This window comes from Apium graveolens, chromosome 3, assembly GCF_009905375.1.
Source record: "Apium graveolens cultivar Ventura chromosome 3, ASM990537v1, whole genome shotgun sequence".
NCBI classification, from domain to species: domain Eukaryota; kingdom Viridiplantae; phylum Streptophyta; class Magnoliopsida; order Apiales; family Apiaceae; genus Apium; species Apium graveolens.
The window spans coordinates 49753144-49825232 of record NC_133649.1 but is presented as its reverse complement, the minus strand read 5'-3'; the positions used below and the strand labels follow the sequence as shown (position 1 = coordinate 49825232).

Below are 72089 nucleotides of genomic sequence, written 5' to 3'. Positions count from 1 at the left end.
CGAATTCTTGAACTCAGTGTCATTATCACTTCTTATTATTTTAACAGAATCTTTGACCAACTTATCCAGCTGTCTGACATGATCAGTTAGAGTAAATGTAGTTTCATTCTTCTTGTGCAAGAAGTACACCCAAGTGTACCTTGTGAACTCATCCACTATAACCATAGCATATTTCTTCTTTGCAATACACATGACATTGACTGGACCAAATAGATCAACATGCAGTAGGTGATAAGGCTCAAGAATTGATGACTCGGTTTTTCTCTTGAAAGAAGATTTTCTTTGTTTTGCCTTTTGACATGAATCACAAAGGCCATCAGGAGCAAAAACTGACTTTGGCAGTCCTCTCACAAGATCTTTCTTTACAAGCTCATTTATATTATTGAAATTTAAATGAGAGAGTTTCTTGTGCCAATTCCAGCTTTCTTCAATGGATGCTCTACTCAACAGATAGATTGCAGAACCATCAGTACTTGTTGAAAGTCTGGCTTCATAAATGTTACCATGCCTGTAACCTTTCAGAACCACTTTGCCTGTAGAATTGCTTATCACTTCACAGTGTTCTTCGAAGAAATCCACATGATAACCTCTGTCACAGATTTGACTTATACTCAACAGATTATGTTTAAGTCCTGAGACTAGAGCTACTGATTCAATGATGACATTCCCAAGATTGATCTTTCCATATCCCAGAGTTTTTCCCATGTTGTCATCTCCATAAGATACTCCTGGGCCAGCTTTCTCCACAAAGTCTGATAGCAGGGCTTTATTTCCAGTCCTATATCCTGAACATCCACTGTCCAGAACTAAGATGTTCTTCCTGTTGCCCTGCAATCACAAAGACCACTAATGGTTAGTTTTAAGGACCCAGACTTGCTTGGATCCTTTGGCCTTATTAAGTTTGTTAGCATTTGCAGCGGATTTAACATCAGAGTTTATGCTAACATTTTTCTTATCAGATTTTACAGTATCAGACTTTGCATCATACTTTACACTAGAAGGAATTAAAGTAATTTTCTTCAAAAAAGGTTTTATCTGATAATAATCATAGTAAAAACTATGATATTCCTTACAAGTATAAATGGAATGTCATATACTACCACAATAAAAATAAGGATTTTGTGGCTTAAACCTAACAGACTGACTTTTAACTCCTGACTTAGGAGGTAAAGAGTTTATATTCTTATTCTTCTTGAAAAAAGAAGCAAGATGGTTAGAGTTTCCACAGTTATAACATTTCTTTTTAGGAGCATTAGGAACAGGCATATAGTTATTGCTTTTATTCACACCTTCCTTTCCATTCCTATTTTTCCTAGCTGCTTTTACCTTGTTCACACTGCTAATCTCTTTCAGCTTATGTTTAAGCTGCTTCTTTGTCATTAAGCCTATATTAACTTCATCTGGTTTATCCTGTTTTAATTTGTCAGAAGTTGACTCTGTCTCAACTTCTGTCTCAGTATCTTTCATCTTTTCAAAATCAAAATTTACAGTTTTAGCTACAAACTTAACAGGATTTACCTTTGGCTTAGTAGTTTATTTAAAAATAATTGGCTCAATTTGTTCAGTTCCTTTTTCACTTTTATCATCTCCATAACCTAAGCCCTCTTTCTAGTTTCTACTACTTAGCAAATTCTGAGTTGTTCTGCCAGAGTTAGTCCAAGTCCTGATAATCTCTTTTTCCTTTTCTAACTCAGTTTTTAGATATTTATTCATTTTTAGCACTTCATCTCTAACATAAAAGGCATCATCTCTTTCTTTCTGATTTTGATGGAACATGACTAACTCTTTTTCTAAATAATCATTCCTCTTTTTAAAAGCAAGATTTTCATAAGTTAATCTTTCACATGTTAAAGTTTAATCTATATAGCTAATCAACATGGTTTTAAGATATAGTATCAACTCAGTAATATCATCAGTATGAAAAGCATAAGTTGTTTGAGGTACCTTTAATTCAGTAGCATCAGAACTGCTATCAGCATTTGCCATCAAGGCATAGTTCTCCTCATCTTCAGAATCTGAAGTGTCTGTCCAGCTTTTCTTCTTTGTGACAAGAGCCTTGCCTTTGTCACTCTTTCCTTTCTTGCAATCAGGAGATATGTGACCTTTCTCACCACAGTTGTAGCATTTAACATTCGAGTAATCTCCTCTGTCAGACTTTCCTACTTTGCCTTCAGATTTTCTGAATCCCTTCTTATCAGAACTTCCACTTTTCCTGGAAAACTTCTTTCCTCTTCTAAATTTCCTGTAGGCTATCTTTATGATACCATTCACCATAAGAGCACACAATTTCATCATCTCTTCATCAGCATCTACTTCACGTAGACTTTCAGTTTCCGAATCATCATCATCAGTTCTTGATGATTCTGAATCAGACTTTATGATGATCCTTTCCTTTTCCTTTCTTTGAGACAGCCACTTTGGGGGATTCCTCCTCAGCCTTAAGAGCAATTGTCCTTGACTTTCTCTCATGTCTCTTGCTTCTTTGATCCATCTCAAGTTCATGAGTCTTGAGCATACCATAAATTTCATCAAGAGTAGTTTCATCAAGAGCATAGTTGTCTCTTATAGTAGTTGACTTCAAATCCCAACTTTCAGGAAGAGCTAAAAGGAATTTAAGATTTGAATCTTTAAGATCATATTCCCTATCCACCAGTGACAGATCATTCCAGAGTTTGACAAATCTGTCATATAAACCAGTTAATGACTCATCAGGTTTTGAGTCAAAGTGCTCATACTCTTGAGTGAGTATAGTCCTCATGTTCTTCTTGATTGTATCAGTTCCCTGGCATCTTGTCTCCAAGGCATCCCATATCTCCTTTGCAGTCTTACAGTGAATTACCATGTTTGACATGACATTATCAATGGCACTATGCAGCAAATGCCTTACCTTTGCATCCTTGGAAATAGATGAGATATCTTCAGCTGTATACTCACTTTTCTCCTTTGGTACGGTCTTTGCTGGCTGATCTGCAACTACAACAGAGAGCTTGGTTGGCTAATGTGGTACTTCATTAATTCTGTCAAAGTATTCTAGATCTGTAGCTTCCAGAAACATAGGCATCTTCACTTTTCATATGGGATATTCAGAAGGTCTCAGCATGGGAACCCTAATAGTCTCATATCGACTGGGGGTTTGAGTCTTTGGAGTTTCTTCAGTTTTGGCGGGCTTGGTTGGATTTTCTGCTTCTTCAGACATGATTGTTTTGGATCTTTACTGTATGTGTGTTAACAGATAGGCTCTGATACCACTTGTTAGGTCTCACAACACTGTAGAAGGGGGTTGAATACAATGTAGAATACAATCAAATCGATTTCGAACACAAGTAACAGGATACAGATGTATTCGATATAATAAACTCTGTTACAATGGAACTGTCCTCTCTCAGTGATGAACAAATATCACGAGAGCTGCTAGGTTACAATGTATGATCTTCTCGATAATGATAACACATATAGTATAAACCTATGTATGTGTTTATATAGTACACAGTTACAAGATAACTCCTAATTGATATGAAATATAATTCTGTCTCCTAAAATATATCAATCAGATATCTTATATAATTCTTCTAGTCCTCTAACTCTTTCCTTGCATATCTTCTTCTTGTATTAGTCTCAATCTTCTTTCCTGTAAATCAGCTTCCTTCCTTAACTGTAAGTCCTCACATACTTAAGTTCTGATATGACCTTAAGTCCTGATATGACATTAAGTCCTAACTTCCAGTAAGTACTGATTCCAGTAAGAACTGATATTTCCTGTTTGTTAAGATCTAAAAACTAAACATGAAACATATTAGACATGACATCTCAAATTTATCCAACAAGTTACATCTTGCGGAGAAGTTCCGAAAGTGGTGGAAATATCAATGGTACCTTAAACCGGAACAATATGGTTTCCAAACCCGTAGACAGGTCCTTGTACATCTTCGAACTTTATTTCTTCAAAGGGACTGCTCAAAATTATCATCTTCAAAGTGTGCCCGAAGATAATATCTATAGAGGATCCGTTATCTATTAAAAAGTTCTTAACGTCTTGGTCAGCCATATCGAGTGTGACTGTGAGTGGGCCGTTTCGGCAAACATACCCATTAAGATAATCGGCATCAGATAAAGAAATATAAGTACCAGTGAGGAGAAAAGCATGAAGAGGGGCATCCAATTGCATGACTTCGTGATGAGGCATGTTCCCTCCTACAATCATATCGATTAGATGTCTAGGTGAAGCATTTCTCACAGGGCCCTCCAGATGTTGGGGATTTTGCCGGTCCCGAGGGGGGAGATAATCGTTCAGCAATCCTCTCTTTACCAACCTTTACAAGAAATATTTAAAAAAGTGCATTCATCGGTGTTGTGTCATATCCCAGCATGATAATCACAGAAGCGTGTTCGGTCCCTCCTTTACGTGAAGGTTCTCATAGGGTTGGGTGGCTGAAAGAACTCTTTCATTCTTATCCGTTGAAGCACATAAGATGGGGTTTGGGTTAAAGGAGTGAAATTAGGTTCTTCTCGAATCTCCTTTGGAGGAGCCCTTTGATCCGTAGGGAAATTCCTTTGTCCCCTACCTCTGAAATCCTCCATCCCATCTACTTGTATTGCCCTTCGACTAGACGAAGAAGATTCCCCCCGAGCGGAAAGGTAATAGGCACTGACTCTCTCATCAGTGCCTATGTAGGCAGAAGCTATGATGTAGGAATCGAAAAGATCCGTGGGCTCTCGGTTACACAACTCCTTACAACAATCTCGACATTATTGATAATTCATAGTACGAATGAAGGAATCGACAGTGCTGGCTTGTTTTAATTCTTTAACCTTTGAAGCTGCAGTTTTGAACTTTTCAATATAGTCCCGGAGGGTTTCGCCCTACTCTTGCTTGATATTCTCCAGAGATATAGTGTAGACTGCATGAGGAGTGTTGACGCGAAACTTTGACAGAAACAACATCTTGAATTCCTCCCAAAAACTTATAGACCTAGGGGGCATGCTAGAAAACCAAGTCCTGGCATACGATTTGAATGTCGATATGAACAATTGATTTTTAGTGATGTCATTGTACCTATGACAAATTATAAGATTTTATTAATAGCTCAGATGATCATTGGGGTCAGAAGTACCGTTAAACGACTACAGGCCGGTAATTTTCACTCCAAGACAATAGTGGCTTCTGAAGCTTCAGTGAAGGGTGATCTTCCTACACCCATATCAAAAACAGCTCCAGGAGCTGACGACTACAGGGGAAGCGGCTGACTGCAGTAGGAGAATCATCATATCTTCTTGTCTGCCCATAGGGGTTGCGGGACGATGAGCCCTCCTAGGCTGATAAGGGGACCTTTTTACCCTTCGAGCGGGTGTAGGCAATCTATACCGGGACCCTTCTTCTCCATGCAAAATACCATTACCTGATGACTCTAAGGATAAAGATCTTCGAGCCCCACGAGGAGGATGCTCTCCACAACGGAGGGTACTATAGCAAGGATAAGAACCTTCAGAGTGTTCGTTTTGTGAATTGGATAAGAATGTTCAGGCGAAGGGGACCGCGAGGAACGTAAAATATGAGATCCTGATATTGCTTCAAGGTAATAGGGAGGATGGTAGGCCCCTTGCTGGTTGGCGGCCATCAGGGCAGTCAGATGATCCATCTGCACTTGCATATAATTTTGTCGGGCTCTCAAGTTGAATACCATGCTATGTGTAGGTGAATCACTAGGCGTTCTAGAAGAGTTCCCGTAAGAGTGAGATTCGTTGTCTGATCTGTTACTCATATTTTCAGGTGTTTTGGGATAAGAGAAAGGATGTTATTGTGGTATGGTGGAGAGTATTCTTCGTCAGATCCCCGGCAGCGACGCCAAACTGATGGTGGTAATTCTTGTATTTTACTTTAAGTCCGTAAGGATTGGTTTTGATTTTTTGGGATGTGAATTGTGTCTGTATTTCTTCTCTTAGATTTTCCTTCCCCCATACTAGTAGTCAGGTGTTTCTAGGCTATTAGTTAGGTGACTGTTAAAGGTTAGTGGGACACGTCAAAGGTAAGGAAGGGTGCTAGCGAGACACGTGGGAGGCAGAGAAGGAGGAAATAATGACAGGGTGCCCAGGTGAATGACACGTGTAAAGAAGGGTTAAAGGATAAAATTGTGGGGAATCCCAAGACTTCCGGAGGCTAGGCCTACGGAAACAAGGCCTACGAGGCCCTTCAATTTTTCCCATATTGCCTAAATACAGTGTTATTGGTCATGCTCTCGGGGGACGTAGTCTCTTTAATTTTTTCCTTATTACCTAGATCCTGTGCTATTATAACTTAAATGAAATATCCCGTCAAAACATAATATTATAATGCCATCAATCAACAACCTAAAATATATTACAATCTCGTCATCTGTGAGATCTAGATCATGGGGGCATGGCAATCAACTACTACTTATTATACAATTGAAAGTTTATAATAAATCAATTCGATCAAATGCAGAGTTACGCAGCTTATACTTTCAGGGAGTACGAAAGTACGAAGAAAAATATTTTAACTGAGACTTGCATGCATAAACTCAGAACGTAGCACCAATAAAATAAAATTACAATCATTTGCATCGATCCAGAATTTGGGTAATGCCAATATAGTGAAATTAATCTCGGGGGCGAGAAAAATATTAGAGTTTCCGAGATAGTTGTTCCTAAATCTTGATATTTTGATATCTCCTAAATCTTGATATTTTGATATCTTTCCTCGTCGTAAGATTGTAATCCCATCATATATATTATAACTAAAAATTAAAATGTTATAAATATTATACCCCATCATTTTAATTTTTTTTTATACGAATTCTAAATATATAGCGCTAAAGCTAAATCAATCGATACAATAAATTGTAAGATGGCGGCTTAGTATAGCTAGGCAGGATATGTAGCCTTGATTATCAAATCTGCCCATTTATGGATAGAATATTGCTTCACATTTAAGACATGGATATACACATTTAAGCGTTTGTTCAAATTTGACTGAATTTATGTCTGCCACTTTTTTATTATTAAATTAATTCCCCTTTTAAAAATATATATTATGAATTGTAATATTGCATAATTAAATAATAACAGTGTCACATCTCACGAGTCTAATTTTGTGAGTAGTTTGGATTTACTCTTTTCTTTTTATAATTTGTGTATATATATAAGCTCGTGAGCAGAGGCGTATTTAGGAGGTCCCTGGCCCTCCTAAATTCCCAAATATCATTGAATTTTGTATGTGCTGGTTGTTTGTGCCTCAAAATCAAGGATCGAACCCATTTTCCTACCTTTGCTTTTTAAATTTGTGTTTTGCTATATTACCGTATATACCTCTGCAATTTTTACATTTTTATACAAGTCAAACTATATAAATCCTGGAGAACAGGTGATGCATCATGGTGAACTGGTGATATATACAAATTATTCTTCGAATCTTATAGTTTTTCATTAATGATTTTCAAACTGTAAAATAAAAAAGTTTACGCGGACACGAAAAAAATTTCGGATATTATGCATGAAAGTTTGGCACGAAAAAAATTTCGGACCCTCCTAAAAAAGATTTTTGCGTCCGTCACTGCTCGTGAGTGATTTGGGTAAAAAAATATTAAAGAAATTTTTTTCAATCAATGAATCTTCCACATTTTTCATAAATAATGAGCAATATATTAAAACAGCGATAGGATAAGATAGGACGATATCTCACTCAACATATATGGATGGATATCCATAATGCTAATTACTTCTTCTCTTAATTATTTCCACCAACTTTCTGCAGCCACTTCATTATCCTAGTCATAATGGTCGATTAGGCCCGGTCACATTTACTCCCCTCTGTCCCAATTACTTGTCATTTTAACGTGTTATGCTTACTTTAAAATACAAAAGTGACAGTTGAAGCACCCACAAAATGATACTTAGACTAATTTTTTATTCATTTTCCTTTTTCATAGTAAAAAATTAAACCATATAGATAGGAGTGTTATAAAAAACGCATTAAGCGGGGTTTTAAGCGAAATCCGATATAAAAACGCTTGGATTAGTACAAAATCGGATAGTTAAGTGTTTAGTAAAATTTAAACGGGTTTAAGCGGAATTAAGCGGATTTTGACCGTTTAAGCGGATTTTGACCAAAATAAATGTAAGAATTAAAAATAATTAGAAAAAGAAAAATATTATTTTTAAAAGAAGTGTAATTTGATATTTTTAAATGTTACTTATATTTTTAAGTTAATTATGACTTTATGAATGATAATTTTATTGGTTTAATATAATATAGGGATGTTATCTCTTTATTCAAAAAATATTTATTATTTTCAATACAGACATATATTTATATATACATATATATATAACCCGATTAATGATCCACTTTTAAAACCGTTTAAACTTTCGTTTTAGCGCTTAAGCGTTAGAATACCAATTTAACGCCTAGGTCCGATTTGCACTTTTTACAACACCGATATATATAGAAAAAAGTTAAAAAAATTGCTAGTGGACATTTCATTATTTTACACCATAAAATATGTATAAAAATATAAATTAATAATTTATTTGAAACGAACGAAGTATTAATTTAAAATCTCCTTCACCAACTTTAGAATTGAGCCCTTCACTTGACAAAAGTACACCTTATCACAAAATTTATCTTTATATATGAAAAGTAAACCTATTACAAAATTTATTTTAAATGTATGTTAGGAGCTTATTTGAATATATCACAAAATTAACTCCGAATACTAGATTATACTAATATTCTTTTGATATAGCATCAATCTTATTTAATTTTTATTACTTAAGTAATTAACTAAAAGAAAATGTCTTGTTTATAAATAATATATATACATACATATAGATTATATAAAATACGGAAAATTGAAAATTTAGTTTTTTAAGTTTTGGTTTTCAATCATTTATTAATAATGATATTATTATACATAACAAACCAATTAGTTTTTTAAAGTAAAAATCAATTAAATTTTTTAACTAAAATACGTTTCTCAACTATAACAACTTATTTTCCAAAATACTATCATTAATAACTAATCAATTAATTTTTTTACGTAAAACACATAACTTTTCATATATTTTTAAATTAATTCAAATCTTTTCCAAAAATATAGCGGTCAACTTTATTTAATTAAATAAAATAATTATAATATATTTATTAATAATTACCAAATTTCCCCTTTTAACTAATACACATTATCAACTCAATTCAAATTACAAACATAAAATTAAAATTTTCGATATAATTTAGAAAATGAAATTTACCAAAAATACTATTTTTTGTAAAATTATTTGCGGTTTTACTAACTTCTGAAAAAATTTGTAAAAATACTATTTCACTCTGAAAATATTTGCACAAATACGATGTTGCATAATATTTTGCAATTTAGTGTAAATTGTGTAATTATTTTAGGTTGCATTTCAGATTGCATTTTATGTTACATCTTAGGTTGTAAATATGGTTGTAATTTACATAATGTATTTTTACAATTTATTTTATAATTTCAAGTTGCAAAAATGGTTGCATGTATTTTTTAAAATATTTTTAAAAAATAATAATATTTTTTGCAATTTTTTTGTAAAACTTGGATATTTATGAAAAAATCTCATTAAAAATTTTAAATAATATTAGTCGCACGATATTTTAAGATAGCCATATATAATAAGGAGAAACATCCAAAGTATTGGTTTCTATTTAATTTTCGTTATTTATTATTCATTTTATTGTTAATCAAGTACATTTTTCAACTAAAATACTCTTTACTTTTTTTACATAATATATATTATCCTTAGAATATTTTTTAACTAAAAACATCTTTTTTCCAAAAATATCATAAGTAAATCTATGTAATAAAATAATAATAATTATATTATAATTGTTAATAACTAAACAATATATATTTTTTATATTTTTTTAACCAAGACAAAAAATTCAAAACTAACATAAAAAATATATTTAATAAAAAATAAAAATAATATCTTTTTAATAACAACTAGTTACCCATAATAATATATAATTTTGATAAAGTAACCAAAAATATGGGGTCGGACTTTATGTAGTTGAACGTTTTGCGCCATCTTGATCTAATCCCGTTAGCGGTCATCATGGTTGTCACGTCGATGAGTCGAGACGAGTCGACGGACCTCCCACTAGTCGACTAGTCGAGTCGTGGACTAGTCGTAGACTAGTCGATAAAAAATAATATATTATTATAAATTAAAAATATAATATACATATATATCCACACACACAAATGTATATATATTATGTATTTTAGATTTCTAAGTTCTAGGTTCAAAGTTCCAACTCCTTCCACAATATTTTAATTAAGATTCTAAGGAATTAAGAATCCAACATTTGGAGGAAATGATGAAAAAACTAGAAGAGTTAAGAAATGACAACAAAGAAAAGTACTCGCAATCATCTAACAATTTAGTACAACAAAGAAAAGTATTTGCAATCATGTAAAATATGTAACAATTAATCAATACCAGTTGTCTAAACAAAGAAAAGTATTTGCAATCATATCAAATATGCAAAAAAAAATTATGCAGAAATTTTTTTTACGCTGAGCAGCCCGACTAGTCGACTAGTCGACCGCTTAGTCGACTAGTCGACCGATTAGTCGACCAGGCGACCGAAATATCGACATTCAGCTAGTCGACATCCAATCACCGCTTAGTCGACTAGTCGCCGACTAGTCGACCGACATGACAACCATGGCGGTCATTTATCGATTTGGTTAGATGCTCATGTGCCGTATCTGCTTATATAGAACTGAAATTTATTGTAATGAATATCCAAATATCGGACGGGTGGCTATTAAATTAGGATTATTGTATGTACTTAATTTCAATTATATTTTAATTTTTATATGTATACAGTTTAACCATTAATAAACTTTAAATTAGAAGTTAATTTGTTCGTTTACAGAAAGTAGTAAAATATACGAGGAAGAAAATATGAAACATTTAATTTACATTTTATTTATTAAATAATTTTCACGTTTGGATTATTTAGCTACTATGTTCACTGAAGCAGTAACTATAAATGCACCAGGGAAACCTAATACTCAACTTATGGAGGAAAAAGAATCTAAATTCTGAGTTCACATTCAGATTTGATTCGTTAATAATGAATTCCTATTCATATAAAACATGAGTGATTTCAAATTTTACCATTCTGATATTCAATCATATTTAAAAGAAATAGTTTGAATAATTTTCAAGTACCTGAACATGTATTTATTAAATATATTTTCTTTTTGAATTGTTATATTATGTATATAATATATATTACATCTAAGACATGTATAGTAAAATAATAATCTACAAATAGATCTCATTTTATTTTTGTAAATCATTATAGAAGTGTTTTAAATTTTTTAATATTATTCTAGACGAATTCAAATACGAATATCCAAAAACAAGTTATCTAATACACAATTGAGTCGAACCCAACATATACGAATATTCTTATTCATGTTCGAGTCGAATGTGAGAAAAATGTAAAAAATTTAGTATGAATACTGATTTAATTTGAACGAGTATTTACAAATTTAAGTCAAATTTGATTATACTATTATTCTAACCTATTTGACTTGTTTCCGCCCCTAACGCAAAATAATCAATGTCCCGTGTACTAGGGCTGCGTATGGTTCATTATGGCATGGATTCAGGAGAATCAAACCTTGCAATTTTAAATTTCGAAACCACAAACTAGCGGTTCAATTTTTATTATTGCAATTTTGTTTTAAAATGGTGCTTGTTCGATTTTAAACAATCTACGTTCACTTGCTTTTAGAAACTTATTTAAGAAAGAAAAATAATAAAAATATTCAATCCTACTACATCTTATGTCTAAAGCAATCACAACCTATTTGGCTAGGCTCCATCATTTTAAAACAAAGTATTGCGGTCGACATGGTCATAGAGTTTTTCTGATTTTGTGGAGTGTTAAAATTTTGTCTTGAAACTCTAGAGAATAGTCAATATGACCGCTGCACTAAATAATTTATCCTTTAAATTAAGAGGTACACTTTTATCACATAACACTCATGTCAATTTATCCTTCGACTTCAGAAATACACTTTTATCAAAGCAACACTCACAGCACACCTCCGAAGTCGTCATGCATTAATAAGATGTGTGACGTCCATCATAATATCCTCATTGCGCTGAATAATGGAACATAGGTAATTAAAATTATCAATTTGTGAACCTTGGTCTTTAAACTAAAATATCGCTCTTATCATTATCATCGCCGAATTAGCACAAAGGAAACTAATTTTAGAATTGATCGGATGCAATCCTTTAATCTCCAATGGTCACACCAATATTTTAATTGATTATACATCATGTATGTTGTGTGTGTGTATATACCTGCAAAACTCCATTATCTTCTAAACATTCCTAAATATCCCCTGTCAAACTTTTCAAGATTTATAAATATCATATAAAGATTAGTATGATGTTCTCGATATCTCTACATGATATAACTGATAATATGAATTGCCTCAATCATTAATTTTTCGAGTAAGAAATCAAATTGATTCATTGAAATGTCATCAGCTATTTTAATACAATAACATTAAATGACTATAAACTATAATAGTGCGGTAATTGCTAAAACTTTAAACACCACCTTTGTTCTTATAAATGGTACCGCAACACTCAATCGCCACTTTACCTACATCTTCACGGTTCAAAACATAACATTAAATAAGGTCTATCAACCATCAACCATTGTTTTTTGCCAAATACTGCAATACTACAAGTGATATACCCAATATACACAAGATTTCCTTCACCTTCTCCCAATAATATCTTGTCGTAGACCAATGTCAATTTTGATAAGAGGGATATCCTCTTCTTCCAAAATAATATACATTCATCTGATTTATATTCATAACTAGCAAGTTTGGATATTAAAATTAATTTTTATAATCAAGTATTTTTTTTACTCAAGCCAATTTATTTTTTTCATTTTTATTTATATTAGTTTTACAAGTGACACTGAACGGATAGTAACTCAATTGAGATTTTTAAATCGAAACTGAATTGATTATTAATACGAGGGAAAAGGGTCATAAGAAACTAACATTTCAATTATGGTTAAGATTTTCAATTCTTGAAATTAGGTAAATATAAATTTAATTTTAATTTTATTCAAAATTGTTAGGAATATGTTGTGTACTTGATGATAACTTGAACAAAATACTAAGTAGATTTTAATTAAGTGATTTTGTAACTTTCAACGGATGATCATTTCAACATCCGTTGAAAGAGTATCTTATGTACAATAAGATCGGTAACATAATTTTGCATACTTAAATGGATTAGTGAACTAGATCTTTGAGGAACATTTAGGTCATGTTGACTACTAGATTGATATTCATGATAGGTTGGTTAATTGTAAATAGTTGATGTCTTGTAATCTTGTATAAATGAAATAGAGTTAACTGTCAATAAGATAGTCTCAACGGATGATTCACAAAACTTCAACGGATGCTCAGATAAAGCTTCAACGGATGATCTACATAGTTTCAACGGATGATCAGCCAAAGTATCAATGAATGATCAACCACGGTTTCAGCGGATAATTCAATGAAGCTTCAGCGGATAATTCAATGAAGTTTCAACGGATGTTCAAATTCAAAAGAGCAGTTGATAGTAACTTGACATTCACATGCGTTGGTTGTATGCAAATGGAATGTGGCAGTATGTTTGAAGGATTTAGAGAACAAAGAAGCATTTTCCATTTCCATGCTAAACAAATGATATTCAAAGATGCTGGAAAGAAAAGTGTAGTAGCATGAAGTTAGACTAGATATAGTTTGTCTTATTATCTTGTCTTTTTTATCATGTAACTTGGTGATATATGAACCAGTGGTAGCAAGTTGATTTGCATCCAAGAAAGTAAGCAATTACCTGAAAAATAGATAAGGCAAAATCTATAAAGAATTTCTCAGTTCTTATTCTTGAACTTATAAGTAGCTGTGTTCATTTTGAAACACAGAGTTCTCTACTTAATATATTGTTAGGTCCCAATAGGTTTGTAGAAGGGGGGGTTGAATACAAACTATACCGTTTAATCGAATTTAGTGCGGAATAAAAATTGAAACAAAATTCAAGTTAAATAAAAATATTATTAAACTTGAAATGTGTTACAACAACGGTATCGATTACAAGGGATTAATCTCAAATTAATTATCACAAATCTAGAATAAATTCGACATGAACTTTTTCTATTTTTGCAATAAAAAGAATCAAATGCTAAAAGCAATTTGAGATTAAGTTCTAGGGATTTTGATCCGCTAGATAGTTACACAAGAATAAGAGAATGATTTCTAGTGGTTTGGATTTAACTTTAAAACTAGAAATTTATGATCTTGAATTTACAGCAGTGAGATGAAATATTTGTGCGGCTTCTGCTTCTGTTCTTGAGTAATTGATTGTTTTATGTCTTCTGCTGCTTCTGTCTTTTATATTTCAATCAACATAATCCACTTGAACTAGCATGACTATCTGAGAATTGGCATGACTTTCGGTGAGACAATCCGTTGAGCTAGCAAGACAATCTGTTGAACTACCATGACTTTCGGTGAGACAATTGAATGAACTAGCAAGACTATCAAAATGAACTGGTAAGACAATCCTCCTTCCAGTAGAACTTTCGGTAAGACAATCAGGAATGGCCTGGCATGACAATCGGTATGACAATCCAAATTGTCATGCCAGTTCAATCTCAATTGTCTTACTGAATTAAAACTGATTTTAATTCAATTATAATTCAGAAAATTCTTAATATTAATTCAGAATTAATTAATCAATTAATTCAATTAATCAATAAATTAATCTTTGCAGATTTAATTTATTTTCGTAATTAAATTATATGACTTAATTAATTAAAAGAGAATTAATACTACTCTTCAACAACAACCATTCTTATGAAAATCTTCTGAAAATCACTGTCAATTATGAATCAATTCCACAACTTCAATGTTGACACTTGATGTACTGTCTGGTTCATGAGTGACTAACTTTCGTGACGTTTCTTCATGTCTTGACTTTGATAACTTGATTTTCTTCGGATTAAATCCCTGTAATTATCTGATACTCTGACAAGATCTCTGTCACTTGATTAAATCCACAATCATGATTTATATCACTGAAGCTTGATCAATTTCTTAAACTTCTTCCAGTGAAGTAATTTCTCAAGTCTGTAGATGAACATTGTTTCTGAATCCTTTGACAGATGTTACCTTGAGAGATCTCTTTGACGGTAGATCCACTATTTACTTGTTACATTCTTATTTGAGTTGAGTTAAATCCTCGAATAAACAAATAGGCTATGACATATGCCTTTCAATCTCCCCCTATTTGTTTGTTAGACAATAACAACAAATAACTAGAGGATAACTCAACTAACAAATAAGAAAAAAATGTAAACAGAAATGCAAAGTAAATAGCAGAAAAGTTCTGGATTATATTTAACATTTTCCAGATTCCAAATAGATGTTCCTCTAGACTGAACATATTTTCAAGTAGTTTCATCTTCTTTTGTACAACCACATTTCCTGATGAGAAGCGCATATCTCTCTTGATTCTCCCCTATGAGAATCAACTTCTTAAAGGAGATCACCTTGTGTTTACCACCTCTCCCGTACAATAGGATCCGTAGTTACAAACAATAATGGTGTGGTGTAGTGTACATATGCTTTACCTTTTTCTTTTTCTTTCCTCCCTGCTATTTCTCCCCCTTAGTTGAGGAATCCTCCAAACTATTACTTAAGCTTTTATCTCCCCCTTAGAGAAGAAATGTATGTCGTTGTCTGAAGGAGTTCTCATGTTTCACTTGATTGGAAAAGAAAAAACAAGTAGTTTCTCTTTCTTCCTCACTGTGAGTGTGTGATTCTGTTTAGTGTACCTCACATGTGTTTCACTCTTCTCTCCACTCGTGTTTACACTCATTCTCACAAGTGTATCACTCCTCTCATAGCTCCAAAATTCAGCTGTACCTGCAAGGAAAATCACCTTAGCCATCCTTAAGGAGGTCACAGGTGGTGCAATGGGAGTTCACAAATCCCCATCCTTGTTAAACTCGTCAGATGAATCTGAGTCATAATCTACAAGTTGCTAGTTTCCCTTTTAGGGTTCCATATTTGAATTCTGGGAAGGTAAACAATGATCCAACGAATTTAGCATAAAGATCAAAGTTCCCTTCTAATGTATGTGAAAACATTTCCCTGTGACTCATCAGGTAATATCTGAATCATTGTCAACAAGTTGCCGATCTGCGCCTATGTCAGATCCACTATCCGCAGATGCATCCAGGGGATTTAAGTCTGGGGAGGTAGACACTGACCACTAACATATGGCTTTTAGATCAGTATCCTCTCCTAACACCTGTAAAGGCAATTGGTCCATTAAAGAACCTTGAACAATCGAATCTGACCTTAAAATGGTCAAAAATCTTGTTTCTGTCAACTCCTCCTTTGTGTGTGTAACATTTTCTTGTGTATCAAGAATTGTTTATGTTTGAGGTGGTGACACTACATCGGATACCCTGCCCGACAGACAAATTTCAATAGACGCAACCTGTTAAGAGGATGAATCTAGTAACTGTTTTTGTGCCTTTTCAGCCATTACATCTTTTTGAGAAGATGTATGGGGGCTAACAGTTGTCTCGGTTTAAATACTACTCATCTTTGTAGGAGACAGAGTTGTTGGGTTGACTTCAGAACCTTCCTTATGTGGTGCACTAAGGCACTATCTCCCTCACGCTCATTCATACTATATTTTAGTGGTAAGAGAGTGTTGGTTGGTTCTATTTCTGTGTTTGTCTTTACATTCTGGGATAGAAGTTGTGGATTTTCAACCTCATGAATGTCAATGAAAGAAAGCCATTGGAGACTGAACCTGTATCACAGAATATATGGCAATATAGAGATAAAATGTACTTAAGATCGATAATGTATGAAAATTATACATTTAATCTTTTGAGAAAAATGATGTACAATAGTGATTTTAAAAGATTTTAAATGAAATAAGAAATCACTAATGTTGAAAGAAGTTTGAGTTCAATGATAACATTACCAGCTTGCAAACAGCCATAGCCCTCAATTAAACCTTTGCTATTATCTCTAAAGGTAACCACTGGGCCAGCTTTCTCAACCACATTTGATAGTAGGGCTCTATCTCCGGTCATATGTCTTGACGATGCGCTGTCAAGAATCCACACTGCCGGTTCCACCTATTTAATGCCCTGCAATACAAATGGCTTAAACTTTCTTCAGAACCTAAACTTGATTGGGCCCGGCATACTTGTAGAATTGACTTTTGTCAGGCAAAACAACATTCTTAACTTTAGTGTTCTCAACTTTCTCAATGATTGGACATTTGACCTTGTAAACAGCCTTAACAAATTTCTTTTTAGGCTTAGGCACAAATGTCTCCTTTCTAGCCTTCGAAGAACTAACAGTCTTAGACCTATCATGCTTCCTATTATTCACATACTGACGAGGAGTAGTCTTATCACTAGAAACATGCTTACCATTAAAATAAGCATACATCAAATTGAAAGCACAAGACATACAATTAGGAACACCACATACTTTATGAGAGGGATTAACAACAGGCAAATTATGCATGGTAGACATGGCATTTTTGTTATCCAACTCATGTATGTCTGAGTTAGTCTCAGTTGCTTTCACAACTTTGACTGGAACTTTCGACACACTTGACTTGGAAACAACCTTCTCATTAGCACGATCTTCAGCACGTATTTCTTCTTGAATAATAAAGGAGGTCTCATCAAATGGTTCAGCAATTGATCCTTTATAGAGGGGTTTATCAACACCCTTAAGCACATGTGGTACTTCCCTACCTTTAGCACAGACATGAGGAGGGGAGTTTATGCCTAATTCTTCAATAGCTGCATTATAATAAAAACCTATTCCAGATGTTTGATTAACAGATTTATTACTGTAGAACTCTTTAGCCTTCGAACAAGAATTAAAGTAAGCTTTAACCTTAGTCTCAAGACCGGTGATCTTGTCTTTGAGAATAGTTTCGAGTTGTCTATAACAGTTAACTCTATTCTCTTTAGAAAAAATATTTGTTCTTTTAATTTGTCTTGATTAATGTGCACAAGTCTTAATTCATTGACCTCTTTCTCAAGGTCTTTGATCTAATGACTTAACAGTTCATTATCACGACAAGCACAATCTAAGGAACCTCCTAGATGATAAACTAATTCAGCATCAGTAAATTTTACCTCTTTTCTTGATGATGAAGTATTTGCATCAATAGCCATAAGAGCAACATTCCCTTCTTATTCATCTTCACTATCAGTATCATCCCAGCTTCTTCCCTTTGCCAGATAAGCCCTTTCAGAGTTACTCTTCTGATTTGAATCATAAGAGTTCTTCCTTACTTGTTTTGGATTCCTGCATTCTGTGGCAAAGTGTCCCAACTCATTGCAGTTATAGCATCTAATGGTGCTCCGATCAACCATCCATGTTTTGTATCCACCACTACTGGTGTTAGAGGATGAAGATCCACCTGTCTGGAATCTGTTGTAGTTGGACTTGTACTTGAACTTGGGATTTCTCTTGAATCTGACATTGGAGAATCTCTTGACAATCTGGGCCATTGAATCATCTTCCAATTGCTCCAGCTCTTCCAAGGAGTAAAAATCATCACTGGATTGATTTGTAGTAGGAGGATCATATTCTGCTACTAATACATTTTCCTCAGCCTTGGAATACTATACCATTCTCTCTGACTGTTGAGATTGTTGTTGTTGTTGACCTTCAGCTACTAGAGCAGTAGATGTGCTGACCACTCTATCTTTCCCGTAGACTTCCATCTGCTGAATCTGCTCCAACTCATAGGTTTTTAACACACCATAGAGTCTATCCAAAGAAATCTCACTCAGATCTCTAGCTTCTCTTATGGCAGTGATTCTATGTTCAAGATGAGTTGGCAGTGTTAAAAGGAACTTTTTGTTGACCTCCCTGATTGAATAATATTTTCCATTTATGTTCAGGTTGTTGATCAATGCATTGTACCTCTCGAACACTTCAGTAATTCCTTCTCCCGGATTGGATTTAAAATGTTCATACTCAGAGGTTAGGATCTCTAACTTGTTCTCCCTAACTTCCTCTGTGCCTTCATTAATCACCTCAATAGTTTCCCACATGTGTTTGGAATTTTTACAGTTCATCACATGTCTGTTCATCAAGGGATCAAGGGAATCAACTAAAATTAATTGAAGGCTGGCATCCAAGGAGGTTTCTTCCTTTTCAGCAGGAGTAAAATCCTCAGGCTCTTTTGCATAGGTTCTAGCTTTGGTAATCACAACATCATCTACTATAACCTCTGGTTTAATAACCATCGAAATTTTTGGACCCATCTTTAACAAGTTCAGATATTTGGGATTTACCACTTGTAAAAACAAGAGCATCTTCTTCTTCCACATAATATAATTTTCTTTATCGAACAGTGGAATTTTAACGGTTCCAACTTTTTGTGAAGTCATTATAAATTTTTGAATAAATAAAAATTCAAGGAGTGGAAAAATCACAAAAGTCTAGGATCTTGATTTGTTCGTTAATCAGAAGGCTCTTATACCAATTGTTAGGTCCCAATAGGTTTGTAGAAGGGAGGGGGGTGAATACAAATTATACCGTTTAATCGAATTTAGTGCGGAATAAAAATTGAAACAAAATTCAAGTTAAATAAAAAAATTATTAAACTTGAAAGGTGTTACAACAACGGTATCGATTACAAGGGATTAATCTCAAATTAATTATCACAAATCTAGAATAAATTCGACATGAACTTTTTCTATTTTTACAATAAAAAGAATCAAATGCTAAAAGCAATTTGAGATTAAGTTATAGGGATTTTGATCCGCTAGATAGTTACACAAGAACAAGAGAATGATTTCTAGTGGTTTGAATTTAACTTTAAAACTAGAAATTTATGATCTTGAATTTGCAGCAGTGAGATGAAATATTTGTGCGGCTTATGCTTCTGTTCTTGAGTAATTGATTGTTTTATGTCTTCTGCTGCTTCTGTCTTTTATATTTCAATCAACAGAATCCACTTGAACTAGCATGACTATCTGAGAATTGGCATGACTTTCAGTGAGACAATCCGTTGAGCTAGCAAGACAATTTGTTGAACCACCATGACTTTCGGTGAGACAATTGAATGAACTAGCAAGACTATCAAAATGAACTGGCAAGACAATCCTCCTTCCAGTAGAACTTTCGGTGAGACAATCAGGAATGGCCTGGCATGACAATCGGTATGACAATCCAGATTGTCATGCCAGTTCAATCTCAATTGACTTACTGAATTAAAACTGATTTTAATTCAATTATAATTCAGAAAATTCTTAATATTAATTCAGAATTAATTAATCAATTAATTCAATTAATCAATAAATTAATCTTTACAGATTTAATTTATTTTTTTAATTAAATTATATGACTTAATTAATTAATAGAGAATTAATACTACTCTTCAACATCAACCATTCTTCTGAAAATCTTCTGAAAATCACTGTCAATTATGAATCAATTCCACCACTTCAATGTTGACACTCGATGTACTGTCTGGTTCATGAGTGACTAACTTTCGTGACGTTTCTTCATGTCTTGACTTTGATAACTTGATTTTCTTCATATTAAATCCCTGTAATTATCTGATACCCTGACAAGATCTCTGTCACTTGATTAAATCCACAATCTTGATTTATATCACTGAGGCTTGATCAATTTCTTGAACTTCTTCCAATGAAGTAATTCCTCAAGTCTGTAGATGAACATTGTTTCTGAATCCTTTGACATATGTCACTTTTAGAGATCTCTTTGACGGTAGATCCACTATTTACTTGTTACATTCTTATTTGAGTTGAGTTAAATCCTCGAATAAACAAATAGGCTATGATATATGCCTTTCATATATATCTCTGGTGGAGAAGTTCAATCCACCAAAAAGTTTTTAAATACTTGTATTTAATTGCTTTGTGATTTGATTTATATTTTATTTTTATTCCGCACAATTGTAAAATCAAACACAGTCATATATTTATAGTAGAACTGTTCTTAAAATTGAAAAGAAGCCAGAATTCCATTCAACCCCATTCTGTAATTCTTGTTTAGATTGTTTGGGAATAACAACTGGTAGCAGAGCAAGCTCTTGAAGAACAAAGAGTTTAAAGATCACAACAACTAACAAGATGAGCAGAAAAGATGTTGGAGTAAAGATTCCCTTTCTAGACAAAGACAATTATCACCATTGGAAGGTGAAGATTCACCTGCATCTCCTATCTCAAGATGAAGCATATGTGGACTGAACGAGAACATGAAGTAATTAAGGCATGAAAATCATCTAGAGATGTCCACGCTCAAATTACTAAAGTTCAAGGTATAGAATTTTTTTGTGATGCATTCTGGAAAAAGAGTAAGGAGAAGCTTAATGTCAATCTGGTTGAAGGACTTTCAATGGATGTGGATTCGACGGATGATGAACATTATCCGTCGAATAATCAAAATGATTATCCATCGAAAGACAATGAGCCACATCCGTTGAGTGAAAGTAAACAAGTCAGCAAAGCTAAGCTAGCTAAATTAAATGAAAAATATGAATTAGTTTCTAAGAATTTTATTCCAGGAGAAACAAGTCAAGTGAAACAGAACAAGAGAGTCAATGTAGGGCATCTGTCCATTAAGATATTAAATGACAGATTGGAGAAAATTAAAGTGAGAGCAGAGTCTAAAAAGAAAAATAATAGGAATGGGAAAGTAGGAATTAACAAACACAACAACTACACACATGATAAATATGCACCAAGAAAAACTTATGTTAAGTGTGGTGGTGTTAATCATTTGTCTGTTAATTGCAAACTTGCTATGACTGCTCCCATTTCTGTACCTCCTTCATTTCCCAGCATGCCTACAATGCCTGTTAATATTATGCATACACATAATTTGAATGCAAAGTTTGCTAATATGCCAGTTGCTCAAAATCCTTACTATGCTGCATTTAGTATGCCACAAATGCCATTTAGCATGCCATATTGGAATACCATGTTTGCACAAAATATGCCTTTCCATGTTAATCAGTCTGTGGATGATAATTCTATAATGATGAATTATTTTAAGGACTCTACTCAATTGACTAAGGATGAACCCCAAATGTCTAAGTCAAATGAGGACAAACCTAAGAAACCTAAGAAAAAGGCTAACAAAACAGGACTCAAGGAAACTTGGGTACCAAAATCAACTTGATTTGATTTTATTGTGTTCAGGGAAATAGAAATAATCTTTGGTATTTGGATAGTGGGTGCTCAAGGCACATGACTGGAGAGTCTACCCTGCTCACTGAGTTCAAGGAAAGAGTTGGCCCAAGTATCACTTTTGGAGATGATAACAAGGGTTATACTGCGGGATATGGCTTGATTTCAAAGGATAACGTCATCATTGAAGAAGTTGCCCTAGTGGATGGACTCAAGCACAATTTGTTGAGTATCATCCAGCTTTGTGACAAGGGCAACTCAGTAACATTTAATTATGAAGCCTGTGTTGTGACAAACAAGAGAAGCAACAAAGTGGTTCTCACTAGAGTGAGAAAAGAAAATGTGTACTTAGCTGATTTCAACTCATCAAATGCAGAATCTGTCACTTGTCTATTTAGCAAGGCAAGTCAAGATGAAAGTTGGCTATGGCACAAGAAGCTGTCCAACTTTAACTTCAAGACTATGAATGAGCTGGTCAGGAAAGACTTGGTGAGAGGTATTCCTCAAGTGGAATTCTCAAAGGATGGACTGTCTGATGCCTGTCAGAAAGGAAAGAAAATCAAGGCATCATTCAGAAAGAAGCTTGATTCAACAATTGAAGAAACTTTGCAACTATTGCACATGGGTTTGTTTGGACCAGTCAATGTGTTGTCCATTTCAAAAAAAAGATACTGCCTAGTAATTTTGGATGATTTCTGAAAGTTCTCTTGGACATATTTTCTAAAATCCAAAGATGAAACTAGTGAAATCATCATCAATCACATAAGGTAAGTTAACAATCATCCTGATTTCAAAGTAAGAAGAATCAGGAGTGATAATGGAACTGAGTTCAAGAATTCTGTGATAAGATTATTTTGTGAAGAGAATGGGATCATGCATGAGTTTTCTGCAGCTAGAACTCCACAACAAAATGGAGTGGTGGAAAGAAAGAACATGTCTCTTATTGAAGCTGCAAGAACAATGCTGGAAGAATCAAAGTTACCGACATATTTTTGGGCAGAAGCTGTAAACACTGCATGCTACACTCAGAATATTTATTTGGTCAATCAAGCTAAATGCATGACACCCTACCAATTGTTCAAGAATAGGAAGCCAACACTAAATTTTCTTCATTTCTTTGGCTGTAAATGTTATATCTTAAGGAATCAAACTGATCAACATGGAAAGTTTGATGCCAAAGCAGATGAAGGAATTTTTGTTGGATATGTTGTTGGAAAAGTATATAGAGTCTACAATCTCAGAACCAAAATTATTATGGAATCTGTACATGTTGTATTTGACGATAAAAAGATTGAAGGACTACAAGATGGAGATTTCCATGAAAGCCTCAAATTTGACAATATTGAGATGATTTGTGAAGACAGTGATGATGAAAGTGATCAAGAACAAATATCTAAGGACAATGCACATAATTTAACATCCGTCGAAAGACCTAGCGCATCATCCGTTGAAAGACATTCTGCACCATCCTTCGAAATGCAGAACTCAACATCCGTTGAACCTTCAATAGAAATTGAGGACCAATACAGATCACAATTAGAATGAACACCAACTACAATTCAAAGATCCACAAACTCAGGAGGAGTTTCTTCTAATCAAAACTCGGTCACACATCAAGACAACAATGATGCCTCTTCATCTAGAGCTAATCTATCTCAACAGAGAAAATGGACTAAAGATCACCCATTTGAACTGATCATTGGTGATGCATATTCAAGAGTGCAAACAAGGAAAACAACTCAAGATGAATGTCTTTATAGCAGCTTTCTATCTCAGGAAGAGCCTAAAAGGTAGAGGAAGCTCTGTTGGATCCTGATTGGGTTTTAGCTATGCAGGAGGAGCTAAACCAATTTGAAAAAAATAAAGTATGGAAGCTGGTACCCAAGCCTAAAGGAAAGAATCCTATTGACACTAAGTGGGTATTCAGAAACAAGATGGATGAAAATGGCATAGTAGCTAGGAACAAAAATAGATTGATTGCTAAGGGCTATTACCAATAAGAATGAATTGATTTTGATGAAACCTTTGCTCCTGTTACAAGACTTGAAGCCATCAGAATCTTCTTAGCCTATGCAGCTCATGCCAATTTTAAAGTCTATCAAATGGATGTCAAAAGTGCCTTTCTGAATGGAGATTTGGAGGAGGAAGTCTATGTCAGTCAGCCTCCTGTTTTTGAAGACCCAAATTTTTCAGAATATGTCTACTATCTTTTGAAAGCACTTTATGGACTGAAGCAAGCACCTAGAGCCTGGTATGACACTTTGTCAAAATTTCTCTTAGAAAATCACTTCACTGGAGGTACCGTTGACAAAACCTTGTTCTATAGAAATGTTAGTGGCTCTAGTGTACTTATTCAAATCTATGTAGATGATATTATATTTGGCACTACAGATGAAAAACTTTGCAAAAAGTTTGCCAAATTGATGCAAAGTAAATATGAAATGAGCATGATGGGAGAGCTAACTTACTTTCTTGGTTTACAAGTAAAGCAAGTTAGTGATGGAATATTTATTAGTCAAACCAAATATATTTGTGATCTTTTAAAGAAGTTTGATCTAATGGATTGCACATCTGCAAAAACTCTCATGGCCACTACAACCAAACTTGAATTAAACACTACTGAAAAGTCTGTGGATATTTCAAGTTATAGAGGCATGGTTGGTTCACTTTTGTATTTAACAGCTAGTAGGCCAGATATAATGTTTACTACTTGTCTTTGTGCTAGATTTCAGGCTGATCCTAGAGAATCTCATTTAATAGCTATTTAGATAATTTTCAGATATCTCAAGGGAACACCAAAACTTGGCATTTGGTACCCTAGAGATTCTGGCTTTGATCTAACTGGTTATTCAGATGCAGATTATGCAGGTTATAAAATTGATAGAAAAAGTACAACAGGAACCTGTCAATTTCTAGGAAACAAGCTAGTATCCCAGTTCAGTGAAAAACAAAATTCAGTTTCTACTTCTACAGCTGAAGCTGAATATATTGTTGCTGGTAGTTGTTGTGCACAAATTTTATGGATGAAAAATTAACTATTGGACTATGGTCTACAGGTGAATAAGATTCCTATTTTCTGTGATAACACAAGTTATCCAGTACAACATTCAAGAACCAAGCACATTGACATCAAGTACCACTTCATTAGAGAGCATGTTATGAATGGTATTGTGGAACTTCATTTTGTTCGAAGTGAAAAATAACTTGCAGACATCTTTACCAAGCCACTTGATGAATCCACCTTCACTAGGTTGGTAAGTGATTTAGGTATGCTTAATTACTCTTATTCTATTATGATGTCTAAGCAATTTGTAATGCAGCCAGAGTAAAAGTTGATATTTCCTTTCTAAGATAAAATTTTGACTAAGTCAGAATTTGTATCTCGACGGATGTTCATTATTGGTTGAAAATGAATATCCGTTGGATTATAACATCTGGCGAAGTGTCAACTCTTATTCTGGGTACTTTTACCACTATCTGTCGAATTGCACTCAATCTTAGCCGTTGATTTTGAGAATTATTCGTCGAATTTACTTACAGCCTGTATGTATATTTCAACGGATAATCCTATAATTTTGACAGTTTACTGTATTTTTAAAATGACTATTTTGGGCTAATTTGAATGATTACTTTATTTCTCTTTTTAATTTTTGACAGTTTATTTCTCAGATAGTATAAAAGCTAATTTAATTTTTACTCTTTTCTTTTATCATTCTCAAAGAAATTTCTCTAACTCTCATCTTCTCCAAAGCAAATACTTTCTCTCTACAACTAATCTCAATCACATCAACGGCACCAGTAGTCAAAATTATGTCCTCAACTGGGTTTGTCTATGAAAAGAACAACTTTGTGGCTCTAGTGAACAAGCAAATTCCGGTATCTGAAGACTATCACAAGATGATAGACTTCATACTGAACTGCAAATTGAGCTATGCCATGCTTGAGTCCCCAACTATATACTGTGAAGTTGTCGAGGAAATTTAGACTACAGCTGTGTTCAACTCTAAGGACAAAACTATTACCTTCACTCTCAAAGCTAATGAACACTGTGTTAACTGTGATGCTATTGAAAAATGCTTTAAATTGCCTGAAAATAACACACTTGCTCCACACACTGACACTGATGTGAGTAACATGCTAGTTTCTATGGGCTAGGCTCTTGATGCCACTAAGTTAGGTGATGTTAGGAGACTAGGTCTTAGAAAAGAATGGAGTTTTCTGTGTGATTCATTTATCAAAGTGTTTTCTGGCAAATAGCAATTTTGATGCAGTATCTTACTCACTTGTGCACATGCTCTATATGCTTCTTAGTGATAAGTACTTCAATTTTAGCACTTCTGTTATATATGAGATAGGGAGTAAGTTAGGAGATATCAAGAAGAGGTCTAAGAATATTTATTATGCTAGATTTTTTATGATGCTAGCTAATTTTATTTCTGAGAATCTATCAATTAAGAACCCAACAAACAAGTTAGCTTGTTGGGTCCAAGAGAGGAGAATTATTGCTGACTTGAACAGGGCAAATAATTACAAGGATGTTACTCTTGTGTACATGCCAATAATGGAACTGCTTTAGGTAAGTGAGGTAAACATTTCTGTCTCTACCACTTCCCAACCTATTATTTCTTTGCAATCAACTGTGGCAATGTCATCTGTGACAATGACCAAACAGGTGCCTACCCAAGCCACAAAAACAAAAATCTCCAAATCCAAGTCAAAGAAAGTCCCCTATAGTTTCTCTTAACAGAAACTAGTTGTAAAATCCACCAAAAGCCAAGAGGGGAGTGTGAAGGGAAGTGAAACTGGTGAGGAACAGGGTGAACATCAAAGAAGCCCTAAGAATAAGGATGGAAAGGTGAGTGAATCCCAACCAAGCCACACTACAGTTTCCCAACAAAATGCAGTGCTTAATAAGGAACTTAGCTCATTGCTAGTTGCATCCTCCCAAAAGGATGTAACTATTGAACAAAGCTCTCAGCCAAGAGCACAGGCCAAAAGGGTTAGGGACACAAGCTCACCCCAAACTTATGCCAGAAAGAAGAAATCCAAAATAATTGGGGATACACAGGGTGCACACACTGTGCCTACTGCAGTCAAAGACTTGGTACATGCACCTTTTCAAAGTCAGGTTGATGTGGCTCCAATAAATGTGGAGTCACAGCCAAAATCTTTAATAATAGAAGCACCTATCACACCAAACTCACCCACATATTCTATGGATGTTGATATGATTCATACATCAATTCCTGATTTTCCATCTCTAACTCTCATGGAGGAGCCAAAAATCCAAGTAAGTGGGCATCATCTTTTAGACGGATGTGCTTGACAGCAGTCATCCATTGACACTTTCAACTACTACTTCGATGGATGTTTCTCATCCATTGAACATCACTGCACAACTTCAAATCTCAACAAATGTTACAAGTGCATATGATCTAGTGATTGTATAGTCACTCTTAGGATTGAGGGAAGGGAGTGAACAGAGTGAGAGGCTGAGTTGCTTTCAGGTAAAAGGAGAGGAAATGAGTGAAACTATGCAAGCTATTTCTTCCAGCTTGGTAAAAGTGAGTGAGTGGAGTCCCACCTTAGTTGGTAAAGGTGAGGGTGTGAGGGTGGGAAGCCAAGGGGAGCTCTTGATGCAAGAACAGAGAGATCATGAAAGAAAAGCAGGTACAGAAGAATGGGAAGAGCCCATTGTAAGTGAGTTAATGGATATGAATGAGGCTGAAAAGAAATAACTATTTCAGCAAGAATATCAAGTTGTCTTAGATTTTGTTTCTTATGAAGCTGAGGCATTTACTCACCCTGTTTCAGCTTATCAAGTTTTAGCTGAACATGGCAATGTGGCTGCTGAAAGAATTTTAAACCTGGTGTACACAACTGCCTCTATGCAAAGAGCAAAGGATTCTATAACTGTCATGCCCTCCACAGCTGGTAATGACTTTGAGTTGGCTAAAGACTCATTTGGGGATGATGGTTAAGATGATGAAGATGAAAGCATGAGCATAGGAGGAGATGCAGAAACTCCATCATGGATGTTGCACAAGGAATGCTCATATCCACATCTCCAATCCATACTATTCAAGCTTATTCATGACACCCAAACAGCAATTCAAGCATCCACTAGTGCCAATACCAAAAGGTTACTAACAGTTTGCCTGGAATGTCTACAATTGCATAAGATTCAAGCTCTCTAACAAAGTCAGAATGTGGATGCACTCAAACAAGAAATTTTTGAAGTCAAACAAGACTTTATAGCAAGGTGGATGCTAGGCTTCCAAGCACCACCATGACTGACATAACTCAAAAGCTCAGGAAGGAAGCTGATTTGAACAGGAAAGTTGAGGCCATGGACTCTAGACTGACAAATTTGGAGAAGTCAATGGCCAAGATACTTGCAAATCAGGAAGCTCAAACTAGTCTGCTCCAACAGTACTAAAGGATCACCTTTCATGGTGATCCTGTTGTTCCAAAGGATGATCCTATAGATTGGGACAACTTGCCACTTCCTGATCTAAATCTTTCAATCTTTACCAAACAAAGGAAGATAAAGGAAAGAGTAGTCAAAATAGTCAAACCTACCAAGCTTAAATCCAAGCAAGTGGCCAAACCCAAGCCTAATGTCAACAAGGGAGATCAACTCTACATATGTGACATCAAAGAATTTTCAGACATAAATCTCTATCTGGATGAGTTAGAAGAAGTCAGATCTATTGATGCCTACAATCACCTTCCAGAAAGATTAGTCTTCGGGTATAAGGGTGGTAAAGAGATGATTTGGCCACTTCATAGAATTCTCAATAAAGGCTATTCAACTTTAGTGAATGTCTTCTCCTCAGTCAAGAAAAACTTTGGATTCAACATAGTTGCCAAGAAAATGGTACTAAACAAGATTGAAGAAATAAGAAATAGCTAGAGAGGACCAAATGCACTCCCAAGAGTATTGACTATTCCCTTCACTGGAGATAGAGTGCATTTGAGGCCATACTGGATTATAGAGTTCAAGGATGAAAAGAACATTAGAAGATTCTTCAGGCCGGAAGATCAGCTAAAGATTGCAAGTAATGAAACTCTAAAAAAATGCAAGAAAAACTGGATCTAACAAATAATAAAGAATCATAATTTTTCAGACAACTCCAGTTTCAGATTGAAGAGAATGATGTGAAGCTAGGAAAGAAGTCAAGGTCATCAAGGAAATGATCTAAATTTGCCCAGTCTAAAGGAGCACATTGGAAATGATCTGTAAGACACTCTACAAATCTTTTTTTGTGAGAATTTTCAATAAATTGCAACATTAGTAATATTCAATCTACTTTGTTCAATTCTGTATTCATAGTGTGTTTTGTTATCATCAAGTTTCTCTTAATTCATAGCTACAATTCCAGTAGACATAAATTGGGGGAGATTGTTAGGAATATGTTGTGTACTTGATGATAACTTGAACAAAACACTAAGTAGATTTTAATTAAGTGACTTTGTAGCTTTCAAAGGATGATCATTTCAACATCCATTGAAAGAGTAACTTATGTACAATAAGATCAGCAGCACATTTCTGCATACTTAAATGGCTTAGTGAACTAGATCTTTGAGGAACACTTATGTCATGTTGACTACTAGATTGATATCCAAGATAGGTTGGTTAATTGTAAATAGTTGATGCCTTGTAATCTTGTATAAATGAAATAGAGTTAACTGCCAAGAAGATAGTCTCAACGGATGATTCACGAAGCTTCAACGGATGCTCAGATAAAGCTTCAACGGATGATCTACATAGTTTCAATGGATGATCAGCCAAAGTATCAATGAATGTTCAACCAAAGTTTCAACGGATAATTCAATGAAGCTTCAACGAATGTTCAAATTCAAAAGAATAGTTGATAGTGACTTGACAGTCACATGCGTTGGTTGTATGCAAATGGAATGTGGCAGTATGTTTGAAGGATTTAGAGAACAAAGAAGCATTTTCCATTTCCATGCTAAACAAATGATATTCAAAGATGCTGGAAAGAAAAGTGTAGTAGCATGAAGTTAGACTAGATATAGTTTGTCTTATTATCTTGTCTTTTTTATCATGTAACTTGGTGATATATGAACCAATGGTAGCAAGTTGATTTGCATCCAAGAAAGTAAGCAATTACCTGAAAAATAGATAAGGCAAAATCTGTAAAGAATTTCTCAGTTCTTATTCTTGAACTTATAAGTAGCTGTGTTCATTTTAAAACACAGAGTTCTCTACTTAATATATATCTCTAACGGAAAAGTTCAATCCACCAGAAAGTTTTTAAATACTTGTATTTAATTGCTTTATGATTTGATTTCTATTTTAATTTTATTCCGCACTATTGCAAAATCAAGCACATTTATATATTTATAGTAGAACTGTTCTTAAAATTGAAAAGAAGCCAGCATTTCATTCAACCCCCCTTCTGTAATTCTTGTTTAGATTATTTGGGAATAACAAAAATGAACATAATCGAACCGTATGCATTCAACTGTAACTAACATTACCATCGAGCAACACATCATCAAATTCAAATCAAACGGATCAAATAAAGTGCATCTTTGGGTAGACAAATTTTTAACTCATTTCGATTAAAATCTTGCTATGAATTTTATGGAATGTTTTTATAAGAGTTACCTCTCTTTCGGCCCATTATCAGTCACAAATTTGAAAGTTAGAATTATTAATATTCAAATTCTCATTTTCCCCTTACACTCATTTCCTTCCTTCTTTTCCTTCTTCAAGCCCTGTTGTTGCATCGACTTAATTTTTTCCCTTCTTCCAAAGTAGTCCCAAATTACTGAGTAGAGGCTCCGTTTTATTTAAATTGAAAGAAGTTTTGATCTTATTATAAATAATGCTACTTGATATATAGGTATGCTGAGATTACCTCTCATGTTAAGTATATATTGTAATTTTTTGTTTTATTTTTTTAGTTTTAATAATTTGTATTTTATATTTTTGTTTTTAATTTTGTCTTTTCAATTTTATATTCACGTATTAAATTATTTAATTAAAATTTATATTTTTAAATAAAAATTAAAAATTATAATTTACTAAATACATCATTATTTTATAAGCAAAACTATATAAACAACTAAAAACTTATAATTAATAATTTAAATATACACTTTTTGAACAAAAATGTGCCCCAACAGTCTATTAATGTTTCCTTATAAAGTTTAGAGCACCGTCTCAATTTTTATTTTTAAATACCATCCCTATATTTTTAAGAATTCTCTAAACATTTTTTTAATATATAATTGAGGCTACCATCACTTTTCCTCTCTTTTATATTACACCTTAATTAATTCAATGTGCTTTTAATAAAAAAATATTAAAATAAGGAATAAGCAAAATAGCATTGTTGGAGACAAATATCTTAATTCATTTCTTAAGTTACTAAAAAACAACTCCAATAAAGTCCTAACATGTTTCTCAAAAATATTATTATAAAAATTGAATCCAAGTGTTTTAGAATATTTTATTATATGTCAACTCCAACAATATTCCTTATAAGTGTATCCTAATAATATTTTCTTATTATATTTTAAACTTTAGATATGTTGTCGACCAGTTAATTTATGTTGTCATTCCATTGATCAAGATCTTCTCATTGGTGATTGGTTTCCTGAAGGTGATCGTCGATAATGTGTCTGGTCACGTGGGGGTGTTCCTCTGCCTAAGTTCCTTTAAAGCCAGCGTCGTTCATTGACAAGTTTGTGTTCACGATCTTGTAACTCTCTAACTTTCCTCTAATTTTTTTCATAACGAAACCTCCAATTATTCATTATTTTACTTCTGATGCCTCCCGCTCGGCATCTCCCGATGCATGATTGATTTCTTTTTCTAAGCTTTCAGTCCTTGTATTTGTAGTTTCACTTTTCTTTTGAGTGTTAGATTTGTCTCTTATCTCCCTGATAATATTTCTTGCATATGTAATATAAGACTGATGTTTAACTTGTTGATGATGACCAAATGAAGTATAAGAAGTATTGCCCAAATGAATTTTTCGACCATCATTATTGACGAAAATTCGAGTGGCGATGGATTTGCCATCCTGAGAGGTTTCGCCGATGATTAAGTTGGTGAATGGATTGTAGGTATGACCATGAGTCTGTAAGATGTTTAATGAGCCATCGATGACTACTTTTACTAAGATGAATTTTATTCTCTTCTCTCTAAATAATTCCCACAGACGACGCCAAATGTTGAAGCCGTTTTTCCGTCAAGGACTAAACTTCAAGATTAAAGTTATATTTGGGTATTCGAATAGAGATTACAAGAAGAAATATGTAAATTTGTATAAATATATGAAGAATATAATTATATGGTTCAAGATATTTGAGACTGCTCTTGAGAGTAGGTTAATCAATAATAATTTTCGGATCCTTCTAAAATTAGGGTTCCAATGCAATAATATTTTTCCACCGCCTTGAGCATTGGGCTTGGTTTTATGGGCTGTTGGATCGGACTCAACATTTTTATGGATAGTTGATGGCGTGTCTTCAGAAACAGTTATCAACGGGTCTTTATGTAGTTCAAATAAGCCCATGTAAATTTAGTCTTCGGAAATGAGTTCACAAGTATGTCCTTCAAATAAATAATAAATATGTTTCATCCATTGGAAACAGGTTATATGTGTTGTTGATAAAGATTTCGGGCGCAATATTGATGAGGCATTCAGCTACAACGTTAATAGATTATGTTGATCCATATGGGCTTATACAAGAATAACCTTAGAAAATATATATGAAAAAACATTACCATTGGAAGCATATTTTAGTAAATATGGTCATTGGATGCAAATATTGAATAGTCTAGCCTTTGGAAATATTTCAGTCATTGATAACATCTCTTGCATTTGATAACATTTTAGTCTTTGGCAGCATCTCTAACTTTTGACAACATTAGTCTTTGGAAGCGAATTATAAGTTCTTTCATTGGAAACGATGTAATTATATTTCTTGTATCAACATTTACCCTAGCACTGGGATGCCGTTCTAACTATAATTTATACAAAATCCCTTCAATATTAGTTTAGGATCTCAAACACTTGTGAGAGTTGCTCTTGAGCTAATTTTTTATATTATATTTAAGAATTTAGTTAGGAGGCAGTTGAACTTGATATTAATCAAAATTGATTCCTTAAATTGACTTTAACAATAAAAATATATTCATTTACCTCTTTTTCTTCACTTCAAATGCATGACTATAGATTAAATATAATAATAAAATATTATCAGAATACATTTATAAGTAATATTGTTAGAATTGATCTACAATAAATATCCAAAAATACTAGGATCTATCCATTTTTTATAATTATATTTTTTTAAGTAATACAAAGAGTACTTTTTTTAAAAGCATCTGCAATGCATCGCCCATTTTTTTTTTTCCGGGACCCTTCTCATACCACATGTACAATAAATGATAAATAGTCAATACAATGTAGTGCAAGTTATCAACTCAAGTGGCCACTTCGATTTAAATATTAATAAAACTGACCAAGTAACATAAAAGTGTTTCAAAAATAAATAGTAAAAGCCAATATAGTAGTCATTGGAGTTAATAAATTAATATAAACAACACATTTCCGATCAAAGTAGAGGTCGTGGACCAAGTATCTTCTGTTGCTCCAATACAAATTATGATGCCCAAGTTCACTTTACGTGTCCCAATACGCACCAACTGGACATGTTTTGGAGCCACTTTTCTCCTTTTAGCCAAAATTGTAATGCACGTGAAAAAATAGGGCAGTAAAAATGTAGTGGCCAAACTCCTCCAATACAAATGCCCATTTACCACAACGTATATAAACGTTATTAAACATTACAATTAATATATGTACCGGACATTCACCGAGTTGATAAAGTGATACATTAATATATTAAAAAGTAATGGTCGTTGAAGGAAGCGGACATGGTCACTTCGGTGGCTATGACCTGATTTTTTATTGTTCATCCAATGTAAATTTCACACTCCTGTCAGGCCACCTCCAATTTTGCTAGTCCCGATGCAGTGAGTTGAGCAGTATTAAGAGCACATGCAGCGCAGTCCCACTTGGATTCTTGGGACGCGCAATGTGTCTCATAAAAAAAAACAGAGACCCAGTGCATTGGAGGTAAGTTAGAAAAGAGGTCCCGTCCCACCACCCCAGGCCGGTCCATTTCATTTGCTTTTTGTTTTTTTATTAATATCTCTCTCCTGCTGCATATCTTTTGCATATTTCCTTTATTGTTAAATAGTAATGTTAACGTTATTATTGTAACGTTTACTTATAAACGGTAATATTTTTTCTCTTATAAATACCAATTCTCAAACTCCTATTATTCACACTCCTTACTTCTCAAAAAATTATTAGCAAAAGATGAATCCAAATAATACCCCATCTTCAAATCAAAATTCAAATCCTCTGGGATATTACTTAACAGATGGAATATATCCAGAATGTGCAACATTCTTTAAAATAATATCACGTCCACAAGGTGAGAAAAGAAAATTATTTTCAAAATATCAAGAAAGCCAACGAAAAGATGTTGAACGAGCGTTTGGTGTGTTACAGTCCCGTTTTTGCAATTGTACGTGGTCCGACAAGCTTTTGGGACAAAGCAGATCTTAGGAGAATTATGAGAGCATGCATCATAATATATAATATAATTGTCGAAAATGAAAGGGACACATATGCCACCCGATTTGGTCCATTACCGACTTATGATGATGCAACAAATGGCTTATCACAACCAAATTTAGGTGAAGAACTTTTTATGCCGTATGAAACATATATTCAAAATAGCATGTATATGCGTGATAAACTGGCACATCGTCAGCTACAAAATGACTTGATTGAGCATATCTCGTAGTTCCACGAGAATCGTTAATTTTTTTATTATATCGTTTAAAATTTAATGTTTTCTTGTATGCACTTTTTATTTCATGATTTTTAATAATATGATGCATTTAATTATTGGGACATGTTTTTTTATTTAATAATATTTTTAAAATTTTTAATCACTTTAATTTGGAGGGAGGGGAAGTGACCCTAACACTGAGTTGCTCTAAGAGCTGCTCTAAGGTGGCAACAGGCGGGACATTCAAAAAAAAAATTTGAGCACTTCATTTTCTGAAAATTTGCATTGGAGCATTCTGTATAAAGCGGACGTGCCCACCAAACTGGGCACTGCCCATTTCAGTTTTCACTGATTATTATTATTATTATTATTATTTAATTAAATTGTGTACTTTTTTTCGAATTGTAAATTTAACGTTGAAAGTAAAATATAATTGTAATGTTTTAATTATTATTGTAATGTTAATATTGGACATAAACATTATTAAATTAAACTAAAATTGAATTATAAAATATTTTTTAACTATAAATATAATTGTACTATTTTATTTATTTATTTAAATAATTATAATAAAATATTATCATTATAATTTTACAATTTTATAAAAAACAATTGAGAGAAAAAATAAAATAAAATTAAAGTGGACCCGTCATAAATGAAAATGGGTCTATACATCAGAGAGTTTATAACCACTTTTTCGTTAGAAGATCCTTTTATGCCTAGTTATGCAAATAAGTATATCACGTGTGAAATGGGTTGGGCAGTTGGGCTCTTACATCGGAAAAGGTCTGGCCATCAGTAGTGGAGGACTACTTTGTGCCTAGGGACTTTCAAAAAGGACCTGGGCTCCCTTTTTATTGCTTTCACGCGTTGGACGAACGGGAGTTTAACTGGTCAGTCCCACCACCATAGTGGGCTAACTGGTCAGTCCCACCATAGTGGGCTGACCCGGTTCTGCCCATTTCAATTTTATATTATTGTTTTGTTCTAACTTTGCAGGTGAGACATGTGCTGGAGCAGTGTGTTTTTATCTTTTGCTGCTAAACTGTCCGTTGTAACGTATACATTTTAACGTTAATTTTCTAACGGTAATAATGAGAGCATGCATCATAATGTCGAAGATGAGAGGGACACTTACGCCACTCAATTTGGTCCTTTACCAATTTACGAAACTATATTTAGGAGAAGAACCTTTTATCCCGTATGAAACGTATATTCAAAATACGTTACAGATGCGGGATAAAAGGACACATCGTAAGCTACAAAATAACTTGGTTGAGCATATTTCACAGTTTCATAATAATCTTTAAGTTATTTATATTGTAACGTTGACTTTTAAAGTTTTTTTATGTGATGTTGTTTATTTCAAGTTTTTTTAATAATATGATATATTTTAGTTATTACACATATGATACATTTTAAATATACATGTTTTTTTCTAATAAATTTTATTTAAATTTTCAATCACTTTAATTGATTACTAAAATTTCAAAATTAAAGATTAAATTTAAAATCAAATTATAAAATTATTTTTTTAAATTTATATTATAATAACAATATAACGGATCCTACAAAATGTGAGAAAACGTTTCAATATTTGAATTTTTATTTAGAAAAAAATTGAAAAAAGTTATTTAATTATATTTTATATGCGCTTTAAAATGTATGTCGAACATTGTAAAAGAAATGATAAAAATTTATTAGGACATAAGGAGTACAGTATAATTGTTTAAAAACGAAAGCATGGTACACTACATTAAAAAACATGTATTAAAAAATATGTATTGGAAAGTGTGAAATGGGTTTGCCACATTTTCTTCCTGTACTTCATTTCTATACGTGGCATGCGGCTGGGCTAAAAAATAAAATAAAAACGGGTCCGGCGCTGCGGATGCTCTGAATACCAACTAGGCCGAAAATGAAACACATCTGATGTTTACAAACATTGAATTTATATTATTATTACCCAGCAAAAAATGAAACAAACCCACCAGCCCAGCCCAGGTACAAAAATCTCATCACAGCTCTCGCTCTGTCTTCACTCATCGATATCATCCACAAACATTTCCCTTTTCACAATATACATACAAATTCTAATTTAATAAATTTATTATTTATAGTCCCCTGCTATTTTGACATGGTGGCATGGCATCAAGTTGTTCTTGGTCATGCCACTTGCTTTTAATCAACACAACTCCCTCCCTTCATTTCAAGATTGGTAAAAACCCACATAATCGATCATTTCAACGACGTCGTTTCGAGTTTGTTGTCAGTGCACAGCTCACCAACCACTTCTCTGCAACTGTTGGGTTGGACTCCAAGGTTGTTTTTCTTGATTCTCTCCCTTTCAATTTTAAGTACAGCTTTTTTTTAAACATTTTTGTTCCTGTCACTATAATATATTCTAACTCTGGTTTAAGATAATTGTTGTTAATGTTCAGGGTTTGGTTATTAGGCATTTCGGGTTTTGGGTGGCGTTGCTAAATTTGTGAATTTTGTATAGGTTTAAGTTACTGAATTCGATAAAAATGAATAAGGATGGCTTAAGGAATTAGTTTTTGAGGTAACACGTTTAATTGGTGTCAATTGAGTTGTGTTCGGTTATTTATTTAAATCCACATTTGTGTCCGCTCAGACTTGACCTCTTTTTATTAAGGGTGAGGGGTATACACTAGGCTAAAATGCGTTGTGTCATTTGGTAAAATCTGATTAGGAGGAATTATGTTACTATTCGTTTTCTGTTATTACTCCCAGGGGTTTTAATTTGGGGTTTTGGACCGTGTTGGTGCATATGCTAGATTTGTATATATTTAAAAGTTAGTGATTTTAATAAAATGAATAGGTCAGCAGGCCTAAGATGCATGGAAATGTCATGTCATTTTGTTTCTGTAAAGTCGACATTGGAATTCCTAATTTACTTCTTCGCTTAGGAGTTAGATAAGTAAATCCTATTTGGTTGTTTATGGAGCATAATGATCTTCTATTTCTTGGGGCTAATATTTGATAGGATTTTTTTTTTTTTTTTACTAATCAGATAAAGATTATCCAAGTATTTTAAGCTCAAGACTATATGAACCACATGCCCTAATTGCAAAACAAGCGGAAACTATAAAACGATAGTACTGCCTATTACGGAAAATATCTGTTAAGGAGTACATGTCTGAATAGGAATAGGAACAGGAACTAACAAATTGTAAGGTATTAGAAATCAAGCAATTAGGCATTTAGGAAAAAAAAGCCTACTCTGGCTCGAATATTCCTTTACTCGCTGACATCATGTCCTCCAACATTTTCAAAATTTTATTTCTGATTTTTTACATCCTTTTCTTCGGTCTTTAGTTTTTAATCTTACCCACATATGTGTTACCAACTAGTCCAATATGCGATAGATAAAGTAAGAAAGATTATAGACGACCAGTATGGTAAAGTATGGATTGAAGTGTAGCAAATTCTGTGAAATGAATGTGTGGTAAGTTGAAGGGGTACACTAATATGTGAACCACATGTAGTATAAATTTATACCGTGATCTTTCGAAAGCAGTTTTCATGATAACTTGATACAAGTTTAGTTGAGAACTTATACACTTCTTCCATTTTAGGTATATCTTTGTGTATAATACCAGCCACAATTGTATTCTCCTGGTGTTAGGGCCATCTTATGAGAATTTAGTTTTCCTATAACCTTCCTTCCTTTTGGGCTCTGAACTGCATTTTTCGCAGTTCTTGGATACTGGAGATAATTGTACTGGAACATTTGCTAGAAGTTCAACTGACATCTGAATTTCTCCAAGTGAATAACTGTTTTTTACTTTCTGCCATGAGTCTATCACTATCAGGTCTCAGACTTCTCTTTTTATATCATTTTTTTGGATCAAGAATGACTTCTGAACCAATTTGAGAGAATGTTAATGTAGAAATAAGTGTAGTATCTAGTGTTTGAGTTCCTTAGCATGGTTTCCTTGTGTCAGGTATTCATGTTTCTAAAGGTTGTATATTAATTGCCTAATTAAGTCACTATTTAAACTCTTTATATATAGATTTACTTTGTAAATGCTTATAATTTCAGGCTAATTTTGACTTTGATACAAGTACTACTAGGATATTGGTGGTATGTCTATCTGAAAATACGTTAAATATATATCAATCTAACTTGTAAACTGACTGCATCTTTTATTGAATTTATGAATTGTCATCAGTCCAATAATATATCACAGTTGCCATGGATTGGTCCAGTTCCCGGAGATATAGCAGAAGTTGAGGCTTACTGTAGAATCTTTAGAGCTGCTGAGCGTCTTCATAATGCATTTATGAAAACATTGTGTAATCCAGTAACTGGAGAATGTAGTGTTTCATATGGTTTTCCATCAGAAGATAAACCATTATTGGAAGATAAAATTGTGTCTGTTCTTGGTTGTATGATATGTCTTCTAAACAAAGGAAGGGAAGATGTTCTTTCTGGAAGATCATCTATGGCCGCATCATTTAGCATTTCTGATGTAGATATATCAGAAGATAAGCTCCCACCTCTTGCTAGTTTTAGAACTGAGATGAAAAGGTATTGTGAGAGCTTACATGTTGCTCTTGAAGACTATCTCACACCTAATGATATCGAAAGAGTGGGTTTATGGAGAAAACTGCAAAGACTAAAAAACGTTTGCTATGATTCTGGTTATCCCCGACAGGATGGTTCGCCGTGTCATACATTGTTTGCTAACTGGAATCCAGTTTATTTGTCCACTTTAAAAGAAGATATAGAATCTGAAGGTTCTGAGATTGCATTTTATAGAGGTAGCCAATTAACTGAAGAAAGTCTAAAGTGGCTCTTAGACAAAGGATTCAAAACAATTGTAGACCTGAGAGAAGAGGCTGTAAAGGACCATTTCTATCAAGCCGTGTTAGATGAAGCAGTTTCATCTCAGAAAGTCGAATTGGTTAAACTTCCAGTTGTAGTTGGTACTGCTCCTACAATGGAACAGGTTCAAAAGTTTTCGTCGTTGGTATCTGAATCAAGAAAAAAGCCCATTTATCTTCACAGTAAGGAAGGAGTTTGGAGAACTTCTGCTATGATCTCTAGATGGAGGCAATATATGACTCACTACAGCTCCCAGTTTCCTGCTAATAAAGCAGCATTATCCAATGGCATTGTGTCAGGTGATGTTACTGAAATGAAAAATCTGCAGATGTCATTAAAGTTAAAAGAAGATGCACTAAATAATAAGCATGGGCCGGGGGAAGTTACTTCGAAGACAAGCTACAGTTCCACTGGAAACCTTAACAAGGAGGTCTCTTCAACTTCTGATAAAATAAACTACTCCGACAACGAGCTTTTTGACAACATCCCAATTTTGAAGACGATTGATAACAGAAATGATTTGATGATTGATGCCTTCAGTGATATGAAACCTTTTGAGTCTCAGTTACCTCCTTCTAATGTTTTATCCAGAAAGTCAATGTCTCAGCATTTCAAAAACAAAAAGGTCTCACCAGCCAGCTACTTCAATTATAAACGGCAAAGATGGATGGATTTGTGTGGTTCAAGAGGGAATTATAACGGGACAAGTTTAAGAACCGAAAATAGTCAGACCAATTTTGAATCTATAAACCAGAAAAGAGGAAGTTCAAATGGTTCAGTAGTTGATAATGTGAATCTTGTTACTAATGGGACTCACAGGGGAGGTGGTCAAGGTTATGCATATCAGTCCCCTGAGCCCAAGTCAAATGCACCCCATGATGATATATATACCACAAAGAAAACTGATGATCAGATTAGAGTAACCAATGGGTTAAATAAAAGTAACATATCTTTAACTATGTCCACTGATCGAATGAATAAGTCTGCGGGCACTGTGCCCTCCCAAAATGATGGATTGGAGCTTATTGAAGGAAATATGTGTGTTTCGGCAACAGGTGTCGTGAGAGTGCAGTCAAGAAAAAAAGCAGAGATGTTCTTGGTCCGTACAGATGGATTTTCGTGCTCTAGAGAAAAGGTAACTGAATCTTCCCTGGCCTTCACTCATCCTAGCACCCAGCAGCAGATGTTGATGTGGAAATCTACTCCAAAGACCGTATTATTGCTGAAGAAATTAGGTGAAGAACTAATGGGAGAAGCTAAAGAGGTAACACACCAATAGCATGGAAACAAATCAATAGGAAAATGTCTTCTTTGTTTAGCTTGATTAATTTTGTGTATTGCTGTGTTATTACTAGTTCTACATTTGCACCATCCTTCATGCTATCTCCTTTTCTCTCATTTTTGTTTTGGCATCGGGGTAGGGGTGAAGGTCCCATAGTAAAATTTGCGAATGCAATAGTTATCTAGTGTGCGGATGAAGCATTATGTATATGGTATAGACCAAAGATAGTTCGTAGTGGTCTGGTTGTGCGCCTGTATCTAACAGTTACCTCATGTACTCAGATTTAGATTCCAACATAATTTGGCCTTTAAAGCTTTCAAAAAAATCCAAAGTTTTTAGCTGATGTCATTGTATTTTTTGATGGGTTTTTGTCGTTGTTTAGGAATAAAATTCGATGCCTATTCGTACTCTTCCAATTGTTTTCTAACTATATTTTTCCGGCCAGGTCTTAATCATTGTTAGATTCCAGATAGAATGAGTTGATACGTCTCAGTACAATCTCATTTTCATGCTTTAAAGCAGTAACACTGTCATTGTATCATGAGTCATGACATCCGGAAAGGTCAGTAGTTATAATAACGTCATAAGCATATGCATATAATACAAAAACACAGTAGTGTGAAAAGCATTAGCAATTGTTTAAGTAATATTTAAGCTTGTGTTAATCATATTGTATTATAGAATATAGGGTAATCATCTCAGTGGAGAGTATCCCCTTTTTCATTGTGTTTTTGCCCATTTCTTCCCTAGATTTGATTCTATGCCAGAAATTTAGAGGTAATTGTTCAAGTGCCAACATTGTTGGTCTTGAATGTAACACGTCTATTACAGATAGGAGCAATGGACAGTAAATACTTGTGCTCCCATTTATTGTGTGGTATTTAATCGAGTTAGGGAAAGTGAATGGAACTAATAAGCCAATATCTTAATGATAAGATCCCTGAATGAATTGAGTATGGGGGAGAACATTCATTCCTATAAGGTAGGACCGAGCTTTGGTTTAACTTGCGGAATATAATGTCCTGAGCTCTTCAGTGGTTTAAAAATATAGAAGTGCAACACGACCTAATATGTATCATTTTTCATTGTGAAAAGGAGAGTCTCCAGTGGTTCAAGTACAATACAAAAATGCAAGATGCCATACTACATATTATTATTTGATATTTTCTCTTGAGATTTTCCTGAACCAAAAATTGTTGACCTATGCTTTGTATTTCTGATAGATTATTGATAAGCTACCTTTAGCCTTATCATGGGGTTTTTGAATTTGCAACTTACCTTTAATATGTAAACCCTTATCTATGCCTTTGGTTATATTTGGACCCAACTCTGAAGATTGATACTCGTCCACTCTTGGATGCATTTATACTCTTCATGTAGATGCATTTTAATTTTCTGTTGCACAGATTTCATAATGCATATCATTTTCCCTGTCGACTAAGAGTCAGGTACTTTTCACCTTATAGACTTGGCTGGTAGGCTGCAGGTGCCCCCCAAGTTAGGTGCAAATGTGCAATAGTGTGTGTATGGCTCCAAAATGGACAATACCTGCACACGAGTCCAGGCAAATACTTCAGGGTTTAAAAAATTAAACCAAATTTTAACTGAATCCAACGGGTTTTTGGATCGAGAGGATTTATATCAGGTGTCCAAAAAACGATTCTTTTCTTAGATGAGATCAATATCACAAGTACGTGCAGACAACATAAATATTTTCTATACTAGTTAAACTTTATATGTTGCACGAAAAGATATTTAATCATAGTTAACATGTGATTAACTGACTGATACATCAAAAAGTGAAAGATATTGGAAGGATGGGTTGTAGATAGGGATAGAGGATTAAAGGCTTTTATAAAAAAAATCCTAGCAAAGATACCAAAGTATGCCTTTTGAGAGTTTTGGATGTAAGTTGTAATATATATTGTATCTCATATATATATTATATTAATCAGGTTTCATGCGGGTTTTGGGTTGGTATGCTTCCAAATACAAACTCTTTATGGTTTAGAAAAAAAGATCCAAATTCCAATCTAAAATCCGGGAGTTGGATATCCACGGGTTCAGATAATGTTGCCATCCCTATGCATTTGAGCCTTCGGTGCGTTGTGTGGAGTATAAACTCCATCAGGGTTACTGAGAGAACCGAATTACAAAATCGTCCAGTGTAACCTTGAGCTCCAGAGCAGACAATATCTTGCAATGATACTGAAATAGAAATTCGTCGAGTGGTTGTATTTCTACCATAAAGTGAATCCACCTCACATTACTTACACATTCAGAAACATGCAAACCCTTTATGTTTTTGTTTAAGACTGAGTTGATAAGATATCTTGCAGATTATTGAAACTTTTGGCGTGATATGTTTAGTTATTCAGTTTGATTGCTTTAATGATTACCTAAGTTCTTATACGGTTCAACAAAATATTTTGTTCGAGCGCAGGTTGCCTCTTTCCTTTATCACCAAGAGAAAATGAATGTCCTTGTTGAGCCAGAGGTTCATGACATTTTTTCCAGAATTCCTGGCTTTGGATTTGTTCAAACCTTCTATAGCCATGATACAAGGTACCAATGGGTTTAAAGAAAGAACATAATTCTCTTCTACTATGCACACTTCATTGTGCATAATTCTGACTACCTGTTTTTTAAATGTAGTGATCTTCATGAAAGAGTAGATTTTGTGGCATGCTTAGGAGGAGACGGGGTTATACTTCATGGATCAAATCTTTTTAGAGGTGCTGTTCCTCCATTCGTTTCATTTAATCTCGGGTCCCTTGGATTTCTCACTTCACATATCGTAAGCTTCTCAAATCTAATTAACCCTTGCAAGTAAATTTGTTGGCTCTGTTTTTCAATTCCCTTATTTTTATTATTTTGTTCAACACACAGTTTGCAGACTATAGGCAGGACTTGAAACAAGTCATTCATGGGAACAACACAATGGATGGTGTTTATATAACTCTTAGGCTGCGTCTTCGTTGTGAGATATTTCGAAATGGTAAATCAGTGCCCGGAAAAGTATTTGATGTCCTCAACGAGATTGTGGTTGATCGTGGTTCAAATCCATATCTTTCCAAAATTGAATGTTTTGAACATGACCGCCTAATAACCAAGGTGACATAGAGGTGTATTTTTTGAAATTAATTTCTAAAGGTTTTTACAAATATGACAAACTTGTAATTTGTAAATGTTGCTGAAAGTGTTGCTTAATGTTACAAATAAAATTTGAAGGTGCAAGCTGATGGGGTCATAGTAGCCACACCGACTGGAAGTACAGCTTACTCTACAGCTGCAGGAGGCTCAATGGTTAGTTAGGTTTGTTTAGTTATTTATTTCAGATTGAAGGACTTGTTTTATCTGTATGTAGGCCATTTGAACCCTGCATTCTGACTCTTGACCAGTTCTTTCTTGCCCACCTGAATTAAGCATAAACACATAAAAATTTAAATCGAATCTGGGGATAGAAGGCAAATAGAGAAATGATTCAACGAGGAAGGGACGGAGGGTCCTCAAGTTGTCCCTAGTATACCCAAGAGTATGGTGGATTGTCACTCGTTTGCCTACTACATGTTGGATATAGTTCTATGAGATATAGATAGAATTCTAAGCCAATTATCTTATTGGACTGTGTTTCAGTTTCCAGCTGACCATGTTATCAAGTTGGAATGAACATTTGTAATCTTGTATGTACCGTCTCAGTGGTAATAGTTTGCACTGTTTGTTAACTGAAGCATGTTTAATAGTTCTACTCATGGTCTTTGTATGCAGGTGCATCCGAATGTTCCCTGTATGCTCTTTACACCCATCTGCCCACACTCCCTCTCATTCAGGCCTGTTATACTTCCTGATTCTGCCCGACTTGAATTAAAGGTGCATAGTTCTTCTCATTTTCTTGTTCCCAATCTTTATACTATATTAGTATCTGTACCTGCTATACATTTAATAGTAAAGCATCTACGTCTATATTTTTGTGTAGTCAATGTGATCACTTGTTGCTGATTAATGTGTTTCTCTGGCATCATATCTAAAAGGTTAAAGTCTTTCTAGAATTTTAGCTCACGTGGGAATCATGTTTAGAAATCCTTATAAAATTTTGTGCTGCCGATAGTTGTTTATATGCTAATGTGACTGGTTGCAAATTCAAGTTTTTGATTAGACACAAATATTGTCTTGAAAATTTATTCTGAATAGATTCCCAAGGATGCAAGAAGTAATGCCTGGGTCTCATTTGATGGAAAGAGAAGGCAACAACTTTCAAGAGGTGATTCAGTTCGAATAAGTATGAGTCAGCATCCACTTCCAACCGTCAACAAGCATGACCAAACTGGTGACTGGTTTCGTAGCTTGATTCGGTGCTTGAATTGGAACGAAAGGCTAGATCAGAAGGCCCTTTAAGTGACTCAACAGTCCCTTACAACCATGACTTGAGGTACATGTAAATTACTGTACATAATACAGAGAAAGCATAGGTCATACTCCTCATAGAATAAAGATGCATAGTTTTATCCCTCATATGAAGGAAGGAAATGCCATTTGTTTCCATACCAGAAAGAAAATCTAATTTTCAACACAAGAATGTAATGGTTTTGGTTTGTTCATTGTATTATAGTAAAGGGTATATATACTTGTACAATGCAAGTGTAAAATGAAAAGATGAACTCTGACTAGAGCTTATATGAATATAGCTCAATATGTCAACATATTTATATCTCAATATAACTCGAACATAAATGTTTTTGAGTTTAATAAATTGTAAAAGTAAAACACAGGCGATTTTTATAAACACTGTAATGCTTCGATAATTAAATTGTTGGAGCTAGATTGGTGGAATTTACTATTTTGGACATAATTAGATCATAAAGTTTAAAATTGTTGGTGGCAGTGGTTGAGAATTGAGATCTTGTACCCGGGAGGTAGGGCTGCTCATGGGTTAATAAACCCGTTCAAATTAACTCAACTTAACCCAATTTTTAATTGGGCTGACCAAACCGAACCAATCAAACCCATAGTTAGTTGGGTTAAAATTTCGTTGGACCGATTATATTGGGTTGGTTCGGATTTTAATTTTTTAAAACCACAACCTAATCCAACCCGTTTAATTGTTAAGGCCCGGCTCATTTTCATTATATATTATTGACTCACAGTCTATTTTGATTTTGGACACATTTTACTTTTGCCCATACACTAAGTAAATTTTGATAGGTTGTGAAATTAAGAATTTATATTTCTTGAATTAAGAAATCTTTAACTTTCCGAGAGTTGTGTTTGTACGGTATAAAATATCTTAATACTTGTTTTTATATATATGTAATAATTGGAATGATTATTTATTTATAATATATAGTATTTTTTTATTGTCTACTATTATTCTTATTCGACCCAACCCATTACTCATATAATAAGGTTGGGTTATAATTTTTTTTGATATTAATGGGTTGAAAATTTTCAAATCCAAACTAAATAGGTTGGATAAATGAATTGTCGAAAACAACCCATATGCAGCCCTACCGGAAGGTGACAAACACATGTTTGGTAGGAGGATAGCATTGAATATCTCACAGTAAATGTGCCTAGGATAGTGGGATGGGAGGTTTTGCATCATTACTTGTACAAGTCATTCATTATTAAATCGACACATTTTGCCAGTTTGTTGTTGGCAGAAAGTCTCAACTAGAAAATTATTTTAAGTTATTTTAAACCGAAACCCCAATTTTATATGTCAGCGTTGCTGATATGTGATTGTTATTTGTTCGAAAATATGCATCTGTTTCGATAGCCAATAAACATTTTTCAAAATACAAGTACCAAATGTTCCCAAGTTCAAATACCGTGAAATTATTATCTGAAAACCCGCATATAAATATCAAAATATATATTTTTAAGATCGATATATCAACTGTGAACGCTAAACGGGTGTCCACTCGTTCCCGGTGACACGAGGAAATGATAATGTTAATTTTTGTATTAGGTCTGAGTTGACTTCAAATATTTATATTTTCAAGAGCTAATTCAATCAGATTAAATGAAAGGAGATGGCATTTGTGCAGCTGCATTTTCGTCTACTTGACCAATTTTTTTTTAGGAAGGAACAAAACATTCGTTGACTCTTCTTTAGCTGACATTAGCTTATGTCGTCATCATATGGCCGCATGATATCATAATCCTGATTAATTAAATTTATACATACAGAATTATTAACTTACGCATCGTGAAAGAATGTGGACATTTTGTTTGATTATCATCCGTGACAAGACCACTAGAAATATATATATATATATTCTCGACATTCCTAGCTCAGATCACCACGTTATAATCAGCTGACTTTGGAGATTTATAAGTTGCATTAGTCGTTCTCTTGCTTGAGGCTAAAAAATATAGGCAACATGGCGGAGGGTAGAGGTAGCATCGCCTTCTTTACAACTTACCGTCCCCCGGTAGCACTGGACATTTTCTCCACCTCATTCCCACGTTTCGAAGATGAGCTTCATTTGACTGACGGCGTCTCATACAACTACAATGGCCATTCTGTTCCACCTAAGGCTCTCAAGGCTATTCTCAAGCGTCCTATTTTTTATCACCAGGGGATCAAGGAGGCTGATGTTGATTCAGGCCGTGTCTCGGCTACTATCTTTGTTTCGGAGCGAGAGAGCCTGGAAACATTTCATCTAGCTCTTGACTTTAAGGATGGTGCACAGCCTACTATCTTTAGTTTAGCCGATGTTTATGGTAAATCAGATGGCGTTCGTATGGAAGATAGTGCTTGCATTGCTGGCCAGGACGGGGAGTATTTGGTCTTTGTATCCACCAAGGATCCTGCTAAGCGCCGTCGTCAGCCTTGGACTGTTGTTTACCGAACTAATCTCACCACCGGAAAGACCGATCGCCTCACTCCCTCGCGTAAGTATGAATACATGTACTTGCAACTTAATTTATGCCTAACTTGAAGTTGAGCTTTGTATATACTATAAATAGTCGAAAAACTTTACATTCTCATGTTACCCTTTTGGAGATGTCTTCTGGGCTTGCAAGTGGTTGATAGGCTCAAGTAAATCTATTACCTACTGAATGCTTCTACCAACTGGTCAACTTATGTGTTTCTTTACACACTCCCCTTATATGCATAACTGAGAATTGAGCCTTTCTTTAAATTATCTTAAACTAGGATAGTTTTGTGGTAAAGTAAAGATCAATTACCCAAATAGACACACCCTGTCTTCACGGAGATTTAGGGGAGCTTGCTTATGATTACGATCTATAGCCGGCTTGTTGTACTCTGGTAAATAGAAACAGTTAAGCTCCCTTTATGGCAAAACCCTGATAATTGATTATGGTTTAACTTTGGTTATCTATTACTATGTTTTCTAGGAACACCTTACTGAATAGCAGAGGTTGAATTATATATTCACAGAAATTGAGAAGTCTATTCCACATAATGAATTTCCTTCATGGTTTTGCTTCAACTTTGTAGTTCAAGCTGATTTGTGTCCCTCGGTTTCACCCTGTGGAAAGAAGATAGCAGTGGCATCTTTCCAAAAAAAGGCAGGTTGGAATGGGGAGATAGAAGATCTGCAGACAGACATTTTTGTCATGAACGTGGAGAAGCCTTACAACCGCCATCTGGTTGTCGATAATGGTGGCTGGCCGACATGGGGAAGTGATAATGTCATATTCTTTCATCGTAAGGTTGGGAAGTTTTGGGGTGTCTTCCGTGCTGATATCAGAAATGGTCTCACATCAAACTGCACTCGTGTAACTCCAGACGATTTGGATGCTATTACTCCTGTAGCGATTGACGACACTACTGTGGCTGTAGCAACTAATCGTCCACGTTCATATTTTGACTTCGATGTCCCTCATGCAAAAACAAAGTATCGTCACATTGAAATTTTTGATTCAACAGAAACCAAAGCACCAATTCAAGTCACTGAAAAATATAGACCTGCTGTTGATCATTTCAATCCCTTCGTGATTATTAATGGTGAAGAGAAGCGCATTGGATATCACCGTTGCAAAGACGAACTTCTCAAGGTATGGTATCAATTATGAATAAACGTGGTCTTTTCATTTAGGACTTGCCAAAAAACGTAAATGGCGATGCTTGTTTCTTATTTGATGAACAGAGTGGAGATGACTACATGGAAAAGCGATTCCACAAGGTAAATTCTCCACAGCAGGATGTAGGATTGTTTAGATTGTCGGGAGCATTTCCAACATTTTCTAAAGATGGCAAAAAGCTTGCGTATGTCGGAAATGATTTCAAAGATGTGTGGCTAGTTGATGTTGAAGGATCGGGAGAACCACGTAAAGTTTTTCAGGTATGACACAATGACACAGAATCACACATCCCTAAGGAGTCACCAACTCCTGGATCCTTCCTATTAGAATTTCGTTACAAACTTTTGCTTATCTTGACTTCAATTAAATAGCCTAAATTATATAACCACATTAAAATCCTTAGTACGTATCCACGTCACTGTGGTATTGTCGTCTGGAATCGTCAATATAATTTCGGAAATTAGGAAAGTTTGGTAGGAAATTCTGTAAGAAGATTGTTTGATGAACAGCAGCAGTCAGAATTAGAGTTAATGTTCAACATACAGGAGGCATTAGCTTAGAGTGAAGTCTGTCATATAAATATAGGAGTGTTGTTGCATATATTGTATTAAGAGATAGAAAGCATTGGATAAATAATGTAAGTGATTTAATTGTGGGAGATCAAGGAGAGGTTAATTTTGAAATTGATCATGTATAGGTGCCTGAGGACCTAGGCCAAATATTTGCACCAATTTGGAACCAAAAGGCAGAGAAGGATATTCTGTATGCATGCGTGGGATCTTCTTTCGATGCTGAAAAACCCTTGCACATCATCCACCTCCCCAACATCTCAAAAGCTAAGGGACATTACAAACAGCTCACCATTGACGACAACAATGCCTTCCCTTCCACCAATCCTGACGGTATGTAGGCTTTTCTGGTTCCTTCTTCATTTTCTCTCTATTTCACAAAATATATATTTTTGAAACATATACAAGTGCCCCTTTCAAAAAATTAAAAAATATGAAGGTGTCTCCCCAAATTTTAGTCGAAGCTCTACTAAAGAAAAAGGGTCTAGATCCACCCCTGTAATGTATGAGAACTTGGCTAAGTATATAAATCAGCTCAAAAATAATCATTCTTTATAAATTTCTATGGATCCTCTACCAAATTACTAGTACTAGTTAACCAACTTTCTTAAAACTTGAAGGCGGAGAGAAAGATGCCTTAATGGGATAATTATACTCGACCCTGACCTTACTCGTATGAGTGACCAAACAGAGAACATGTATGTTTTGATACAAAATCTTTGTATATAGACAGACCCTTTATCATGATTTTGTAACTAATGCTGTTGAGTTTGGGGTAAAATCATATTACAGGCACAAAATTAGTGTTTCGATCTACAAGAGGCTTCAAAAAAGAAGAGGGATACAAGAATTTATACATAATGCAGGACCCTGAAGAAGGGGATTATGGCGAAGGAGACGTAACACAGCTAACAAAGGGAAATTGGGTTGACACACATTGTCAATGGTCACCTAGTGGAAATTGGATCGTATTCTCTTCCACTCGTGACAAGCTTGAGAATGCCCCAAGCAAGGACCACATGCTTGATGCTGGATATTTTTCAGTATTTCTGGTGAATCCTGAACATCCAGATGTGGTGGTACGAGTGCTGGGAAGTGCAGATGACCTTGCAGGGCATGTGAACCACCCCTTTTTTAGTCCAGACGGGAAGAGCATTGTGGTCACTGCAGATCTTGCTGCAGTTTCTGTTGATCCGATCTCTTTGCCACTTATCGAGCATTCTGCAAGGCCTTATGGGGATATTTTCACTGTTGATATTGATCCAAATGACATACAGAAAAACAAGAATGTGAAGAAGTTTAATCGGCTGACACATACTAGATATGAAAATTCAACTGGTACCTGGACCACATTCTCAACAAGGGACACAAATGCGGTATGGAATCGACTCATAGAAGAAGATAGAGGTTGGGGCACCTCTGGACACCCTTGCATCCCCAAGCGATGTCCATGAATGCCTATTTGCATGCTTCAGTATAAATATATCTCCACTGATTCCTTCCAGTAAACCTTGATCTATTCCAGCATACCTTCGTCCAATATTGTGCTGTTACTTTCTATTTGATGGAAATTATTAATATTTTTATAATCATGTAATATTGTGCCGTTACTTTCTATTTGATGGAAAGAGTTGTATTCAGCATAAACAGTAAACTACTTAAATTTTAAACCTTATAGCACTTAAATGGTCCTGCACTAAATATTGCAAAATTATAACTTGTAGCGTAATTTCATACTTTATATTGCAGGATAATATCATGCAATATTATTAATAAAAAAATACATTATTCTACATCATATATTGCAACGGTATAAGCTTGTCTAAGGTTTAAGTGGTGTATGTAGGGCATTTGCCTTGATGAAAATCAATAATATTCAAGTATGTGGACACGTAAGCAAATAATATAATCTTTATAAGAAACAACGCATATTATGAAAAAAAATCTCTTACAATTCACAAGGCTTAGGCTAGGGCTAGCTCATACCCCTCTCTGAGGGTCGAAGCACAGTGGGAGAAGGCCTGTGTGTCTAAGCGATTTTGTCCACTGGAATTGACATCTAACAAACATGCCTGTAACTTGAATAAAAACAGCAAGAGTGTAACACCCCAGCAAGAGGAATCGGTGATCCGGTTTTCGAAAAAGACTCGGGATTTGATCCGAATTGTCGCAAAGAGTGCGTAAGGCATCATGACTCAGGCAAAGATAGCTAAGTTTAGAAATAAAGAACGGTGCACAAGGTTATCATGTCCGAAAGCAAATCTAAAAGATCAACAAGAGTGCGCAAGTCATAGGACAGCAACTCGAACATGTACATATGGGGACCTTTCCCTTCCCTTGTTAATTACTAAGTGTTATAGCGATCCATACACAAATACCAAGATGAAGTTGCATTCTGAGATACGACTTACGAGTAGCTAGCTAGCGTATCTGGCCAGGCATACAACAAATTAAAGACAATCAACAAAGGCGTTTTGGGATGCAGAGGTGGCCAGTCATGTGCCAACTTTCACTTCCATCATCAGGTGCATAAGGACATGCTGGAGTGTATTTTCCACTGAATTGCAGATTCCATGTTGCGTTTGGGTCCTCTGTTGAAAACATCGTCCAGCTGGCAGTTGAATTCTCGTACCTAGAATGGGTGATGCGTTTAAAATTCTTTTTATCTTCATTTTTTTTAATGTCATCTTTGTCAATATCGACTGAAAATATATCTCCGTAGGCCCTCACAGAATGCTCGACAAGAGGCAAAGAGATGGGATCAACAGAAACTGCAGCAAGATCTGCAACTACAACAATGCTTTTCCCATCAGGATTAAAAAGCGGATGGTTCACATGACCAGCGATATTATCTGCACTTCTTAGCACCCTTACCACAACCGACGGATCTTTTGGGTTCACTAGATATACAGCAAAGTATCCAACGTCAAGATCATTGTCCTTTGGTGGTGCAGATGCAGGCTTGTCACGAGTTGATGAGAACACTATCCACTCCCCACTCGGGGACCAAACGCAATGTGTGTCGACCCAATTCCCAGTTGTAAGTCTAGTTATTTTGCCTTCCCCGTAATCCCCTGATTCTGCTTCCTCCATTATGTATAAATTTTTGTATTCATTCGGATCTCCATCATGATCCCTTGTTGATCGAAAAACCAGTTTAGTCCCTGTTTCAATTTCCAACCAATTGATTCATATAAAGATTGCAATTTTTACCTTGTACAATATCAAAACAGAGAAGTGCATTTCTAAATTTTACGGTCCATCTTCGAAAATACAGAAAGTAGGATGTTAAATATTTACCTTCTGGATTAGTGGATGGGAAGGCATTATTAAAGCCATTAGTGAGAAGTTGGTCATGTTGTTGAGGCCCGGAAACATTGGGGAGTAGACAGATATCCAGTTTCTGCTGGGCCGAAAAGGATGGTCCCATACACACATAAAGCATATCTTTGTCTGAGTTCTGGTTCCATACCGGAGAGATCTTGTTGGGTCCTTCAGTCTACAATCATATAGCAAAATATACCAGAGTTATTGATCAGAAACTAACGGTTGCCAAGTATTGGCAAGATATCATAAAGGCAGCATAAAGTGCAAAATGATGCCCGAACTTTATTCGCTTTAGCACTTTGATGATAGGAGAGTCACACCTAATGAGTATTTTTTTCTCATAAATCTCATGGTAAACGAGAATCAAACCCAAACCCGCAACTTAGTACGACAAGAGATAAACTCTTAATCATCCAACTCATGATCCATCTTACTTAATTGTAAAATAAAAAATCAAAAAAGTGTCACGTAAAATTTGGGATCCATTCTTGAATCCTCCATTTGAAATTTTTTAACATTTTCCAAAATTTTAAGTTTAACTTTCTTCAAGTTGACTTTATATTGAATCATGTCACCATACATTTACAAGCTAGTTATGTTATACTTAGTGATAAGCCTAGAATATTATATTATTATATTAAGACTATTATTTAGAAGGTGATCTCTTGCCAACCTTAACTTCCTCAAATGAGATTATTGTCTTATATTTATATCAAGTCCCAAATGGGTTATTTCTTATAAAATGGGCCTTCTTGGACTTTACATTATATTCCCTAATTGTCCTAATTATAATTTCTTTGGGTTGTATTCTCTTGGTCCAACATTTGTCCCCCACCCAGTTCAAGCAACTATTTTTTAGATTTATGCTTTATTTATTTCGAGACCTGAGAATTGGGAACATGAGCAAAACATGGTAAAAAAACACATAAAAAGTAAATGTTAGTAAAAAATAGGAAAATAAAGACGGAGATAAGTGAAATAGGAGTGAATGTTTGTGCACATTATTTGTTATTATTTTTGTTTTTCTTTTACTTCTTTTTTTTTTGAAACATATAAGTATTTTTGTTTTTATTTTCTAGGAGTTATTGATTGGGAACTTAGACTGTTCGGCTTCTTCTCTCCTTAACAAAAGTGCAGCGTCCGCCTGGAGAATTTCTATTCATCCTCAAAACTTCGGTTATTGTAGCAATCACCTGTAAGTCCATCCTCCTTCTTACTGTGTTATTTTTTTTTTGCTTTTGCATTTTGCTTTTCTCGATTAGTTTGTTCGGTTTCTACGTTCTTTGTCAATGGATCAATCTAGTTCATCTTCCATCCGCATCGTTTCTGATCGAGACCCCGGTAAGTGACCCCTGGAGGAAGGTGATCAAGAGTCTTTCTTGAATCTGAATAATTTGGAGATTCCTTATTTAGAAAAGAGGACGAGTTCTTGGGGGTATTCCTTATGGGACCTCTTCCCTCGCCTACGTTAGAAAAGAGGCGACAAGTTGTTGAAGATAGCCTTTGGTTGGGTAGGGAAGAGTTCGAGGGTAAGACGAGTTTGAACTATTTAAGCTATTATATTACTAAGGACCCTCCGTTGAATAAGTTAAAACTGTATGTGGATTTGTCGAATGGTTACCGTTACCGAGTGCCGACGGCTGATGAGCGAGTGTGGATGATGCCAAAATTTGGGATGCACGGGATATCGATGATACTTTTCCACTTCGGACTCCGGTTGCCTATGCATCCATTTCTCTTGGCGATGTTCAAGGCTATTGGATGTGGGGTTAGTCAGTTGACGCCCAATTCCATTGCACAGCTTAGTGGGTTCGTCGCTCTTTGTTGTGATAGAAACAGGATTCCCTCTTTTAAACTTTTCTTTTCAATATATTCAGTTAGATATCACGACGGACAGGTTTATTTTGACTGTCCTTATAGGAGGATTAAGATTGTCAGTGTTCGATCTTCTAATTCGGGGTACCACGCTAAGTGGTTGTATTTTAGGGGACCTGATTTGGAGTTTGTGAAACCATATGGGAAAGTGAGTCAGCTTACCATCGACTACTTAAATAACCTCGAGAAGTGTGACACGAGGTATTTGAACGAGTTTCATGGAACGAGGTCGATGTATACCCATCTACAGTTAAAGGAGTCTGATTTTTTGAAAATGCATGATTGTAAGGGGGAATTTCCGATGACTAATCTTTTCTGTTGCTTCTTATTATCATTTCTTATCTTTTCTTCTATCTCATTTTTATTCATTTAACTGTTACTTTCTGTGTCGATGTTAATATGTTGTTGTTTTTTTATTTATCTTGCACTGAGTTTTTCCTTTCCTTTGTCTTATTTCAGTGGTTGGAGCTTCTTTGCAGAAGATTTTAAACAGCAGAGTTAGGAAAGAGATGGATAAGACTATGATGTTGCTTGTTCAGCGTGCATCGAGGAAGAGTGTCGATGGCATACACCCCGGCCCTTCAAGAGTTGGAGCATCGGGTACTGGACACTCTGTGTCAATAGAGCTGTTAGATGATCAAGGAAACAAAATTGTGGAAGATCCTGGGAAGACTGTGTCTGATGCTGAGCCGGTGGAGCTGAATCCTCACAAGAGAGGTCGTCGTGAGATAGAGGATGCTAACTTAGGTGGTGGCGAGTTTGTGGAGCCAGCTGCAGCGGGTAGCGGGGTGAATAAGACCATCGCCTTGGTTGGCAATAGGGTCTTGATGGCCAATACTGTCGAGCATCGATCTAAAAAGGAGCCTGTGAGGGTCGAGATTCAACCCAGCGAGCGTTGGACGGGTAGGACCACCGTGTCATTGAGGGATTTTAATATCTTTCATCTTCCCCAAGACGCAGTTGCTTTCGATGGTCGATGTCGGGATGATCTTGCTGATAGATGCAAGAGTCGAGCTGGGAGGGTATGTGAATTTTGTTTTGGTGTATTGCTTTTCGTTGAGTTTTATTATTTTGTATTTACTGTGCCATTCATTTTTTTTATTGACTTTTGTACTTGTGGATTGTGACAGTTCCTCACGGATTTCATGCATATTGTGGAAGAATTCTGGGTCGATGGTAATGAAGAGGCTCGCAAGAGACTGGAAGCTGAGGTGGCCGCTCTTAAGGTAGAGAAGAAGAAACTTGGGTTGAATTACTCGGAGTTGGAAAAGAGGTCGGCGGATTTGGCCAATGCGAATACTGCGTTGTCCAAGAAAGTTAGTGAGATGGATGTTGTGGGGCAGTCGATGAATACGAAGGTGTTGAAGCTCGAGCGAAGGGTTCATGAAGTTGAGAAGGAGTGCGACGATTTGAAAGAGAAGTGTGAAGGTTTGGAACGCCACGGCGAGGGCATGAATTCATCGTACATATTGATTGTTGAAGAGAATACCACTCTGAAGGCGGAAGTCCAGAAGGGGGTCGAGGATATCGCCAACGCCCTTGGAGACGGTTATAGACGATGCATTTCCAGGATGCAAGGGGCGGGGTTCGATACCACGGGGCACTCTTTTGAGGATTATATTCTTGACCTCGCGGATTCTCAACCTGATAATCCGACAGATAAACCTTGAAGGCGGGGAATGCCCCGTGAGTGATGTATGAGTTTTAAGTTTTTGCTAATTATGTTTTGAACTACGATGTTCCTTGTTGATGATAGCTTGCTTGTTATGTTTTCATGATACCTTATGTGGCGTATTTTTAATGAGGTCTTTTTGGCCGTAGACATTTAAGAAGTTTGCTTTAATCCCACCTATTTCTCGTTGATTTATCTAGCTGTGACTTTATTTGTTCAAATATCCTGCGATTTATTATGTGAGGAGGTTGGGTTAATTCCTTGAGGGATCGGTTTGTTCTATTTGCATGTTGGTACACTTTTCCTATTGGTAATATCTCGAGAATTTTATGTTGGTTCATAATTTTTGCCGTGACAGGAACATAAGCATGAAATTTTTCTATTACTTGGAGTTTTTGGAGTTCATTACAAACTTGTTCACCCTTGAGTTTGTTCGCATAGTGTTTAATTGGATTATATAAATATAACTTGCATATGGAGGGATTACTTATTGTTCGTCATTTGGATCATTTTTTTTAAAAAGGATAGAGTAAGCGGATGATGAAATATAATGTTTCGTAAAATAACTCGAAAGCTTTCATAAATTGAACGTCCCTCGATGGGGATCTCATAATGACCCTCATTGCATCGAGGGTTGGTTTTTGGTAGGACCGTTATGGCCTTTAATGTTTCATATATTACATATAAAAGTTAATCACTAATAAAACTTCTTGAGATGAATGCCGTTTCAGGCGTTCTTAATTGGTTGACCATCGAGGTGTGAGAGCTCATAGGTTCCTGCGCTGACGACCTTCGACACTTGGTAGGGGGCCTTCCCTTGTTGGTTTAAGTTTTCCTGAAATGGTGGGATGTGATGCAGCGGAATCTCGAAGGACGAGGTCTCCAACCTCGAAGCGCTTGTTTTTGACTTTTTTGTTAAAGTATTTTGCGGTCTTTTCTTGCTGTGCTGTGCGATCATGCGTAGTCGAGATTCCTCTCTTATTTCTTCAAGCAAGTTATTGTGAAAGCACAAGCCTTCGATCGTGAGGGAGGGATCGAAGACCTCGATCCTTGGGGAAATCAGGCTAATTTCGACGGGCAGAACAACATCGACGCCATATGCGAGGCGGAAAGGTGTTTCTCCTGTTGCGCTTCGGGAAGTTGTCCTGTAGGACCACAACACATTTTGAAGTTCATCGACCCAACAACGGGGAATTTCTTCTATTCTTTTCTTTAACCCTTGTAGGATGGTTCTATTCGTCACTTCTGCAAGGCCATTGGCCTGTGGGTATGCAACTGAGGCCTTAATATGCTGGATTTTTAAATCGCTTAAAGCTTTCTCAAATTGTGCCCCTACAAATTGTGTTCCATTGTCTGAGACTAAAATCCTTGGGATTCCAAATCGAAATACCGCATACTCCATGAAAAACTCAATCATTTATTTCTCTCTTATCTTGGAGAGGGGTTTTACCTCGACCCACTTTGTTGCATAATCGACTGCGATCACAATGTATTGGCACTGGTTTTTGGACTTGGGGAAAGGTCCCACGATGTCTATCCCCCATTGATAGAAAGGACAGGGACAAGGATCGAGTTGAGCTCTGTCGTGGGTCGATGACTCACGTTTCCATGTCTTTGGCATGCCTGACATTTTCGAACATAACTTTCACAATCTTTCCGGAGTGTGGGCCAATACAGACCCTGTCTCATGATTTTAAGAGCTAAGTTCTTTCCCCCGAGATGTTCGCCACATATCCCTGTATGAACCTCGAGGATTGCCTGATCAACATCTTTAGGGCTTAGACATCGGAGTAATGGTTCAGTTAAGGCGCGTCGATACAATACTGAGCCTATCGTGTAGTAGTTTGTTGCTTTAAACATGACTGCACGGGCTTCATTTTTCTCTGTGGGAAGCTTATTTACCAGGATATTGTTAGATATATTTGATAATGTCATGGCTAATATGTTTTATGTTTAGATTTCAGATCTTATTTGAACAGAACAAATCAGTACTTAACTGATCAGTACTTATACTGGAAGTCAGAACTTAAGGTACTGGAAGTCAGAACTTAAGGGATATCAGTACTTATGTTATCAGGAGATAGATATCAGAACTTAAGTGCTGAAGGACGATCAGATAAGGACAGTAGCTGATTAAAGTTAAGAAGATCAAGATAAACATAAGAAGAGATATGCATGAAGAAGGAATTCCGTGAAGAATGGAATACTTGGAATAGAAGATATCTGATTGATATAATTTAGGAAGCAGAATTATATTCCATATCAATTAGCGAATATCTTGTAACTGTGTAGTATATAAACACAGAAATAGAGTTTACACTAGAGGTGTTATCATTATCGAGAATATTATTTATTATAACTCTAGAAGCTCTCGTGATATTTTGTTCATCACTGAGAGATAACAGTTCCAGATTGTAACAGAGTTTATTGTTTAAATAAAGTTTGTTTTCTGTTACATAAGTTCTTGAAGTTTGATTTGATTGTAATAAACACTGTATTCACCCCCTCTACAGTGAAAGTGTGACCTAACAAGTGGTATCAGAGCTATCTGTTAACACACATACAGTTAAAGATCCAAACACAATCATGTCTGACACAGAAACTCCAACTAAGCCTACCAAAACTGAGGAATCATCAAAGATATCAACTCAGAGTCGATATGAGACTATCAGAGTTCCCATATTGAGACCATCTGAATATCCCATATGGAAGGTAAGGATGACCATGTTTCTGGAAGCAACAGATCCAGAATACCTTGATAGAATCAGGGAAGGGCCTCACAAACCTACCAAGCTCGCTGTTGTAGTTGCAGGTGAAGCAGCAATGACCGTACCAAAGGAAAAGACTGATTACACTGCTGAAGATATAGCATCTATTGCTAAGGATGCCAAGGTACGTCACTTATTGCATAGTGCCATTGATAATGTAATGTCAAACAGGGTAATCAACTGCAAGACTGCTAAGGAGATATGGGATGCACTGGAGACAAGGTGTCAAGGAACTGAAACAGTTAAGAAGAACAGGAAGACAATACTCACTCAAGAGTATGAACACTTTGACTCTAGGACTAATGAGTCATTGACTGATGTATATGATAGATTTGTCAAACTCTTGAATGACTTGTCATTAGTAAATAAGGAGTATGATCTTGAAGATACAAACCTCAAATTCCTGTTAGCTCTTCCTGAATGTTGGGATTTGAAGGCAACAACAATAAGAGACAACTACAATCTTGATGAAACAACTCTTGATGAAATCTATGGAATGCTCAAGACCCATGAACTTGAGATGGAACAAAGAAGCAAGAGAAAAGGAGGAAAGTCAAGGACAGTTGCTCTCAAGGTTGAAGAGGAATCCCCCAAACCACCTTCCTCAAAGAAAGATAAGGGTAAAGCTCTTATCATAAAATCTGATACTGAGTCATCAAGTTCTGAGAGTGATGATGACTCAGATTCTGAAAGCTTGCCTGAAACTGATGCTGATGAGGAGATGATGAAGCTGTGTGCTCTTATGGTGAAAGGAATCACAAAGATTGCATACAGGAAGTTCAGGAAGGGAAAGATGTTTTCCAGGAAAGGCATAAGTTCTGATAAGAAGAATTTCAGAAGATCTGAAGGAAAAGGAGGAAAGTCTGACAGAGGAGATTACGCTAATGTTAAATGTTATAATTGTGGTGAGAAAGGCCACATATCTCCTGATTGCAAGAAGACCAAGAATGACAAAGGCAAAGCTCTTGTCACAAAGCAGAAAAGCTGGACAGACACCTCAGACTCTGAAAGTGAGGAGAACTATGCATTGATGGCAAATGCTGATAAATCAAGTTCTGAGAGCAGTTCTGAAGCTGCTGAAACAAAGGTACCTCAGACTACTTATGCTTTTCATACTGATGATATTGATGAGTTGAGAAGATATCTTAAAACCATGTTTGTTAGTTATAGAGATCAAACTTTAACATGTGAAAGATTAACTTCTGAAAATCTTGCTTTTAAGAAAAGAAATGATTTCTTAGAAAAAGAGTTAGTCATGTTTCATCAAACTCAGCAGGATAGAGATAATGCTTTTTATATTAGGGATGAAGTGCTAAAAATGAATGAATCTCTAAAAACTGAGTTAGAAAAGGAGAGAGAGATTATCAGAACTTGGACTAACTCTGGCAAAACAACTCAAAATTTGCTAAGCAGTGGAAACTGGAAAGAGGGTTTAGGCTATGGAGAAAATGAAAAAGGAACTGTAGAAATTAAGCCTGTTGATAAGCAAAAGCCGAAGTTAAAACCTGTTAAGTTTGTAACTGAAAAATCCGAAAATGAGAAATCAGAAGTTAAAAAGGAATTAGCTTCTGACAAACTAAAACAGGAAAAGACAGCTGAAGTTAACATAGGCTTAATGACGAAGAAGCAGCTTAAGCATAAGCTGAAAGATGTTAAGGATGCAAACAAGGTAAAATCACCTAGGAAAAACAGGAATGGAAAGGAAGGTGTGAATAAAAGCAATAACTATAAATCTGTTCCTGATGCTCCTAGGAAAGCATGTCATAACTGTGGAAGTTCTAACCATCTGGCTTCTTTTTGCAGGAAGAATAAGAATATTAACTCCTTATCTACAAAGTCAGGAGTTAAGAGTCAGTCTGTTAGATACAAACCACAAAATCCTTGTTTTCATTGTGGTAGTTTATGGCATTCCATTTATACTTGTAAGGAATATCATAGTTTGTACTATGATTATTATCAAATAAAACCTTCTTTAAAGAAAGTTTCTGTTGTTCCTTCTAGTATAAGGTCTGATAAGAAAACTGTTAACATAAAATCTGATGTTAAATCCGCTGCAAATGTTAACAAACCTAAAAAGGCCAAAGGATCCAAGCAAATCTGGGTCCTTAAAACTAATAATTAGTGGTCTTTTTGATTGCAGGGCAACAGGAAAAATATTCTAGTTCTGGACAGTGGATGTTCAGGACATATGACTGGAAATAAGGCCCTGCTATCAGACTTTGTGGAGAAAGCTGGCCCAAGTGTTTCTTATGGAGATGGCAACATTGGAAAAACCTTGGGATATGGCAATATCAATCTTGGGAATGTCATTATTAAAGATGTAGCTCTGGTCTCAGGACTTAAACACAACTTACTGAGTATAAGTCAAATCTGTGACAGAGGTTATCATGTTGATTTCTTTGCAGAACATTGTGAAATAGTTAGTAAATCTAAAGGAAAAATTGTTCTGAAGGGATTCAGGCGTGGTAACATTTATGAAGCTAAGCTTTCAACAAGTTCTGATGGTTCTGCAATCTGTTTAGTGAGTAGAGCCTCAACTGAAGAAAGCTGGAATTGGCACAAGAAACTCTCTCATTTAAACTTCAACAAGATAAATGAACTGATCAAGAAAGATCTTGTGAGAGGACTGCCAAAATCAGTGTTTGTTTCTGATGGTCTTTGTGACTCATGTCAGAAGGCTAAACAAAGAAAATCTTCGTTCAAGAGCAAGACTGAATCATCAATTCTTGAGCCTTACTATCTACTTCATGTTGATCTATTTGGTCCAGTGAATGTCATGTCTATTGCAAAGAAGAAATATGTGTTGGTCATAGTAGATGAGTTCACCAGATACACATGGGTGTATTTCTTGCACACAAAAAGTGAAACTGCATCTATCCTGATTGATCATGTCAAACATCTGGATAAATTGATCAAAGATTCTGTGAAAATTTTGAGGAGTGATAATGGCACTGAATTCAAGAATTTGATAATGGAAGAGTTCTGCAAAAATCATGGAATAAAGCAGGAATTTTCTGCTCCTGGAACTCCACAGCAAAATGGAGTTGTTGAAAGGAAGAATAGAACTCTAATTGAAGCTGCACGAACAATGCTTGAAGAAGCAAAGCTTCCAACCTATTTCTGGGCTGAAGCTGTGCAGACTGCTTGTTTTACTCAAAATGCAACACTCATTAACAAGCATGGAAAAACACCATATGAGATGGTGAAGAACAAGAAGCCAAATCTCAAATACTTTCATGTATTTGGATGTAAGTGTTTTGTTCTCAAGACTCATCCTGAACAGCTATCCAAGTTTGATCTAAAAGCTGATGAGGGAATCTTTGTAGGATATCCACTTTCTACAAAAGCCTTCAGAGTCTATAATTTGAGAACAAAAGTGGTCATGGAATCTATCAATGTCTCTTTTGATGACAAGAAGATCACTGGACTTGAAGATTGCATTGATCATGATAAGCTGAGATTTGAAAATGAAGATTCATATTCTGATACCTCAAGTCCTGACAGTCTAAGTCCTGATACTGTAAATTCTGATGGATTAAACTCTGATGTTATTGAAACTGTGGTGACTACGTCAAAGGAAGATGCACCATTGCAGGGGGAGCATACTCAAGATTTGATCACATCTCAAGAAGCATCAGAACATACATCTGGCTCGTCAAATTCTGATTCGTCAAGTTCTGATAAGCCAAGTACTGACAGTGCTGATAATCTAAATACTGAAGGATCCAACTCAGAGAGCATAGTTTCAGGGGGAGCATCAGAAAATGAAATCGAAGACAGCATGAATTATGGGGGAGCATCCAGTTCTAGAGAAAATCTTCCATCTGCAAGGAAGTGGACAAAATCACATACACCTGATTTAATAATTGGAAATCCTGAGGCAGGTGTCAGAACTAGAACAGGTACTTCGAATGAATGTCTTTACAATTCTTTTCTCTCTCAGTCTGAGCCAAAGAAAGTGGAAGAAGCTCTTCAAGATGCTGATTGGGTGCAAGCAATGCAGGAAGAGTTGAATGAATTTGAAAGAAACAAAGTCTGGACCTTAGTGCCAAGACCCAAGAATAGATCGGTTGTTGGTACAAAGTGGGTATTCAGAAACAAAACTGACAGTGATGGCATAATTGTAAGGAACAAGGCAAGGCTGGTTGCAAAAGGATATTCTCAACGGGAGGGAATTGACTATGATGAAACATTTGCTCCAGTTGCTAGGTTAGAAGCCATAAGGATATTCATGGCTTATGCTGCTCACAAAAAGTTTACTGTCTTTCAAATGGATGTGAAAAGTGCTTTTCTCAATGGAGAATTGGAAGAGGAAGTATATGTTGAACAACCTCCAGGCTTTGTAGATTCCAAACATCCAGATTATGTCTACAGGCTTGATAAAGCACTTTATGGACTTAAGCAAGCTCCTAGAGCATGGTATGAGACTTTAGCTCAGTTTCTTCTGGAAAGTGGATTCAACAGAGGAACTATTGACAAAACATTGTTCTATCTCAACCATGGCAAGGACTTACTTTTGATCCAGATTTATGTTGATGATATCATTTTTGGGTCTCCAAATGACAAACTTTGCAAAAAAGTTTGCCAATCTAATGCAGTCAAGATATCAGATGAGTATGATGGGAGAACTTAGTTATTTTCTGGGCCTTCAACTCAAGCAGAGTGAAGAAGGAACTTTTATTTGTCAATCTAAGTACACCAGAAACTTGCTGAAAAAATTTGGAATGCAAGACTGTTCAAGTGCATCCACTCCCATGGCCACTGTAACAAAACTGGATAAGGATACTGGTAATTCAGTAGATATTACTGATTACAGAGGTATGATTGGCTCACTTCTCTATCTAACTGCTAGTAGACCAAATATCATGTTTGCTACCTGTCTTTGTGCAAGATTTCAAGCAGATCCAAGAGAACCTCACTTAACAGCTGTAAAAAGAATCTTTAAGTATCTTAAAGGCACAGCTGATCTAGGATTATGGTATCCTAGAGAATTAGATTTTAAATTAATAGGTTACTCAGATGCAGATTTTGCAGGTTGCAAAATTGACAGGAAAAGCACAAGTGGAAGCTGCCAATTTCTTGGAGGCAGATTGGTTTCTTGCTATAGCAAGAAACAAAAGTCAATTTCCACATCAACTGCAGAAGCAGAGTATATTGCTGCAGGAAGCTGCTGTGCACAGATTCTCTGGATGAAGAATCAGTTACTGGATTATGGGTTAACATATTTCAAAATCCCTATTTACTGTGATAATCAAAGTGCTATTGCTATGACAGGTAATCCAGTTCAACACTCTATGACAAAGCACATCAGCATCAGGTACCATTTCATCAGGGAACATGTGGATGAAGGTACAGTGGAATTGCATTTTGTTCCCACAGATCAACAAGTAGCAGATATCTTCACAAAACCACTGTGTGAAGCTACCTTTTCAAAATTGGTAAATGAACTTGGAATGATTTCAGGTTCTTTCTCTAAATCTGCTTAAACTTGTTCTATGTTATCAGACTTTATGATCAGTATTTACAGAATTAATCTCTTTGTATATTCTGTGCATTAATTGATAAATGTCTTCAAGTACTGACTGTTGTCTGATATATGTGTCTAAACTCTGATAAGTGATATGTCTGTTTCAGTAACTATTCTATCCTATGAGGATAACTGTGCTAGATACTGACCTACTAGTCTTCAATAAACAAATGATCCCATGAAAGAAGTAGTTATTTCTGTGGAAATCTTATGACACAAGCAAATTCTGATAACTGAGCTTAGTTAAGTTTACTTTGTATATCTTATTACTAAGTCACAAATTAGAATAATGCTACTCATCTGTTTAAGTTCTGATTCTAGTAAAACTGCTGAATGTACTAAGTGCTGATAAACCTCACTTATCAAAAGAAGAAGAACAATAATCAAAGAATAATATCAGGTACTCCTTTGAGATCTAGAGTAAAAATGTGAAAGGGACGACCCAAGTGCATTGCTGGTATTAAGTAAATATGCATTAGAAAAGCAAAATATTTTCTTGGTGACTTTTCACACTCTATGATTACTGGAGAAATACTCTGATAATAGCATAAATTCTAATAAACAGTCGTGACTCACTTACACTGAGAAGCCTCTGTAAAATAGAATTTCAAAAGATGCATAAAATTAGCACAAAAACAGTAGAGGTGAACTCATGCATGAACTCATTTATCAGTAGGTTTCAGGATAATGACAGATCTTTAGCAAAATTTTAATTATGACTTATTTCTAAGATGTACTGAAGTAGATCAGACTTTACTCTTTGTCTGTTATTTAGCTTAATGCACACACACATCACTCCATATGAATGATGAAATTTCTGTGGTGGTCTATGTTATTTTAGATAAACAGTCATTGTGTCACTTCTGCACAAATTCTGAGGACAAGTTCTAGTTACACGTTCTGATGATTAATTTCTGACGTTCATAACTAAGAACTTGTATGAGTATCTACTAAGATAGCTATTCCTTGTTCGAGTTAAGACATTATGTTCTGATGACTGTTAAGTTCTGATATAGGTCTAAGTTCTGATTTTTCAGTCTAACCCTTTACTTGACTTATCTGTAAATAAAATTTGGTAACAGTCTCAGATTAATTTCGAAATGTTGAAGTGGAAGATTAATAGTCTATGGTTAAAACATAATGGCACTCGTCCTTGAACAGTTCACTCTTGTTCCATGTGCACATTCCTTTTCCAATGACTGTTATTCTTTTTCAAAGTCTAGGGAGACGAGGTAGATTTAATTCTACCTGTCTGCATTCAATATCTTCGCGTCTCCTGGCATTCTCTTGCCTATATCAACAACCACTTCACTTTAGCCCTTTCATCAATTTTTCTCACAATCTTAACTTCATATTCTTTTTCAAAAGCATCATGGTTCGATACAACATGTTTTTGAATTACCAAAATTTTCATATGGAGCTAAGCTGCGCCGACTGGCAGCAGGAGTGGCATGTAACTGCCATTCCTGAAGAGATATGGGGCTCTGTCCCACAGGCGGTGCTGAACCAACTTCTGTTCTTCGAGATGGACTACCAGCTTCATCTTGATCGATTGGAGGCGGAACGGCGGGAAGCTATCCGTCAGCAAGAGCGAATCATTCGACTCGCCATCTTGTTTGTCGAAGATAGGAAGAGGAAGATGACTTAATCTCGTCTTCTTCCTGTTCTTCTTCATCCTCAGCTTTGTCAGGCTTCTTAGCTAGGACTAAAGCTGTTGACGTTAGGATTAGAAGCTTAGGGAAAATCTTGTATTGATGTAATTTCTATTTCATCTATGTATTGACTTGATATATTAATGAAAACTGTTTTTACTTCAAGATTTTGTCTCTGAGTTATTTTATCTTGTGTTGTTAAATCCTGCTTGATATTCTGATGACCATTTAAATTTTGTCTTAAGTTCTGATTTAAGTTCTGATTCTTTGTCAGCACTTATTCATCGAAATTATCTCGGTCATTTTTAACATGATTCATTTTCAGAATATTAATGTTGCAGTGCAAAATAATCCAATCAGTTATAACGGGTTAAAATTTGAATTGTTTCCCTTGATAAATGGAACAGTTTTTCCTTGAAACTCGGCAAATGGGTAAGTCATGATTACTGTTTTCTCGAGCCCAGTAACTATCCGTTATTACTGCATGTCTGACAGGTGTCCAACGGTAATATTTCTTTTGTATAAGTACAGCAGAGAGAAGATTTCTTTAATCTTTTTAATTTCTTCATCTTCTATCTCTCTTCTTACTTTTACTCTCCTTCACTTTACTATTTCCGTTGTTTTCATACAGATATTATCTCAAACACCTAACAGGCATACTTGAATTTCAATATTTTTTCACATGGCACCAAAGGATTTAATCATTGATGGAGCAAAGTTTGTTCCAAACAACTATGCTGCAATTCTTGATCATGCTGACGCTCCATCTGAATTGCATTTTGTGCAAGATCTTCTTGCACATAGTAGGGTTGGGTACGCCTTAACTCAGCCTGAATTATTTTCAAGTCAACAAGTTCTGCGGTTCTGGAGGACTGGAATTTTTGATGATGGTGGTAAACGTGGAACTCCCAGTATTATCTTCCAAGTGGGTGATTCTTCCTATGTAGTCACTCCTGGTACAGTACGAAGAGCATTACATCTTCCAGAAGATTGTACCTTCTCTATACCAGAGGAATCAGAACTTCGGGGGTTAATGACTGATTTGGGATATGAACAGAGTCTGACGAAACTTGGACAGTTGAAACGGGCTCATATCAGAAGAGAATGGAGTTTCTTCTTCGATTGCATCACCAAGGCTTTTGGGAACAAATGTTCTAATTATGATGCTATCCCAATTCTGAGTCAGCACATCGGGTATGCTATTATCCATCAAACTCATTTTGATTTTGCAACTGGAATAATTGGTTTTATTGGGGATAGGATGACAGAGGATCGAGATGTTGTTTATTTTGCTAGATTCTGTCAACTTATTTATACGTATTGTACTGCTGAACCCCAGTTAGTCAGCACTCAAACCCCACCTTTTAAGGTTGCAAAAAGGTACTTTAACGACCTGATAAATGCTGACACAAAGAAATCAATGGTGAGACAATTACAGATTCCTCAGTCTGTGAAACAGATTCTGGTAAATGCTGATCCAGCTACTTACAAATCTGTTTACTCAAATGTTCAACCAACTCACCATAACCAAAATCCATCAACCTCAGTCCCTACCTCTCATTCTACTCAACCTACCCTCAGAACTTATCTCAAATCATATCTCTCCACTTCACAGACTGCTCAACCTTCTTCTTCAGCACCTACTGTGAAGCCTACATCCTCTAAGCCAAAGAGAACAAAGACTGTTCCTCAAACATCTCAGAAGAAGAGGAGGATTACTTTGAGAGATGAAACAGATTCTGAAGATCAGGTTCCTTCTTCAGAACCTATGATAAATGAAGCTGAGAAGGCAACTTCTCAGAAGGATTCTGCAATTGGGGGTTCTAGGCTTCTCAAGAGGCTTAGACGTATGACTGTTCCTGCAACTCCCAAGGAATCCAAATCAACAAGGAAGTACAAGAAACAGAGGGCACAGAGGCCAGTTTCAGATGATGAGGAGGAAGCAGCTAAGGAAGGGGATCAGGAATCTCTGATCTCACAAGACAAGGAATTTGCTCCAGTCACTTCTTCTCCATCAACTCCATTTCAGGAACCTGTATCTGACAAGGCTAATTTACCTTCTTTATCTCTTGTTGATCCAGGTACAAGTGCTGAAATTGATATTCAGAACTTGGTTGTGCCTGAAATACTTTTCTTAGAAGCTCCAACAGCAAATAATCCTTCCACAACACCTGTTACTGATGCTGTTCAAACTCCTGAGTTATCACTAACACCTTCTCTGCATCAAGATGATGATCAGATTTTAGGTGAGCATCAGGATATGGCTGTTGATCAGAACTTAGTATCAGATCAGCAATTAGAGGATGTTGAAGCCTCCATTGCTACTCATACAGTTGTCTTATCAGAAGATACTGATTCTTTAAGTTCTGATGCTGCAAATGTTGGAGATACTGGTGAAGCTGCTACAACTGTAGATGCTGATGCAGCAGGTCCTTCAGGACATACTCCTCCACTGACTCTTCCTAAGTCTGAACTGCTAAAAGAGTTTGTTATCAGGGATGCACCAGTACCTTGGAGTGAAACTCCTGCAGGACAGGAGTGGACTAAGGAATGGAACTCAGTTTCATGTGTTCCAAATGCTTTACATCTTGCTGAGCACTTGACTAAAGCTGATGAAATGTTAAATTCTGATGATTTTAAAACCCAGCTTAGAGTCACTGCATTGAGTACTAAACATCTACAAGGTCTTCATTCCAACACTCATGCAGAGCTACACAAGATTCAGGAGAACTTTATTAAACAGGAACAAGTTTGGAAACTTGATAAGAAAAAGTTCTTTCAACCTACCATTGACAGGGTTGCTTATATTGAGAAAACTCAAGAGAAGCAACAAGCTCAGATTGATCAAATTCTGACAAATCAAGCTTCTCAGCAATCGCAACTTACTGAAATCCAGACCTCAGTGGAACTACTTATCTCTCTTTTATTACCTGCTGATGCCAAAAAGGGGGAGAAGGTAATTAAGTCCAAATGCAAAACCAACAAGTCACTGCAAGGAAAGGATGATGGAAAAGATGACCAAGGAAACTCTGGAATGGGTAGTGGTCATAGTCAAGGTAGAAGATTTACATCAAGACAAGCTAGTCACAGAACAAGTTCTGATACTGGGAAAAGAATAAGTTCTGCTGCTGGTAAAAGGATAAGTTCTGATGAACTTCTAGATCTTGATGAGGAAATGTCAAGACAGTTATTTCTTCAAGAAAATCCAGGGATGGACTTGGAAAGTTTAAAGGAAGAAGAAGCCAGACTTAAATCAGAGAAAGTCACATCTAAATCTGAAGCTTCTGGTAAAAAGTTACTTCCAAAACCTAAAGGCATTGTGATCAAAGAGAGGATACATACTGAAGAAACTTTGGCTAGATCACAACCACAGATAGATCCAAGATCCAAGGGTAAAGAAAAGGTTGGTGAACCTATCAAGCCTTATGTACCTCCTGAGGAAGAAGAAATTACTGATGGAAAACATAATCTTGCTCTGACTTCAAGAAAAATTCTTAAAACAACCTCTGACATGGCTCAAGTTGTTCAGAGTCAAGAAATTGTAAGTTCTGATATTCAGAAGAAGCAAGTAACCTCTGACAGTGCTCAAGTTAACTTGATATCAGAAGATAAATCTAAAACACTCCTACCAGGATTCACTAAAGCAAAACAGACTCAATCTTTGAAGACTACTTTAAGTGGTTTTGAAGCAAGAGTAGTTACTGGAAAGGAAGCTAGAGATAAAACTGGATTGGGAAGTGCTGATGAAAGAAGAGTACACAACACTACTGATGATCCAACTTCCTTGAGTGAACCAGGTATTGGAGCAACTCCTGAGAGATTGAATCAACTAGAATCTGTACAGATGGTTTACCATACCTACTTGAAAGAATACATCATGTTGTATTTCATGACAGATGGTAGGGTTTATCATATAAGACAAAATGCCATTCCATTGAAGTATTTTGAAGAATTGGAGCATGTATTATTCTTACTTCAAGTGGATGACAGAATAACAGAGACTGCTGCAAACTACTTAAAGGAACAGATTCAGAGACAGAAAAGACTTTATTCTGTTAAGTCTGACAGCAGATATGTTCCAAAGTACAGAAATCACAATGGTGATATTGTTGATATGAAGCCTAATACTGCACAGATCAGAACATATCTTGGTATTAAGGGGCTTGAATTCAATCTAGAGTCTAACAAAGCTTATGTCATAAGACTAGATCGGGAGTTGAGAAAAGCAAAGATTAATGATCTCAGAGCTGCAATATTTCAAACTGGTGAAGATACTGCAGAGCTTAAAGATGTCAAACGGAGAATGATTGATGAACTCAGATATGCTGAGAAATGTTTGTTGAAGAATTATCTCAGAACAACTCCTGACATCAGAGAGATCAGAAAATGATGAAGCCAAGTCGAAGATCTACAACTGCTTAAATTCTGATATTTATACAGGTTGAAGTTGTTATCAGAAGTTGAATTGGTAAAAACTTTAAGGACTGTAAGTTGTAGTTATCTTGTCTATTTCTCATGCATTTGTACTTAATGTTTTTGACATCATCAAATATCTGTTAAACTTGTATATTTTGTTAATTTACAAGTTGGGGGAGATTGTTAGATATATTTGATAATGTCATGGCTAATATGTTTTATGTTTAGATTTCAGATCTTATTTGAACAGAACAAATCAGTACTTAACTGATCAGTACTTATACTGGAAGTCAGAACTTAAGGTACTGGAAGTCAGAACTTAAGGGATATCAGTACTTATGTTATCAGGAGATAGATATCAGAACTTAAGTGCTGAAGGACGATCAGATAAGGACAGTAGCTGATTAAAGTTAAGAAGATCAAGATAAACATAAGAAGAGATATGCATGAAGAAGGAATTCCGTGAAGAATGGAATACTTGGAATAGAAGATATCTGATTGATCTATTTTAGGAAGCAGAATTATATTCCATATCAATTAGCGAATATCTTGTAACTGTGTAGTATATAAACACAGAAATAGAGTTTACACTAGAGGTGTTATCATTATCGAGAATATTATTTATTATAACTCTAGAAGCTCTCGTGATATTTTGTTCATCACTGAGAGATAACAGTTCCAGATTGTAACAGAGTTTATTGTTTAAATAAAGTTTGTTTTCTGTTACATAAGTTCTTGAAGTTTGATTTGATTGTAATAAACACTGTATTCACCCCCTCTACAGTGAAAGTGTGACCTAACAGATATACTCGAGAATGGACTTTCGCCAGTCAGGATTGCTCTGAATATGGTAGACTGGTGGTGTATCGATGGCTGGGGATGTCAGGGTGTCAACATATACCGGGTCGAGATTGATTTGCAAATTAGACG

The 72089-nt window shown here is 35.4% G+C and overlaps 3 protein-coding genes and 1 long non-coding RNA gene across 8 annotated transcripts; 3 read left to right on the top strand and 1 right to left on the bottom strand.

The window, feature by feature from the left end:
* Positions 1–37079: 37079 nt before the first annotated feature.
* LOC141712261 (NAD kinase 2, chloroplastic-like) lies at positions 37080–45972 on the top strand. 5 transcript variants are annotated; one of them, XM_074515130.1, is made up of 8 exons: positions 37088–37486; positions 39379–41280; positions 43742–43863; positions 43954–44095; positions 44188–44412; positions 44530–44604; positions 45067–45168; positions 45490–45972. In XM_074515130.1, the coding sequence occupies exons 1-8, from the start codon at positions 37310–37312 to the stop codon at positions 45691–45693; spliced, it is 2949 nt and encodes a 982-aa protein (XP_074371231.1). In that variant the 5' UTR covers positions 37088–37309; the 3' UTR covers positions 45694–45972. The 5 variants fall into 5 exon arrangements, 4 of the variants coding, with proteins under 4 accessions (XP_074371233.1, XP_074371232.1, XP_074371231.1 ...); XM_074515129.1 differs by having other exon boundaries at positions 37089–37486; positions 39361–41280; XR_012571555.1 differs by lacking the exon at positions 45490–45972 and having other exon boundaries at positions 37080–37486; positions 39361–41280; positions 44188–44423; positions 45067–45120.
* Positions 45973–47579: 1607 nt separating this feature from the next.
* LOC141712260 (uncharacterized) lies at positions 47580–51602 on the top strand. Its single transcript, XM_074515128.1, has 5 exons — positions 47580–48195; positions 48767–49326; positions 49419–49613; positions 50051–50255; positions 50715–51602. The coding sequence occupies exons 1-5, from the start codon at positions 47682–47684 to the stop codon at positions 51374–51376; spliced, it is 2136 nt and encodes a 711-aa protein (XP_074371229.1). The 5' UTR covers positions 47580–47681; the 3' UTR covers positions 51377–51602.
* A 247-nt stretch (positions 51603–51849) lies between these two features.
* On the bottom strand, positions 51850–53568 carry LOC141710708 (uncharacterized). The gene is made up of 2 exons (XM_074513251.1): positions 53223–53568; positions 51850–53086 (listed from the first exon to the last, which is right to left on the bottom strand). The coding sequence occupies exons 1-2, from the start codon at positions 53365–53367 to the stop codon at positions 52383–52385; spliced, it is 849 nt and encodes a 282-aa protein (XP_074369352.1). The 5' UTR covers positions 53368–53568; the 3' UTR covers positions 51850–52382.
* LOC141710709 (uncharacterized) lies at positions 52836–56067 on the top strand. Its single transcript, XR_012571019.1, has 3 exons — positions 52836–52962; positions 54329–54444; positions 55584–56067. It is a non-coding gene; the product is annotated as an uncharacterized LOC141710709 (long non-coding RNA).
* Positions 56068–72089: the final 16022 nt, after the last annotated feature.

What these genes read in the sequence shown, in the direction of transcription:
- LOC141712261 (XM_074515129.1), top strand. Translation starts at nt 37,310, where the DNA reads ATGGCATCAAGTTGTTCTTGGTCATGCCACTTGCTTTTAATCAACACA. An exon ending in GATTTCTCACTTCACATATC is followed by an intron (nt 44,096 to 44,187) that starts GTAAGCTTCTCA and finishes TTCAACACACAG; the next exon opens with TTTGCAGACTATAGGCAGGA. An exon ending in CAGCTGCAGGAGGCTCAATG is followed by an intron (nt 44,605 to 45,066) that starts GTTAGTTAGGTT and finishes CTTTGTATGCAG; the next exon opens with GTGCATCCGAATGTTCCCTG.
- LOC141712260 (XM_074515128.1), top strand. Translation starts at nt 47,682, where the DNA reads ATGGCGGAGGGTAGAGGTAGCATCGCCTTCTTTACAACTTACCGTCCC. An exon ending in AACCACGTAAAGTTTTTCAG is followed by an intron (nt 49,614 to 50,050) that starts GTATGACACAAT and finishes GATCATGTATAG; the next exon opens with GTGCCTGAGGACCTAGGCCA. An exon ending in CCCTTCCACCAATCCTGACG is followed by an intron (nt 50,256 to 50,714) that starts GTATGTAGGCTT and finishes ATCATATTACAG; the next exon opens with GCACAAAATTAGTGTTTCGA.
- LOC141710708 (XM_074513251.1), bottom strand. Translation starts at nt 53,367, where the DNA reads ATGCTTTATGTGTGTATGGGACCATCCTTTTCGGCCCAGCAGAAACTG. An exon ending in CCCATCCACTAATCCAGAAG is followed by an intron (nt 53,087 to 53,222) that starts GTAAATATTTAA and finishes AAATTGAAACAG; the next exon opens with GGACTAAACTGGTTTTTCGA.